The sequence below is a fragment of the Lissotriton vulgaris genome, chromosome 4_1 (genome assembly GCF_964263255.1).
Source record: "Lissotriton vulgaris chromosome 4_1, aLisVul1.2, whole genome shotgun sequence".
NCBI lineage: Eukaryota > Metazoa > Chordata > Amphibia > Caudata > Salamandridae > Lissotriton > Lissotriton vulgaris.
In genome coordinates this window covers 1,410,919,418-1,410,991,506 of record NC_141691.1, presented here as the reverse complement: position 1 = coordinate 1,410,991,506, position 72,089 = coordinate 1,410,919,418, and positions in this window count along the sequence as shown.

Here is a 72,089-nt window from a genome sequence, read left to right as displayed (position 1 = left end):
AATATACATATTTAAAGGTATCTAATAATGTTTAAAATTAATAATTAATACATATATATTAATAATACATTAATTAAATATATACACTAAATATATAATATATATATACTGAACAATAAGTATTAATAATTATTTTACTAATTTATAAATTAATAAAATATATTCTCATTTACTAATACATTTACAAACATAAAACAATAACATAAATAAAATGTAAGTAATATAAAAAATAAAATAAACATTTAATTTTTTTACAATTAATTATATAAAATGTTGGATAGCGTAAGGGTAAAAATTACTATTCCTACTCCAGAGAGTGCAACAGTAGGGAAAGCGTTGGATAGCGTAGGGGTAAAGTTACTATTCCCACTCCAGAGAGTGCAACAGTAGGGAAAGCGTTGGATAGCGTAGGAGTAAAAATTACTATTCCCACTCCAGAGAGTGCAACAGTAGGGAAAGCGTTGGATAGCGTAGGGGTAAAAATTACTATTCCCACTCCAGAGAGCGCAACAGTAGGGAAAGCGTTGGATAGCGTAGGGGTAAAAATTACTATTCCCACTCCAAAGAGTGCAACAGTAGAGAAAGCGTTGGATAGCGTAGGGGTAAAAATTATTATTCCCACTCCAGAGAGTGCAACAGTAGGGAAAGCGTTGGATAGCGTACGGGTAAAAATTACTATTCCCACTCCAGAGAGTGCTACAGTAGGGAAAGCGTTGGATAGCTTAGGGGTACAAATTACTATTCCCACTCCAGAGAGTGCAACAGTAGGGAAAGCGTTGGATAGCGTAGGGGTAAAATTACTATTCCCACTCCAGAGAGTGCAACAGTAGGGAAAGCGTTGGATAGCGTAGAGGTAAAAATTACTATTCCCACTCCAGAGAGTGCAACAGTAGGGAAAGCGTTGGATAGCGTAGGGGTAAAAATTACTATTCCCACTCCAGAGAGTGCAACAGTAGGGAAAGCGTTGGATAGCGTAGGAGTAAAAATTACTATTCCCACTCCAGAGAGTGCAACAGTAGGGAAAGCGTTGGATAGCGTAGGGGTAAAAATTACTATTCCCACTCCAGAGAGTGCAACAGTAGGGAAAGCGTTGGATAGCGTAGAGGTAAAAATTACTATTCCCACTCCAGAGAGTGCAACAGTAGGGAAAGCGTTGGATAGCGTAGGGGTAAAAATTACTATTCCCACTCCAGAGAGTGCAACAGTAGGGAAAGCGTTGGATAGCGTAGAGGTAAAAATTACTATTCCCACTCCAGAGAGTGCAACAGTAGGGAAAGCGTTGGATAGCGTAGGGGTAAAAATTACTATTCCCACTCCAGAGAGTGCAACAGTAGGGAAAGCGTTGGATAGCGTAGGAGTAAAAATTACTATTCCCACTCCAGAGAGTGCAACAGTAGGGAAAGCGTTGGATAGCGTAGGGGTAAAAATTACTATTCCCACTCCAGAGAGTGCAACAGTAGGGAAAGCGTTGGATAGCGTAGGGGTAAAAATTACTATTCCCACTCCAGAGAGTGCAACAGTAGGGAAAGCGTTGGATAGCGTAGGGGCAAAAATTACTATTCCCACTCCAGAGAGTGCAACAGTAGGGAAAGCGTTGGATAGCGTAGGGGTAAAAATTACTATTCCCACTCCAGAGAGTGCAACAGTAGGGAAAGCGTTGGATAGCGTAGAGGTAAAAATTACTATTCCCACTCCAGAGAGTGCAACAGTAGGGAAAGCGTTGGATAGCGTAGGGGTAAAAATTACTATTCCCACTCCAGAGAGTGCAACAGTAGGGAAAGCATTGGATAGCGTAGAGGTAAAAATTACTATTCCCACTCCAGAGAGTGCAACAGTAGGGAAAACGTTGGATAGCATAGGGGTAAAAATTATTATTCCCACTCCAGAGAATGCAACAGTAGGGAAGGCGTTGGATAGTATAAGGGTTAAAATAACATACTCATAAATAAACGACTTTTGTAATTATAAATAAATAAACTATTACATAAATATAAAACATATACAATACCTATTCTTAATTATAAAACACATGCTTAGCAAAATATATTTTGCCTAAAAATAATTTAAATAATACCATTTAATAATATTTAATTACCAATTAATAATTAATTAACAATTAAATTATTAACAATACAATTAGTTTTAATACATTATTTATTAATTAAGTTTACTTTACTTCCCACCATATTTCCCTATAAAACCACTACCCATAATATAACACATTTATCCAATAATGAATTAATGAAAAATAATTATCAAATAATTAAAATGAATTAACTATTAATTAAAATTAATTACCAATTAATTAAATTTATTGTATAATTCCTACTACTTATTAAATAATTAACCTTAATTAAATTACTCCCCACCCTATTCCCCTATAAACCCACATATATCAATTAATCAATTAATTTATTTTAATTTCCAATTAATTATTAATAATTAGCAATTAATTAAAATTAATTAATTAATCCTACTAATTATTAATCAACTTACCATAATTAAATTACTTCCCACCCTATTCCCCTATAAACCCACAACCCGCTACAGAACATATATATCAATTAATAAATTAAATAACATTATTTTCCTATTATTTTCTATTAATTACCAATTAATTATAATTTATTAATAAATCCTACTAATTAATAATCAATTTACCATAATTAAATTAATACACATATAATAGTAATTATTTTAAATAATTAAATTAAACATATAACACATACATAATAAAAAACTATAAAATAATACAAATATCGATATTAGTGTCATCGAAATTAGTAACATCGATATATATGCTATCGATATTACTAACTTTGATATTACTTACGTCGATATTAAGTATTTCGATATTACTTACCTTGGGTCGATATTCTGTCCTACGATATTCTTGACTTCGATATTATGCTCCTTTCGATATTTCAGACTCGATATTATGGTAGGTCGATATTTTCAACTCGATATTTTGACTGTGTACCCATTGAAATCACGGCATTACAATTTTGCAATCAGGGCGTCATGTTTTAAATGAGATGACTACTTGTACAGAACAGGGCTCTATAACTACACAATCTGAGCAGTAGCTACAAGACCGACTCCTAGAAGATCAGCTGGAGTAATCAACCAGAAAAGTAATCACTTACCAGGTCAGAGGTGATTCATGTGAGCATGTGTAATGTTTGCTCCTGATAGTACCTGATGAGAGCACCAGAGCAGAGAAAGTGTATCTCATTCTGTGCACCAAAGCCCCTCAGAACTGGCTCTATTATCACTAAGAAACAGGTGTGTTGATGCACTGTCTATGCTACCCAGAAGCAGCTTCTCACCTGTTCTTCACAGAAAGTGAGTTAACGTGTTGAACAGGGAGGTGTCCGTGCCACTCACCAAATTACCTGCCTTAAGAAGTAAAGTCCTGATTTAAACAGATTTATTTCATGTATGCTGGGGTGGCGTTTCTGGGGAGACGTTTTTTTTCAACTTTCTAGAGCTGGGTGAGTGTGCTTTGGTGGACCAATTCCATAGGGGGCAGTGGATGTCTAAAGATGGTGCAAAGGCAGAAGCACATCAGACATGGGCAGCTTCAGATACAAGGCATGGGCTACTTAATAGCTCCCCAGCGAGGGATGATCTGGGCCGTAGAGACACACTTCATCTATACTGTGCACAGATCTATGTTTGGAGTGCTCTGTGCATTTCAGAGAAACTTATCTTTCAGCACAGTTATGAACTCATGCAAAAAGAGCACTGCAGCAGCTCCACTGTGGTGTGCACCTAACCATCAGACCTGGTTTTCAGTGCTTAGAAGCAGTCCCTGGGTGCCCCAGTTGCTACTCAACAGAATCTACCTGATTATAAATGAGCGTGCCAGAACTATGCAGAGATGGCATACCGTGCCTTCCCAGTACATGTGATGATTTCCGGACAGCTGCAGCAGGGGACTGAAAAGATGCCTGCGGTACAGTGGTTGCAATGAGAAAGAAAGTGCAGGGTTTCGTAGTGTTTGCATCCTCATAAATTTGGGTGCCTGCTCTTTAAAAGTTATTTCAGGTGCGTTGCCTCCAAGAGGTCCAGGTACCAACTCTCACTATAGGAGACAAATGCAATGAAATTATACTGAATGACTGGCCATGACTGGTCCTCTACTCCTCAGGCTGGGCTGGCCGGGTGCAGAGGCGTCCTGAGGCATCAGGTTTTTGTCACCATTGACACTTGTGATAGAGGTGTCCTGCACAAAGATGCTGCAGGTGGCATTGGGAAGTCTACTGTTGGTAAACCCAAGGCGGCCATAGGCTCTCGAGGGGCTGGAGACGACGCTGAAACAGTTGGCCCACTTCAACTTGGAATAGGGGGCCCGGGTGCTGTGGTGCTTTCTGGTGTCAGATTTTTGGCAGCCCAGAGTCCTCACAGCTCTTCTGGGGTGTCTGCAGGATGCAGAGGAGTAGCTCCGCTACTCCACAGGAGTTCCTGTGTCTGTGTGAAGGCTGGTAGCCCTCCCAGGCTTTCGGAGGCACAGGCAACTGCAGGATGAGTCATCTTTGCTGCAGCTGCCGTGAACTGCTGGCAGGGTTTGTGCCAAGTCAGACGCTGGTCATCTGTTCTTGCTTTTGCGCCTCTTCAGTGTCATTCTTCATATTTCAGGTCAGCAGAATCTGAATTCCTGGAGGCAGGGGATTCCTGAAATATTTACTTTAGAGGTGTTAGGGGAGTATAGGGGTAGTAACCAATGGGCTACTTACCCCTGGGGTCACTACACCCCATATATGCCCACTTCCTGGGAGAAGTGAGCATAACCCTGTTACAGAGATCCTACTTTTGCTATTACAAAGATGGTCACTTCTGAAAAGTCACATCACTTCAGGTAGCCCAGTTCAGGGTTGGTGCTCACCTGAGGGTGGACACCCCTGTATTTCCTAGCTAATTTTCCTGCCTGTCCAGGTGCCAAGGGCTCTGAGCAAAAGGGGTCGGTTTCCTCTCTTGTGAGCGATGCCAGATTCACATACCAAGGGTGATGGGCCACTTTGTAGCTTTCCGGCCTTGGAATGCTAATCTGCAGGTCATCCTGTGGGTGGGCAGGGCAACGCACCCCCTGCTCGAGCAGGCTTGCTTTATGGACCCCGGAGGACAAAGGCCATCACCCTCGGTGATCAACTAATCTCTTTTAGCAGGTCTGGTTAGGACCAGTCATTCAGCACAGAAATGACTGGTAGGTTTTCAGGGGACACATCTAAGGTACATGTATTACCCAATCTGACACTGGCATCAGCGCAGGTTTATTAATGCGAGATGTTTGATAACCAAATATCTCTTTTGTTAGTGAAGCCATCATGGAGCTGTGGAACACATTACTACCAGCGTCCAGCACATGCTTGTAAAATTGCTTCCCTGTTCATTTGTACAGGCAGCAATGGAACTGACCAGCACAGAGGCATACCTGCTCATGCGGTGATGCCCTCACATGTAGCATAGCGCACCCTGCCTTAGGGCTGTCAAGCACTGCTGTAGGGGTGATTTACCTATACTGCATGAAGTGTTGGTATGCATGGCACACAGGCTATGTGCCATGTCCTATTCTTCACTTTCATCTGCACCAAGATATGCAGCCTGCAGTGGCAGTTTGCAACAGCTTTGTGTGGGGCCCTTAGGGTGGCACAATTAATGCTGCTGTGCTTAGGGACCCTCTTTAGTACCTCAGGCCCTAGGTACCAGGGCTTCCATTTACCAGGGCCTTTCAGAGGGTACCTAAGTTTGTATCAATTGGGGAAACAATTGTATGATTTTCGAAAAGAGATCTGGCACTGTGGGGGCTGGTTAGCAGGAACCCAGTGCACTTCCAAACAAAATCACATCAAATACCAGGCACAGATCCGCGGCATTCGAGCGCTTTATAAATACTTCAGTCAGTCAGTCAGATTAGGGGCAACCATGTCAAAAAGGGCACTTCCTTACATGGCCCAACCAATAGAGAACATGATGAACGCTGCATGGTGGGCCCCAGCAAGACCTTTCAATGCTAATATTCAAAATCTATTGTCTCGTAAGGGTTTATGAATCATGCTAAGCAGTTCAAAACGAGTCAATTTAATTCAATTAAACTTTATTCGGTTTCAGAAGTATAAAACCATAAATGTTTTTACCTGTCACAAATGAAACACATTCCACGAAATTCCATAAAAAATCAATAAATGAGATAAAACTACAAATTGATATATCATTGGGCATAAGCAGTAAGTTAATTATCTAGCAAAATGATTGCACCGTCCCGTACCTATAACTACATTTAAAAACAACCTCGATCCTTGACAACAGCTAATATTCAATCAAGACAAGCCCTGGATTTTATCACAGATTTCAGGTACCCAAGAACAAAAGGGATACACTCCTCCTTCAATAATTGTAAAAACAGGAGAGCTGGACAAGCCTGTTTAAAATCCATCCTTTTCAAAATCGGCACGATAAAAAACTTCAGAGGGACCATGTAAAAACTACAAAATAAAACAAAGTGTAGCAGATCCTGTGGAGACTCTGTCACAGCCACAGGGTGCTAACACTTGCCCTCTATTACACCACCTAGGTATGGCGAGCAGGAGGTGAAAAAAATCCAATCGGGACCTTGACAATAAAAACTGTTCATAAGTGCTAAAAAGTCCCAGGAAGTAAGGCTCGATTGATAATGTAGTCTTTAACATTATAAATGTACATATGCTGGGTTTACACAGTTCCAGCTCTTCTCTTTCCGATCTCCAGAGGTTGCCGAATGACTCCTTTATTGTCCCCACATCCTGTTTAGTTATTGAGACAGGGTTGGTGAAAGCAGCTCAAAAAGAGTCTTATATTTCTCAGTATACAAAAAAAGAGATTTTTTAAAATAAAAAGCCTATAGAACCCCAATACGCACGAGAAATGCCACCCCGTTTGGGCAAAATGCATCACTCGCCAGTAGTTGGGATAAAAAAAGAAAAGGTGTGGCATGCTTCAGAAAATATTGGAGCCAGACCTAAAAGTAGATGAGGCAAAGATATCTCCTCTGATAGTGAGTGTAAAGGGCAGGCAAAACTGCATTTGGCCTGCCACTGATATTTGTATATCTAGTTGCAATATGATGTATTCTATTTTTTTTACATATTCGAAATTGAATGAAAGACTACATAATTTAAATTCACAATTTGAGTTTAAGATATGAAATAAATAGTTAAATAGCTAGTTATAATGGTTATCCTGATTTTTTGACATCGCAGAAATGTCTTGATATGCCCAGAATATATATCCACCATTTGATAAAAGGGCACATCAATTAAAGAGATTGCTTGGCAGAACAAATAACCTCTATTATAAATCAGTGAAGTCTGACCTCTGCTCCTTAATAATTCTAAATGTCACGTCAGACACCTCATTTTTACTGGTGTCAGTGGAAAATAATATTGAACAGAAGAACAGGGCTGTCGAATTGAGCATCAACACGCGTTTCAATATGTTCTATAATTTTCGGCCCCTTTTTACAATTTACACTCTTTATATTCACCTTTATAAATATATACTCTAATCCTTGCTAAATTATTGCTGGGACTTCATAATAATTAACACACCATCCACAAAGAGGTTTTCAGTCATCATTCTACAACTTTTGGAATTTAAAACAAGCCAAAACTGTGATGATAGTTTCCATTTTGAAACAGTTTTTTCCGGAATAAAGGGTAAGTGGTTATGGTTGTTATTTTGATGCGTCATTTAGAAGAAAGAAATCAGTGCTTAATTTGTAAAATAATAAGTGCCAGGGACTTGACCAGGAGGCCACTGCAGCTTACACCACGCATCACCCCTGTCAGCACTTCCAAAACAACTACTAACCCTCTCTCTCACCTGTAAGTGCGACAGTTCAGATTATTGCAGTTCCCCAAAGCTAAAGGAATGGCTGGGAAGGCAAGCATTATTTCTTTTTTAATGTATATTAAATTTACAAAAAACAGTTGTTCAGCTCATCTCTAAATTAGATGAGCAGCACCACCATGTGGCTGACTGTCATAAGTGGGGTTTTGACAATTAAGTGCTGGTATCTAGCACCTAAAACCAATTAAGTGCTAATGCCCAGCATAGGAAACTCCCGGCTCAAATTAAGCACTGGAATGCAGCTCCACACTTCAGTTCTAGCAATTTGTAATTTAGTTATCATTTGAACCAATTAATATTATAAACTAGGTACACACGGGGGCGTGGCTAGGCAAGCCGACATGGCAGACATGGGTTAAGAGCGCTCCAGCCAGCCAATTTAGTAATCCTGCAATATCCTACCTTTCCGAAGATCTCCTGTGACTCCGCTATGCCTCGCTGCTGAATTGCTCCTACAGTCTCTGCCTGGGCAAAAGCTGGTGTCGTGGGTGGCACCGGAGACGGCGATTCCTTGGTGGAGGCCCGGCGGGGCCTGTGAGATGCGCTGCCTGGAATGTGGCCGGGCGTTGCCTGGATATCGAGCCGGCGAGAGGTGGAGCGGCCTTGGCAGTGTGGTCCCTGCGCTGTGGGACGGAGCAGACATTGGCACCAGTCGGCACTTCTGGGCGGTGATTTCTATCCGGGGTGGGCCAAATCCACCAGTGGCAGATCCTGAGGGCACACAGCTGAGGCTCGGTGGCCAATTCGGGGCGTGGAGGCGGAGGAGGGTGATCCGATGCCGGTGGCTGCTCTCTGGCAGAGGCGGTAGGGGCAGAACCCACGGGTTCTATTCCTCCCCCCCTTGTATCCTGCATCCTCTGGGTCCAGAGGCGGACTGCAATGCCACCGCATATCGGCGCCCAGTGTAAGTAGGAGACGGCGAGGGGTCCTTTGAGGCTCCTGATCCACCTCCCCCCTTGCGTGTCCATCAGGGGGATGCTGGCGGTCATACCGGGCCACGAGGTGGTGAGTGGTGGCAGCAAGGGAGGCACTTACACCGGTGGTGCTGCACACTTGGAGGGGGCAGAGGAGTAGCAGCTCTTCCCCCCTCCCCTTTCCCCTCTCTCCTACCTCATTTCATCTGGAGTGGAGTGCGTTGGTGTCCGGTTGCATGTAGGAGCCCTGAGGTGGCCATGGTGCTTTGGTTATTCTGCCCTGGTGCCTGAGTGGGCTTAGAGTGCTGCCCCTGGGTGCACTCCCACTCTGGAGGTGCATCCATTACCTACAGATGCCGTTGTGGGGTCCAGTGCTGGTCATCAGTGCGCGACTTACCGGCAGAGCTCGACGCCGGGGTGTCATTGGTGTTCCCCCCTTTCATCATCTCCCCCCTTCCACCCTGTGGTGAGGGGATCAGCAGTCAGGTTGGGCCGTGGGGGGGGTCCATCAGCACTGGTGGGGGGTGCGTGAGTCTCAAGGGTTGTGGAGAAGACCCTCGCTGACATCTTTTACCTATTGCGGTGGATAGAATCCCCCATTTCAGAAGCCTAGTGTTGTGGGGCCACTTGGTTTGTGTGGATCTTTTTGGGATTCAGGGAGGTGGCCCTGGGCGGTGGCTCATGTACCTCTGGCGACAGGTGGCACTCTATTGATCACGCTGCAACATGACAAGAGATAAGGGCGGTGGAGGGCCACCTAAGCAAGGGCCTTATTGATAAGTACACAGGCCCAGGGGCTGCTGGAGGATCTTCTGGAGGGTCGCAGAGGGGTGTGTGCTGGACACTGCTGTGCTCCTCGCAGCCATTACACAGTCCAGAGACATATTAGACGCCAAGATAGGGGCGGTGGGCACGGATATCAAGCTATTGTGGCAGGATCTGCGAAACGCCATGTCCCAAATTACAGAGGCCGAGAGTAGAGGATGATGTTACCACACTGAAGACACAGGTGGCTGCACTGGAGACCACCCAGCGGTGTCTCGCTCTGCGTGTGGAGGTAGCGGAGGGGAGGGCAAGACACAATAATCTCTGCTTTGTTGGATTTCCAGAAGGATGTGAGGGGGGAACATGGAGCAGTTCCTCACGCAGTGCCTAGAAAGTTGGATTCCACCAGATTCGATGGCCCGCTGCTTTGTGATTGAGCATGCTCCTCAAGACCAGTCATTGCAAAGCTATTGAACTATCATGACAGGGATGTTATTTTCAAGCATGCATGCCTCAAAGAACCCCTCCAGTACGATAACGCTTGTATCCTAATTTTACCTGACTACACAAGGTTGGTCCAGCAACAGCTGCAGTTGTTCCTGGCTGCAAAGGCCCGCCTGTGGGAACTCAAACTCCCATATGCCCTACTGTATCCTGCTTGTCTGCGGGTGGTCTATTGCTCCCGCACTCATTTTTTTAACTCACGAGAAGAGGTGCTTAAATGGACTGATGAAACGGTGCGGGTGCAGGCTCATACGCCACTGGGATGAGGGTCTGATTCCTCCTCGTCGGAGGCTGCTTGGGGGGGCCTCAGTAAAGTCGAGGGGGACCAGAAGGTCACGCTCCAGGCACCACTCCCTGTCCTGTGGTGCGGCATCCCGGACTGGTGTGGTTTCAGGCCAGCAGACAGTGAAATCCTGAAAGATGTATCAGCGAGGAGCAGAAGCGGAACAATTTACACCTACTGGATCTGAGAGGTTTAACTGTGGGCTGGGTCCGTTAGTGGATCCGTGCATCTAGAGGAAGTGCTAGTAAAAGATGGGCTGTGAGTTGGGTATCTATTGGCTGGGACGGACTGGGTCCTCCCATTGGGGGGCAGGGGCCATACCCGCTGCAACAGATACTTCATTGGGGTTGAGGTATGGGGTGGGGGGTTGGTTGAAAAGAGGGTTATTTTGTTTGTTGATCGCACTTCACCGTTCAGGTAGTCGGCTCATATTTGCACACCGGGTAGGATTTCACATCCCCGCCCATGCAGGTACAACACTAAATGGCAGATATACCCCATAGGGAGCAACTATCCCTGGGTTCTCCCTGTTTTCTCAGCTGGAACATGAGGGGAGCTCTTGATAAAATTAAACTCAGGCCATATTACAACAGGCCAAGCGGGCAGGGGCAGATATCCTCCTACTACAGGAGACACATCTTCTGGGGACAAAAGCCCTTTGCCTTCAATGATATGGATATCAACAGGTGTTCCACTCTGGTTTTGTGAGGGGGTCCAGAGGAGTAGCTATTATAGTTTATAGTAGGGTTCCTTATGTGCATAGTAGGCTTTGGACTGACACCCAGGGGTGCTATATATTTTTACAAATGCAAAAACCACAGTTGATTGACATAATGCAGAACAATGTCATATATTCACCCCAGTACAGAGATCTGGGCCTAAATCCATCGTTTTTTTGCACTCCACTCCAACCCAGTTCAGACATGGCCATATGCAAATCAGTCTGACCCTGTGCCTCATGGGAACAGTCCAGCCCGAACTGCCAAGCCATGCCTTCCCTGGACCGGAAACAAGATTCCGAGGACCGGTTTCTGGCATTCCAGCTGTCTTCAGCCCGGCTTGCTTGAATCCAGTGGTGTGGAGTGCATGGGACTCACGTCTGAGCATACCCATCCCACTCGGGGTGACAAATGCAAAAACCACAGTTGATGGACAGAATGCAGAACAATGTCTTACATTCACCCCAGTACAGAGATCCGGGCCTAAATCCATCGTTTTTTATCGTTTGCTATACATCTTACAAGGCAAGGTGGGTGAGGACTCCACTACAATTCAGTCTGGTGGAGCGGCTTATGGCTTTATGGGTAGACATGCCAGATGGAGGGGCTGTTATATGTGGAGGTTGGAATGATGTCATGAACGTGGGCATGGGCCGCTGGAGAGAGAGGGGTGTTTCTGAGGTCGCTGGCGATGGGTCTGGACTGGGTTGATGTCTGGCGTCACTTGCATCGGGACGATCAAGAGTTTACTTAGCTCTTGGCGGTCCAAGACTCCTTCTCTAGACTCAACTATATATTTGTTCCCCGAGTGATAGTGGGCAGGGTGATGGGGGCAGAAATTCTCCCGCAAGGTCTCTCTGATTATTCCACGGTGGCCCTCAACCTGCAGATGGGACGGGGGAGGAAACCGTTTAGGTGGCGGCTGTCAGTATGGCACTTGCAGAATGATGATTATAGGGAGCAGATGAGTGATGCTATTGATGAGGATTTGATAGTAGTCCGTGGGGTCTGTGATCTGGGCTGATTCTGTGTGGGAGGCAATGAAGCCTACATTGAGGGGTACAGATATCTCCTGGTGTGCAGTGGCTCGCAGATCATATAGGGAGGCACTTATCCAGGCGGAGGCGGGTATCGAAGATCTTGAACGTCAGGTGTGAGAGGCAGGCGGTGGCCAGGCGTCAATTGCTATTTGCCCAACAAACTTATGCTGCACTACTGCTAGACGAGGCCCGACAGCAGACGTGCAGCAGAGTGTATCAATGGGGGGGCAAACCAAGCAAGATGCTTCATTGACTCTGCCAGGGGATGTATCATGTCCAGAGTCTGCCGGGTTCATTGCGCCCGGAGGGGGTGCCACTCACAGATCCATGAGCCCTGGCGGAGAGCTTTGCTACATATTATGCAGAACTCTATGCCCCTAATGAGTGTCTGAACTTCCTCCCAGGGCCCTGCCCGATGCAGTGAGAGAAGATCTGGAGCTCCCGCTAACAGACAATGAGCTGGGGGCTGCATTGGGGGAGCTTAACTCTGGGAAGGCTCGGGGACCCAATGGGTTCCCCAGTGAATTTTTTAAGCAATACTTCCCACAGGTGGGGCCTCACTACCGTGCAGTGGTGGAGGGGGCACAAGATCGTGACTTTCTCCCCCCAGATTGGAGGCATACGGAGGTGGTGGTCGTCCACAAACCCGGCCGACTGCCGGATCAACATCCGTCCTACAGGCCCATTTCCCTCCTGAACGTGGAGGCCAAAATTCTTGCAAAGGCCCTGCCAATCGCTTGCTGCCCCATGTGGCCGCTTTGGTGCATCCCGACCAGGCTGGTTTTAAGCCCCGGCTGGTGACTCAACATAACATTAGGAGGCTATATATCGCAGTGGCAACCATCCAGAACCTGGGAGCGCCAGCGGTGTTGTTGCTAGCGGACATGGACATGGCATTTGATTCTCTTAGTTGGGTATACCTCTTTGCTTTATTACAACTGTTAAATTTTGGGCTGCAGTTTATTTCCTATTTGTCTCTCTTATACACAGATCTTAAGGCATCGGTGCGGGTGGCCTGCATGGCCTCATCCTTGTTCTCCATTGGGCGGGGGTGAGACAGGGGTACCCCTTATCCCCGTATTTACTTGACCTTGCGATGGAGCCTCCGGCTGCTTGGGTGAGAATGGGCACACATTTACAGGGATTTGAATGCTGATGATGTCCTCTTCTTCCTCACAAATGTGAATAGAACCGGGCCACGACTCATGTGACAAATGCAAATTTTTGGGGAGACATTTGGACTTTACATGAATCCCCGCAAGTCCACACTGTGGATGCTTGGCGGCTGGGTAGATTTAGGCAATTGGGCATCATCGATTCAGCTGGCATCAGGAGGACCGAAATACTTGGGAGTATGTATATATTTATGATAGTCGCACTCCCTTGCCCGTTATATCAGCTGCAGAATCACCCCTATCCGATCTGTCCTCGCTGGTTTAGGCAGGTAAATGCTGCCCTTGGGCAGTTCCTGTGGGATGGGGGTAGGGTACGCGTGGCCTTGTGGGCATGCTTTCTATCTACATATTGTGGGGGATTGGCTTCACCGGAGATTCTGTCATACTATCAGGCATCTCATTTGCTCGTATTGAATAAATCGTGGTATGGCGATCGGAATGACCCAGCATATGCAGTGGAGGGGCGGCTCTTGGGAGACCACTCCCTACACCGGGTGTTGTATTTGGCACCACTAAGGAGATCTTTACCTTCCACAATGATGGTGGTGTTCCAGGTCTGGCAGCAGGCGTTATGTAGGATGGGGTGGTGGAACACGCTAAAGCAGGAGACTTCCCTATGTGATAATGGGCAGTTGTCACAACTGGTGGTCTTGCCGGGATTTCGGGGCTGGGATCACAAAGGGATATCGGTCCTGGGGGACGTCATGAGGGATCTTGTTAGACCTGACATAATTGGCTTGAGTCTCTCCTCCATTTTTTCTGTTTGCCTCCACTGTTGACAATGTTTTTGCTGGTGTAATGCTTTGGGCACTGTGCCACTGCTGATCAGTGCCACAGTGCAAGTGCTCCCTAGGTTAAATTACTGTATTGATTGAATTCCATGTTTGGCTATTTGGTTTACTGTCAGTCCCTAGTCTAGTGCACCAGGAGTGCCAGGGCTTGTAAATACAAATGCTGCTCGTGGGCTTGCAGCACATGTTGTGCCACCCACAAGAGCGGCCTAGTAAAAGTATGTCTGAAGGTCTGCCATTGCTAGACCTACGTGCAGCCTGGTACTGTCACGCTGACTGCGCAAGTACACCTACATGCCAGTCCCCAAACCTTCCCTTAACTTTATGTTAGTCACCCCTATGGTAGGCCTGAGGGCAGGGTGCATTGTAAGCATAAGGTAGGACAAGCCTGACAAGGTTGGCATGTCCTAATAGTGAATTACAGCCATAGTCGTTTTTCACTATTGTAAGGTAACCTGCTCTCCATTAGTTAGAATGGGCTGCCTGGGTTATTAATGCTATAATCCTAGCTGGCTCGGGGAGCATGGTGCAATGCCGAGTTTGGTGTCCCTGAACTCTGGGTTTAATAACGCATCCGTGTGTGTGGATGGTTTTTGGACTCTGGGTTTGAAAATAGCACTTTTAGAAAGTGGCTATTTTCTTGTCTAACTATTTCTGGTTTTTGCTGGTTTGGTGTGTGTGTGACAGGAGCTGGGTGGCTCCAGAGATCTGCTGAGTCAGTGTGGGATGAGTGGGACATTTGCATTTAGAGTAGGGGGAGAGTAGCTTCTGATAGCCTGCCCTGCCTGATACAATGCTGGCTCCACCCCCTGCCAGGCGACTGATGGCTCTGTGCCTGCCAGGGATGATCCTGGCCCCACCTCCTGCCGGGAGGCTGATAGCTCTGCTCCTGCCAGTGACAATACTGGCTCCACCTCCTACTGGGCGGCTGAGGACTCTGCCCTGCTCAGTGAATAGGCCAGGTGCCTCTGCCTGGCTACACCCACAACAAACCCAGGATGTTGGGAAATTCCCCTGCATGGACAAAGGGATCAAAGCCAAAAAGGGGTATAAGAGAAGGACCCCTGAACCAAGACATCAGATCACTTCTGACAAGGAACCCTGAAACCAAGGACAAGAAGCCTGCTGATCCAAGGACTTGCCTACCCCTTCTGCCAGTGTGCTGTTTGCTGGGGGGAATCCTGCATTGCTTCTTTATTTTTGCCAAGGAACCAGGAGAGAGGAACTGTGTGTGTACTCCCACACTTGCTAAGAAAATCTCCAAGGACTGGAAGAGTGCCAGTCTCCTGCTGAAGTCACAGGGCTAAAAGACTTCACCATTTGCTTAAAGTGCTGTTTGCTGGAACTTGTGAATCCAGCACATCTGAAAGAATCCAGCAATCTCGACGCCGACGGACGCCGCCGAATCCAGCTCGACATCGTGAGTAACGGCTCCAGTGTCCCGCTTCCTCGACGCCAGCCGCCGGGCACGATCGACGCCAGCAGCAACGCCAGTGAGTAGCGAGTTCGGCTCCAGCTCCAAGTGACCCCGTGTCTGCACCGCTGCTGATCACATCGACTTCGAGCCCTCTTGACGCCGTGAGCGCTGCTCACTCTTGCAACATCGTCGACATCGACGACGACGCCGTATCCTGCTTCGCCTCGTGAGCGCTGCTCCTGCCCGACATCGATCGACGCCGCTGCAGGTCGCTCAGACTCCGAGGCCGGATCGACGCCGAAGACGCGACGCCGGACATCTCGACGCCGCTGATCATCGTGTGCTTCACTTTTCCAAGGTACTGTGTTGTTGGGGTCTGCTCGACTCCGGGCTCGACGTAGCGCTCCTCGCGTTCGACGCCGAACCTTTGGATTAACTTTGCCTCGACGTCGTGTGACTCCCGTGTGGGTTACATTGTTGCCAAGAACTGTGTTTTAAAGAAGAAGAGTTGCTTTTGTTACTAAAGAATTTGTGCTAAGAAGAAACTACATTTGAACTATTATTTTCCCTTCCAAGAGTATTTATTAAGATTGTGTATATTTTTGTCGATATTTGGTCTTGTGCTAAGCCTTATATAAAAATCCTTATTTTTATAATACTACTGTGTCGTGTCCATTTGTAGTGTATTCACTTTATTACTGTATGTGGTCATAAATGCTTAACCAACAGCCTCTGGGATAAGCCTGTCTGCTCTGCCAAGCTACCAAGGGGGTGAGCAGGGGTTATCTAAGTGTGTGGTCCCCTTGCCCTGACTAGAAAAGGTGTGTCCCTATTTGTCAGAAGTGCATACCTCTGCCAACTAGAGACAGCCGGTTCTAACATTGGACGCAGCGGTGAGGATTTGAACTTTGCATTTATGACCCATGTGCAGTGATTAGTGTGCGCTACATAGTGAAAGCAGACCATAGCGCAGCCACAATCTAATTTGGAAGGATTCTATTTTTGTTCTCCGCTTTTCTGAAGCTTGATTTTTTGAACACTGCCAGTTTTAACCATGAGTGACAACGGAGTCACTACCCCTGTTGTTGTTGTGGAGGAGGAATTTGATAGAAGTAAGATCCAGGATTACAACAGAAAGCAGTTGGATCATTACTGCAAGCAGTTGAAAGTTCCTACTAAAGGCTGCAAAAACAAAGGAGAAGTCCTCAAAGCTTTAGAGGCCTGGTTGGAGTCCAGAGATCCCTCTGATGCGGTGGTGGTACCCACAGAGGAAGGGGATGAGGAGGTGCCAGTGAATGGGCCTGTGTCCTCTCCCGGTAGCAGTGTTTCCTCCAAAGGTCTTTCCCCTGAAGAAAGAGAAGAAAGGGCGAAAGAGCGAGCTTACAACATGGAAATGGCAAGGCTTAAAATAAATGGGCAGTTGGAATTAGAAAATGCAAAAGGTAGAAGAGAAGCTGATTTAGAGATCAAAAGGTTAGAATTTGAGAGAGAGAAGTTAGCTTTGGAGCGTGAAACCAGGTTGAGGGAGCTGGATATCCAAGCTAAGAAGTTAGAATTGAATCCCTCTGGTGGCAGCATCCCATCTGTGCCTGCAGAAAGTAAGTTTTATTTTCCCAAAGATGTGATCAAAGATTATCATAAGAATGAAGATATTGGTCAATGGTTTAAAGCATATGAGTTAGCATTGTTGGCCCACCGGGTCCCTGAGAAGGATTGGGGAGCGGGGTTGTGGGGTCGCTTTGTGAATGAGGGAAGAGATACCCTGTTAGACATGCCTGTTGAGGATAGGATGTCTTATGCTCATATGAAAGATGCTTTAATGTTGAGGTATGGCCTAACCCCAGAAAAGTACAGACAAGCTTTTAGAGAATGTAAGAAGTTGCCTGGTACGACGTGGGTTGAATATGTGTCTTTTTTTTGCAGAGCCATGGATGGTTGGGTAAAGGGCAGCAAAGTGGAAAGTTATGAAGCTCTTTATGATTTGTTTGCTTGGGAGCATTTGTCTAATAACTGTTTTCCAGAGCTGCGCCAGCACCTTATTGATAGCAAGATATCTAACCCTAGAAAACTTGCTGAGGAGGCGGACCGCTGGGTCAGTACCAGGGTCCACAAGGGTCCAGTGGGAGACTCAGCCAAAGGTGGGCAGGGTCCCCAGCAGAAGAGTGGGGGGGACAAGGGAAAACAGAAGGAGTTCCAGAAAGGGCCCCAAAGTAATCCCCAAGGGAACCAAGGGAAAGGTTCCCAGCCTCTCCCTGAGAAGAAGCCAGGGGCCCCGACAGGTAAACCTGTTCATAGGGGCCCATTGACCTGCTACGTTTGTGGGCAGGTGGGACACCGGTATTATGACCCCCAGTGTCCCATGAAGAATTCTAATGCACCACCTCATGCACCCCCCGTCAGTTGGCGAGTGTAGCCCTGGGAGGGGAGGAGATGGTTGTCCCTGGTGGGAGGGGTCCCGCAGAAATGTCCCTGGTCTCTTTAGGAGACATGGAAATGGTCCCTCCACCCCCTCTGCCTAGTAACACTAATAAATATAGGCAGTGGGTGACCATTAATGGCCATAGAGTGGAAGCTCTCAGAGACACCGGAGCGAGTGTGACAGCTGTCAAGTGTCACTTGGTGTCCAGAGAGCAGGTGGTTCCCCACGCATTCTACCCTGTGATAGCTGCTGACAACTCCCAGAGAGAGTGTGAGGTTGCTCAGGTTCCCTTTGAATGGGGGGGAGTTTCAGGTACTCTTCAGGTTGCTGTGAGGCCCGCCATGCCTGTTGATTGTCTCCTGGGCAATGATTTAGAAGACTCCCCTTGGGCTAAGGTGGAGAGGGAGACACACTTGAAAATGTTAGGTGTGCCAGAGTGGGTGTGTGCGACCACTCGTTCAATGACAGCAAGTCAGGGTGTTGATGGGGTCCCGGAGCCTGAAAGTATGGCCCAGGACCCAGCTGTGAAGAGAAGAGGCAGGGGGCGCGGGAAACCGTCCCCCGTAGTTCCCGTGGTCCAGGAGGAGGTAGACCCTGAGGGGGATGCCCTGGAGCCCACAGGGGAACAAGTTGCTGAACTGGGAGACCTGCCCGAGCTGACCCATTGGCAGCAGGATGGTGGTCCCTCCAGGGAGGAATTCTGTGCGGAACAGAAAGTGTGCCCTTCTCTTGTGGGCATGAGGCAGCAGGCCTCAGCCCAAACCTCAGGTGATCAGTCAGGGTCACATTTTGTTTACTGGGAGAACAACCTCCTGTATAGCGAGCTTAAGGCTGCTGAGCCTGGGTCAGCCCGTGTGCTAGTGGTACCCCAGCGCTTCAGAGCCTTCCTACTGGGTTTGGCTCATGACGTTCCTTTAGCTGGACATCTGGGGCAGGACAAGACCTATGACAGGCTTGTCACCCATTTTTATTGGCCTCAGATGCGAAGGGATGTAGACATCCATTGTAAGACTTGTCACACTTGCCAGGCAAGTGGGAAAAGCGGAAGGAAGCAGAAGGCTCCCCTCCAACCTTTTCCAGTGGTCAGTACCCCCTTTGACCGGGTGGGGATTGACATTGTTGGGCCCCTGGACCCCAAGACAGCCCTGGGCAACAGGTTCATCCTGGTCTTGGTGGACCATGCCACACGGTACCCGGAAGCCATCCCGCTCAGAACAGTGACGGCCCCCGTGGTGGGACGGGCACTGATGGGTGTTTTCTACCGCATGGGGTTCCCCAGAGAGGTGGTGTCAGACCGGGGCACCAACTTCATTTCCAACTATATGAAGTCTCTGTGGAAGGAGTGTGGGGTAACCTACAAGTTTACCACTCCTTAACACCCGCAAGGTAATGGGTTGGTTGAGAGATTCAACCGTACCCTTAAAGGCATGATCATGGGTCTTGAAGAACCAATGAGGCAGAAATGGGACGTCCTCTTGCCATGCCTATTGTTTGCTTACCGTGAGGTGCCACAGAAGTCTCTAGGGTTCAGCCCCTTTGAGCTTTTGTATGGTCACCCGGTAAGAGGACCTTTGAGTCTGGTCAAAGAAGGCTGGGAGCAATCTCCCAGGAAACCTCCCCAGGATGTATACAGTTACATGCTGGCCTTTAGGAACCAGACTAGGCGCTTCAGAGATCTTGCTCAGGCAAATCTGGAGGCCAGCCAGGAAGAGATGAAGCGGTGGTATGACCGGAATGCCACTCTGGTTGAGCTTCAGCCTGGTCAGGAAGTTTGGGTCATGTCACCGGTGGAACCTTGTGCGCTCAAGGACAGGTGGACTGGACCGTTTAAGGTTGTGGAGAAGAAGAGCGATGTCACCTACTTGGTGGACTTGAAATCTCCCAGGAACCCCTTGAGGGTCCTGCATGTCAACCGTTTAAAGCCCCACTTCGAAAGGTCCGAAGTGGGCATGCTCCTAGCTACAGATGCTGGAATGGAGGAGGAGAGTGAGCCTCTCCTGACCTCCTGTCTGCAAAAGAGCAAGATGGGTCAGTGGATGGTGTTGTCCTCTCTGACACACTGACCCTTGAACAGCAGCAATATTGTCGCCAACTGTTGGGACAATTTCCTGATCTGTTTTCCTTGGTTCCTGGTGTCACTCATTGGTGTGTCCATGATGTGGACACAGGAGACAGCACTCCTGTCAAGCACAAGGCTTACAGGGTGACTGACAAGGTCAGAGCATACATTAAGGAGGAGGTCTCCAAAATGTTTGCCTTAGGGGTGGTTGAGTCCTCTAGCAGTCCTTGGGCCAGCCCAGTGGTCTTGGTCCCGAAGGCTGCAGCGCCTGGTGCTTCACCAGAACTACGGTTCTGTGTGGATTACCGAGGACTCAATTCAGTCACCAAGACTGACGCGCACCCCATCCCCAGAGCTGATGAGCTCATAGATCGGTTGGGGGCTGCCCGGTACCTCAGTACGTTTGATTTAACGTCTGGGTACTGGCAGATCGCCTTAACTGATGGGGCAAAAGAGAGGTCAGCATTCTCCACACCAGATGGGCTCTACCAGTTCCGGGTGATGCCCTTTGGGATGAAGAATGCCCCTGCCACCTTCCAGAGGTTGGTCAACCAGGTCTTGGCTGGACTGGAGGATTTCAGTGCCGCCTACCTGGACGACATTGCAGTGTTCAGCGCCAGCTGGGAGGAACACTTGCGCCACCTCCAGGAAGTGTTTTTGGCCCTGCGCAGAGCAGGCCTCACAATCAAAGCCAGTAAGTGCCAGATTGGGCAGGGTTCTGTGGTGTACTTGGGGCACCAAGTAGGGAGCGGCAAGGTGGCCCCCCTGCAACCCAAGATTGATACCATCCTGGCTTGGGCACCGCCCAAAACCCAAACTCAGGTGAGAGCCTTCTTAGGACTCACTGGTTATTACAGGAGGTTTGTCAAGGACTATGGTAACATTGTGCACCCCTTGACTTCGCTGACTTCCAGGAAGCAGCCACGAAATGTGATCTGGACTGACGCCTGTCAAACGGCCTTTGACACCCTGAAAGCTGCAATGTGCACAGCACCTATACTCCAGGCACCCGACTTTTCTAAAGAATTTATTGTCCAGACGGACGCTTCAGAGCATGGCGTGGGGGCTGTTCTAGCTCAGGTGAATGAAGAGGGCCGAGACTTACCTGTAGCCTTCATCAGCAGGAGGTTACTTCCCAGGGAAACCAGGTGGAGTGCGATAGAGCGAGAAGCATTTGCTGTGGTCTGGGCGCTGAAGAAGCTAAGACCCTACCTGTTTGGGACTCACTTCCGGGTTCAGACAGACCACAGGCCCCTCAGATGGCTGATGCAGATGAGGGGTGAGAATCCAAAACTGTTGAGGTGGTCCATTTCTCTACAGGGGATGGACTTTACGGTGGAACGCCGCCCTGGCACAGGTCACGCCAATGCTGCTGGTCTGTCCAGATTTTTCCGCCTTAGTGATGAGAACTCCCCAGGGGAAGGGTAGTTCTCCCCACATTTCAGCTGGAGGGGACACGTGTTAGACCTGACATCATTGGCTTGAGTCTCTCCTCCATTTTTTCTGTTTGCCTCCACTGTTGACGATGTTTTTGCTGGTGTAATGCTTTGGGCACTGTGCCACTGCTGATCAGTGCCACAGTGCAAGTGCTCCCTAGGTTAAATTACTGTATTGATTGAATTCCATGTTTGGCTATTTGGTTTACTGTCAGTCCCTAGTCTAGTGCACCAGGAGTGCCAGGGCTTGTAAATACAAATGCTGCTCGTGGGCTTGCAGCACATGTTGTGCCACCCACAAGAGCGGCCTAGTAAAAGTATGTCTGAAGGTCTGCCATTGCTAGACCTACGTGCAGTCTGGTACTGTCACGCTGACTGCGCAAGTACACCTACTTGCCAGTCCCCAAACCTTCCCTTAACTTCATGTTAGTCACCCCTATGGTAGGCCTGAGGGCAGGGTGCATTGTAAGCATAAGGTAGGACAAGCCTGACAAGGTTGGCATGTCCTAATAGTGAATTACAGCCATAGTCGTTTTTCACTATTGTAAGGTAACCTGCTCTCCATTAGTTAGAATGGGCTGCCTGGGTTATTAATGCTATAATCCTAGCTGGTTCGGGGAGCATGGTGCAATGTCGAGTTTGGTGTCCCTGAACTCAGGGTTTAATAACGCATCCATGTGTGTGGATGGTTTTTGGACTCTGGGTTTGAAAATAGCACTTTTAGAAAGTGGCTATTTTCTTGTCTAACTATTTCTGGTTTCTGCTGGTTTGGTGTGTGTGTGACAGGAGCTGGGTGGCTCCAGAGATCTGCTGAGTCAGTGTGGGATGAGTGGGACATTTGCATTTAGAGTAGGGGGAGAGTAGCTTCTGATAGCCTGCCCTGCCTGATACAATGCTGGCTCCACCCCCTGCCAGGCGACTGATGGCTCTGTGCCTGCCAGGGACGATCCTGGCCCCACCTCCTGCCGGGAGGCTGATAGCTCTGCTCCTGCCAGTGACAATACTGGCTCCACCTCCTACTGGGCGGCTGAGGACTCTGCCCTGCTCAGTGAATAGGCCAGGTGCCTCTGCCTGGCTACACCCACAACAAACCCAGGATGTTGGGAAATTCCCCTGCATGGACAAAGGGATCAAAGCTAAAAAGGGGTATAAGAGAAGGACCCCTGAACCAAGACATCAGATCACTTCTGACAAGGAACCCTGAAACCAAGGACAAGAAGCCTGCTGATCCAAGGACTTGCCTACCCCTTCTGCCAGTGTGCTGTTTGCTGGGGGGAATCTTGCATTGCTTCTTTATTTTTGCCAAGGAACCAGGAGAGAGGAACTGTGTGTGTACTCTCACACTTGCTAAGAAAATCTCCAAGGACTGGAAGAGTGCCAGTCTCCTGCTGAAGTCACAGGGCTAAAAGACTTCACCATTTGCTTAAAGTGCTGTTTGCTGGAACTTGTGAATCCAGCACATCTGAAAGAATCCAGCAATCTCGATGCCGACGGACGCCGCCGAATCCAGCTCGACATCGTGAGTAACGGCTCCAGTGTCCCGCTTCCTTGACGCCGGCCGCCGGGCCCGATCGACGCCAGCAGCAACGCCAGTGAGTAGCGAGTTCGGCTCCAGCTCCAAGTGACCCCGTGTCTGCACCGCTGCTGATCACATCGACTTCGAGCCCTCTCGACGCCGTGAGCGCTGCTCACTCTTGCAACATCGTCGACATCGACGACGACGCCGTATCCTGCTTCGCCTCGTGAGCGCTGCTCCTGCCCGACATCGATCGACGCCGCTGCAGGTCACCCAGACTCCGAGGCCGGATTGACGCCGAAGACGCGACGCCGGACATCTCGACGCCGCTGATCATCGTGTGCTTCACTTTTCCAAGGTACTGTGTTGTTGGGGTCTGCTCGACTCCGGGCTCGATGTAGCGCTCCTCGCGGTCGACGCCGAACCTTTGGATTAACTTTGCCTCGACGTCGTGTGACTCCCGTGTGGGTTACATTGTTGCCAAGAACTGTGTTTTAAAGAAGAAGAGTTGCTTTTGTTACTAAAGACTTTGTGCTAAGAAGAAACTACATTTGAACTATTATTTTCCCTTCCAAGAGTATTTATTAAGATTGTGTATATTTTTGTCGTTATTTGGTCTTGTGCTAAGCCTTATATAAAAATCCTTATTTTTATAATACTACTGTGTCGTGTCCATTTGTAGTGTATTCACTTTATTACTGTATGTGGTCATAAATGCTTAACCAACAGCCTCTGGGATAAGCCTGTCTGCTCTGCCAAGCTACTAAGGGGGTGAGCAGGGGTTATCTAAGTGTGTGGTCCCCTTGCCCTGACTAGAAAAGGTGTGTCCCTATTTGTCAGAAGTGCATACCTCTGCCAACTAGAGACAGCCGGTTCTAACAGATCTCATGTTGGAATCCTTCCAGGACCTTCAGGCGAAATTTCATATGTCGAAGTCCCAGTTCTACGGGTACCTGCAATTTCGTCATGCTCTGCTGCCTAGTCTGGCGGAACTGGAGTCTTTGACTGAGTTTAGTCCTCTAGAAGCCAACATTTTTATGAGTGAACAACCAGATCATAAGATCTTGAGAATATATCAAATCCTGGTTATTCACTGCTCTTCCAAGCTTCACAAACTTCGCGAGGATTGAGAGGGAGATCTAGGTCCCTTAGAGGAAGAGGATTGGGTGGAGGCTCTGGCTGCCCCACGAGGAGCGGCCATAGTGGTGCCCTTGTGCCCCTGTTCAATTTAAATACCTGCATAGGATTTATTATGCCCGTATGCATCTGTGGAGGGCAGAGTTGATTGCCTCTCTGTATGTCTTCGATGTGAGTGAAAAGAGGGTACGTTAATGCACACAGTTTGGCAGTGTCCCTCCTTAGATCATTTCTGGAGGGGGGTTTTCAGTTGCCTATCAGAGGTGCTGGGTTGGGATCTTCCCCGCTTGCCGAAGCTAGCACTCTTACATGTTATGGAGGGGATTGGAGGCAATATTTAGAAACACCATTTGTTTCTGTTAGGCCCTACTCTAGCCAAAAGAGACATAGCAAGGGAGTGAAAGGCACCGGGCCCCCAACACTAACTGCCTGGAAGAATGGTATGGACTTCTGCATGGGCCTAGAGAAACCCATTTCCATCGCCAAGGAGTGCCCCCTCAAACACTTTAAAATATGGAAAGGTGGGCGGATTATAGGGGATTGCTCCTGGATCCGGTCCCGTCCAAGAGGGACCCGCGTACGTAGGGTGGGGTTCCTTGAGGAGGTTCCAGAGAGAGGGATGGACGATGGAGCTCTGGTTGGTATTTGTTTAACTTTGGAACGGCTCCAGCTGGAGATGGTATGTTGTGAGATCAGAGGGAGGGTGGGAAGGGGGAGGGGAGTTGGATTTTGTTTGTATTGCCTTTAATTACTTCTTGATATTCTGTTGTAAAATGTCAAAGTCAATGATAATTGCTTATGATCCTGCGGTTGCCCCGGGGTACAGGGCCCCATAATATCTGTGCCACTTGACAGTAAAAATGTGTTAAAAAAAAAAAACTAGGTAAACACGGCGCACATTTAGTGAAATAATGCACAGCATTTGTAAAGTAAAACATACACACATATCTTAAAAGTAGAATAAAATAAAAACGTTTTAAAATCAGGATCAGCAATGCAACGCCTATTTTTCGCGTGCTTTGCATGTTCCGAGCAATAGTGCTTCACTTCAGTCTATGTAAACTCGTTGATTTGCATGGGTCTGTATAGATTTCTATTTAATAAGTTAGCACTGCATGCCATATTACAGACAGTTTGCACTGGTGCAAGAACACTAGTGCAACTGCATTTTCAATATAATTGCTGTGTGTGTGTAATACTTGTAATACGGAACTAAGCAAACTGACTTTATACTATTTTGCTGTTAACAAAATAGAATATTGATGAAATCCATTTCAAATGTGAAATACAAGTCTGTGTGTAAGATAATAGTCTTTTATGCGAGCAACAAAGATAGTAGAAAATCAACTAAGCTTATTTTAAAATGGTGTTCAATAAGTAAGATGTTAAATCCTCTGTGAGTCGTTAAAATAGTTTATGGGCAATTCATAATTTTAATTGGTCTCACGACTAGTTTTTACAATGGTGCAAAACTATTCCTTTGACATTGAAGTATACTTTCCTCGATTATATATACACAAACACCAAAAGTGGTACACATTGATCAGAGGCTTTTTTCCACCTGTGCACCATTTCTGTAATGTGAAAGAATGAACACTTCCATCCAAAATAGGATTTCAAACAAAAAAGCCTCCCACTACTATCCCCAAATGAATTTAGCTACAAATCCCATGCTCTTTGCAGATGTCTAATTTTTATCGAAAGTCAGGAAGATAGCTCAGTAAACAACACATTTGTTAATGTGAGAAGACCACAGCTGTATCAGAACTCACATTCTTGTATTAGATTTCCCATGATGTTCAACACCCAGAAATTGTGTAATCTGTACCGTTTGCAAGGTTCTGAAATACAGGTGGCTAAGATACAACAGCAAGTAGGGCAACCAAAACCACTGCTGTGTCTGGTTAAGTGCTTGAAAAAATAGAGTCAAGGCCATATAGAACATATTAATTGAGAAATATGCTCAATACGGTAAGTGGTGTAGATCAATGCACAGTAATAAAACATGAAGTCATGTGACCGACCGGATGCATGTATTTGCGTTTTCATCCTTCTACATCAAAGGCCGCACTCTTTGCTTTTCATAGGAAGATTTATTTTTCCGATGCAGGCTACGCTGTGCACAGCAGAGTGTGGGGCAGCTTCGTGCAGTATCTACTGCAGGGATTTTTTTAACAACATATTGCACCAGCAGTGCAATGCCAGCTTGGTGTGAAAATGAGGAATAACAGGTTCGTGCAGCTATCGGCAGTCACACTGCCGTATGATTTTGAAACCACCTCCACACTAACAGAGGAAATAGGAGGAGTGTTGTTGTGGCTGCTGTTGGTTTAGCTACCAACATTTTTAACCATTAACCATATATTTATACTTGTAAATCTGTTGGCTACAAATAGGGGCTTGTCGTGTATCACACTGCAGTACACTCAACGAGGATCCACATTTATAATGGATTACAAGCATTGTAAGTAGTCTATCAGTGCTGTATTTCTACATCCCTGCCAGATAGGGTGGCTATTTTTTATCAAACATTGGCAATGCCAATACGTCTGGCCTTAAATTAATTGTGTATTTTAATTTGAAGCGTCTAAAGTACATGCAGCATATGTATTTGTGTGGAAGTAAGGTAACATAGAATAATATTGGTCTATGTTAAAAGATCAGGTGATAGTTTGCACTGTCAAGCCAGACCCACAAATCCATGTAGGTTAAAATACATAAATGATCTTGTTATCTAAGACACCTTAATAGCATTACAATGTCAGACAAAAAAGCGAACTGAGTCCTGAGGCAAAAACACAAAAATCGCACCAGTCAACAAAAATGTTTGGAAAATAATGTTGGTGCAGGAAAACCAGAGAGTGCACCCCTCTCCACTCCCTATTTGGGATACCCAAAGTTAAGCAGCATGAAAGATAGGAATTCCACACACAAAGATTATAAATAGTTTCAAAGTCAGTTAAACAAAAAGATGTTATTGATGATCTGAGGAAATTTTTCAAGTCGTTGTATTCTTTATTGAAAAAGACGAATACATCAAGCTGATAAAATCCAACATTCAAAGCCCATTTAGCCAACACGTTTCGTCCCAATAAGGACTTCTTCAAGGCAATAGAAAAACACATATACAAAAACATTTAAGATATATACATTTATACATGAGCAGACGCATATACACATGTCATCAAAATATTTATAAAACTATTCAACTGTCCAAGAGTTAGCTATTCAAAAAGAGGATTCAGTATCTCTCCTATGTGGGAGAAGATACAATCAGTTATACTTCCAAAGGTTTACAAATCCAAGGGCCCACTACCTTTACATCTACAAATTTAACAACAGATTTACATTGTAACATACCTCTAATATGAGCTCAGGGTGTATATTCACATTCAAAATTTGTATGTCAACAATTCGTTTTTAAGACATAAAGGTAAAGGGGTCCGGCTTGAGGAGATCGCTAGGTGCCGAGCAGGTGTTTGGCGCTGCGGGCGGTGTGCCATTGTCGCCACCACCCCCCTCCCGAGACCCATGGGGTGTGGATCTTTTAACTAACAAACCACAGGTTCCTCACATTTCGAAGGAACCACCACTTTTTCTGGTTTGTTTTTTGCACCTAATTTTACACCTTATTTGTAACTTTCACGTCCTCTGGTAAGGGTGGGTCTTAGCGTGCCCACACCACCGAGGTACACAACTACATGGTCCTGATGAAAGCCCAGTAAAATCGTTACACATAAGGGCAGAAACATGTCGACCCCACTCTAAGGGGAAAACACCCAACACACTAGTTGGTAAATTTCCCGACACATACATTTTAATCAATGCCTGGCTAACCACAGAATAAAGTTTTTTGCTTGGTATAGCTTGTCGGCATTTTTTAAACCCACTTTTTTCACATTATTGTCACAAAAAAACCCAGCTCCGCAGTAATCTGGCGTTGTAGCACACCAGGGAGGCATTCGGCTTCTCCTGGTGGGCCCGATGATGAAGCATGTCACCACCTAGGGTGGTGAGTGAGGGCTTCTTAAGAAATCCCAAAGTGACTTCCTCCTAGGTTGATTTCATTTCCTTCTTCTCAATCCTGTGCTTTATGCAAACTTCCTTCTGTGACACTCTTTTGTTGTTTATAATGATATATACATTTATACATGAGCAGACGCATATACACATGTCATCAAAATATTTATAAAACTATTCAACTGTCCAAGAATTAGCTATTCAAAAAGAGGATTCAGTATCTCCCCTATGTGGGAGAAGATACCATCATTTATACTTCCAAAGGTTTACAAATCCAAGGGCCCACTACCTTTACATCTATAAATTTAACAACAGATTTACATTGTAACATACCTCTAATATGAGTTCAGGGTGTATATTCACATTCAAAATGTGCATGTCAACAATTCGTTTTTAAGACATAAAGTAACATGTCTATATAGTCACCTAAAACAATACAAATTATTGTATTATATATATGTACAATCTTTGCAGGTTTTTGAATTATACATTCTATTTACAAGTCAATACATGCTAAAAAAATATCTCAGCACAACATAGGTGAGCAAAACATAATAACGATCTGAGAAGGCCTCTTGTTCTTGCTGATTATGTTAAATCTGAAATATTACATTTTCTTGTTAAGAGAACACTATTTTGAATTGCATAGCAAAGCCCAATGGCTCGATGTCAGCACATGATTTCCTAGCGTTATTATCAAATCAGTAGCATATTTTTTCAGCAACTTTTCTAAATCATTTGAGCAAAAGACACCGTGGGCCAGATGTAGGTGGGCATTTACCGACCGGTAACGGCCGATTTCGGCTGTTACCGACCGGTAAATGGTCATTCCTGATGTAGGGGGCCTTTTTTACCGATTCGGTAAATTTACCGAATCGGTAAAATACCGAATCAGTAAATTTACTGAATCGGTAAAATACCGAATCGGTAAAATACCGAATCGGTATTTAACTGATTCGGTAACTTCCATATGTAGGTGGGACTCTTCTGAGTCCCAAAGGCCAGTCAGATTCAGTATTTTACCACCCAATCCTATTGGGTGGTAAAATACCGAATACAGGTGTATGCCTTAGGGCATGTCTGTGTGCCACATGGCACACAAGTCCGGAATTGGGGTGCTAGAGGGTGTCAAAGAGACACCCCCTGCACCCTTTCAAAATTCAGAATTTACCGAACCGGTAAGGTATTCCACATTGATTCCTATGGGCTTCAAGGCCGATAGGCATCAATGGGGGATACCGATTCGGTATTTACAGAATCAGTAAATACCGAATCTTACCGATTCGGTATTTACCGATTCTGAATTACCTACATTTCCCCCCCTCTAATTTACCACTTCTTAAATACCGAATCGGTATGATTCGGAATTTTAGAAGTGGTAAATTAGAATTACCTACATCTGGCCCCAAATGTCATGTTTTGGACTCCACAGAAATACTCACAATTTCATAAATAACAACGGAAATGCCACAGCAATATTCCTATACTTGTTTTATTGATGTGCTTATAATTAGGGCCAAATGAGTCCTGCCATATATTAGAGATATTAAGCACCTTTACGAAAATTTGTACACAGTGTGTGCCAAATTACAACACAGTAAATCCACAGTTTTGAGATCATAAATATAGGAACACTTGTGGATGAGAATAAATAAACATGTACCATTTTAAACAAGCACATAGACACACTAAGTAAGTGCGGTGCTATTTTTAGGAATACCCCGGAGAACAAAAATAATTAATCTACATTATTAATCGGATATGTGTCTTCACTAAATGACAAAATACGACTTGGAATTTAACACAAATGCAAGCGTTCCCTATTGCCCAGTTCATTAGTCCCAAAGAAACAAACTAGACACTACTCCATTACAATGTCAGGTGTGTGTCCCTCAACTCTCAAGCTCATGCAGCTGAACAAATAAACAAAAGGATCACAGATGTGTTGAGGGTAACCACTTTTTTGTGGAAGCACATAGCTTCTGCCCAATCAAGACATACTTCTGGTTCCCAATGATGGAGCGGACTTTCAGAATAAATTCTGAATAAAAGTACACAACAATGAAACTCCCATAATTTTAATTTACTAATGAGTGTTGCATGATTTGCACGTTTGTACTGACTCAACCTAGAATAATGTGCACCTACATAAACATGCAGGTTTAATCATTTGTGCTCTTGTCATGTTCGTTATTCTGCTTTGAATAATACATTTACTTTGTCTTTCGTTTCGTTGTTCATTAACTGCGGCTGTTTTAAACAATAGCATGTGCATTCTTTAAAATGTGCTTTTGTTTATGTTATGTCGTCTCATGTGTTCGTGTTTTGTTTATCCTTTTGTATGCAAAACTAGGTAACATAGACTAATGGGTTATTATTAGTAAAGCGGGTGGGAAACAGAATAATTATCATTTCTTGAATTAATTATTGTCTTGTGTTTCCTTGCATACTAGACTCACGCTAAAAGAGGCCTATTTCTAAAATGGATGCCCGGAGCTCTGTCAAAAAGTTGGGCCTTGCACAGCAACGTTTGAATGTGGAAATGTTTTTCTACAATAATTCTTTGAAAGAGGCTCGTAAGCAAGGTCGTGTGGAAGCTGAGGACATTTGATTCAGCTTCTATCGCCAAGGACAGGATATTCAGCGGCGGAAAGGCTTGGACGGAGGAAATAATTTGCTTAATGTTGCAACTCTCGGGAAGCCTGTGACACGTATAAACTGTGAACAATGCCGCTCTTGGAGGAACGTGACTTTTGCTATGCGAGAGTCGTATGACTTCATCGGATGATGTCCTGGACCAATCGTGTTATGTCTTGCTCGAATATTTGTATTCTTTTTGTTCATTTTAGATAGGAAAAAGGTATAAAAATTGTCCCCTTGCTAAGAGCACTGTTTGTTCGTTCCTGTGCTCCAGTGATGCTGTTGGACATTCGTTTCACGTAAGATCCATTGAGACTTTACTTTTTCCCTTTAGGTTCCCTTCAGCGAAGATAGAGAAATAGGGCACTAGGGATTTTCTAAATGTTTGAGCATTTCTTATGCTGAGTTTGGTTTGAGCTGACAGTCTAATGTGCCTTTTTTAATAAATACATTTTTCTTAATAAAAATTCTAATACAAGAGTTTTTGCTTTAAAAATGCATTCTGCTTTATAACAAAGTTAATAAAAAAGATTTTGAAATGACAAGCTGGTCTTGTTTGTTTCCTTGAGTTACCATTAGTTAATCCATTGCCTATGATACTGACTTAATTAAGTGTATTATATTATGTTTTGTTTAATTAGGTCATAAGATTCAGTAGGTCAATTCATGTCTCAGTCATTTATTTGCCTAGTGATAAATTTATGAATTATGGTGAGTATCGTGGTGTAGAGATGTATATATGAGACAGAATTTCTCTTGGCCCGCTGGATCAAATTCCTGGTAGCAGAGGATGGTTACTATGGTAACATACATGTTACATGGTAATTACATAGGATACATGTTTAACATATGTTAAGTTTTGCCTAGTTGTTATTTGTTGTTGAAAGGTTTTTTCCAGCAGTATGAAAAGCCTTTGTGCCGGCAGAGTAGTGTGACAGGTGAAGTTACACAGTTTATTTGTTCTGTTTCAAATTAGTGGTACAGAAATATCACTAAGTGTTGTGGACGTACAACACAAGTTTAGGGATTTAGGTGTGTGACAGATTGTATGAATAGTGAGGTTTGCCTATGAAATTGTAGCTCTGAGTATGGGGCTAGGAGCCTGTTTTAAAACTCGTTGTGAAAAAAGTAGTAGGATTTTTCCGAGCTTGTGTGAAGGGTGAGATAGCGTTGTCTATTCTTACTGGCGTTTCTGGATTTCTATTGGTTGGTTAAAGTCCTGCCAAAGATTTCATGTTTGCATGAATAGGTTTCTCTTGTATAAAAGTTGTAAAATTGTTTTTGTGAAAATAGTGTCGTCTATTTCACGAGAGTGAATTCTTGAATGTCTGATAAAACTATCACTTTGTTTAGCGAAACGGACAAATGGTTTGTTTTCCGTAGTTATTAACTGAAATTTATTGAAAAGAATTGTCTTAAAATGGCGCTGTGAAAATATTTTGTAAGGGAGGGGTGAGTTTACGGAGTGACATTGACACGCGCAGCTTCACTGCAGCGGCAGTGTACGTCACAGGGTTCGCGCTGTGATTGGTTGACATACGTCACAGCGAATATGCTGATTGGTTCACGTGACCGAAATGAGCTGTTAGCTGATTGGTCATTTCTGAAAACTGGTTTCTCATTGGTTGAGTAAGGTGGTGACGTGGCTTAACCTGATTGGCTTGTTGGTGAGTTTTGCGCACGGATTGGTCAGAGCAGCGGAACAACAGAAAAATATTTACGACCTTTTCTAAATTATACGATTTGATTTTAAAACATGAGTTATTGGTATAAAGAAGAGAAAAAGCCTTCATGGTTTCAGAAAATTAAAAATGTATTCAATCCTGACAAGAAAACTGAAGCGCGTGGTGGAAAATTACTTCATAAGTATAAAACACCCGCAGCATATATGGAAGGGGGATATGGTTATCATACCGTTCTCTGATTTGAAAATTGGATGCAATACACCACAGATGATGGTGTTTTAGCCTGGACAGAAGATGGGTCATTTAATGTTAAAGTTTTGAGAAACTTAAGAGATAAAATGATGGCTCTTTCACCAAGACCCAGACCCACTCAATTTGAAGCTTTAGTTGAATGGGAAGTTGAAATGATGGAACTTGAGCGAGAAAATTAGGGAACTCCGAGAAGCTTATATAGGGAAACCCACCAAGATAAAGTGCGTCGTTGGAGGAAAGGAGACATGCATGAAGGATTATATCCGGTACTGGAGATGGTTGTAGAAACAGGTCAAAAGAATTCTCAAAATGAAAATAATCTTGATCAAGAATTAGATGATGCAGTTTTAGAGGATGTGTTAAATAGTCCTCCACCTTATCAGCCAGGTTGTTCACATTCTACCCCAAGGAGTCTTCCAGGTATTTCTCCTAGTGCACCTAGGGAAGTTGAGAATTCACCCAGATTTATGAAATTACCTGATAGAGCGAGATCGAGAAGCAAAACAAATTCCCCAAGAGATAATTCTAATTCGAAAAATAATTTCCCGAGAAATGATAAGAGGACATTGCCTGAAGATATACCAAATATAACATATTATTTTAAAGCAAAGGGAGAATTAATACAACAATTGACAAAAGGCATGGAAGCAGTGACAGTTCCAGTTACAATTGGTCCTGTTGTACCAGTTTTTAATCAAAGTGAGAACAGGCATTCTGTTATAGCGAATCCTTTAAATGCAGAAATTCAAAAAGTGGCTGAAAATTTTTATTCTGAATTAACAGAAATTCATAAAGATAAAACAATGCCAAATTTAACTTTAAATCAGGGTTTGTCAAATGTCACACCATCAGCTGCAGAATCAGATTCTGGTTCCATTAGTAGGACAGATTTAACACAAGTTCCTGAATCTAAACAACTTGATGTTGCAAAATTAAAAGCAGATTTAGAAGAATTAATTATTGGCACAATTGGTACTGACTGTTTGAAGCAATATCAGGATGATGAACTGCTTTTCATTTGCAAAAGTATTCAGTGGAAAACTAAAAATAAATATGAACAGTTTGAAGAGGTGGCTGCTGAATTAGAAAAAGATTTGACTCGACAAAAACAGTTACAAAAACATTACAGAGTGGATTTTTCTGAAAAAGATATAGAGAATCTAAATACTACAGGCAGAATAACACATATAAAAGAATTGATTGTGTTTTTAAAAAGATTGGGTGATTTAAGCAAATGGAGAGTTAAATGGACAAAGAAGAGAGAAGAAGAAAAGAAAGACAGAGGAGAAGTTTTTGGTGAATTTCCGATGAGGGAAATAGCTACTGGGGGTTATGTCCATGTTCCTTGGACAAGACAGGATATATTACTGTTTACGAATGATTTTCCTCGGCTAATAGAAAAGCCAGTGGAATGGTATTGTCAGGTTGACAGATTCATTAAAGTGTCAAAAGTTCTGTGGATTGATCTTGATGGTTTCTTTGATATTGTTGTCCCGTCAAATCTTTGGACAGAATGTAAAATTTCTGTTAGCTGTCCCAAGGAGGAACCGCAGCGACATAAAGTAACAGGCGCTCCTTCAGACATTGTCATGGATTTCTATGACAAAGTAATTGTTTGGCTAAAAGACAAGATTCCTGCAAAAGAAGTAGATTGGGTTAAAATTGACAGAACTAACCAGGAACCAAAAGAATCAGTTCATTCCTATTATGAAAGGTTGCTCCTGGTATTTAAACAATACAGTGGCTATGAAAAATTAAGTGAAAGTGACATGAGCCACTTCATTTACAGGTTTGTTTATGGCCTGAGACCTGAGATAGGGGATATGATTAGAACTGGAATTGTCGGTTGGCAAGCACTTTCAGTTGATGACATCCTGAGAAAGGCAAAATACTGCAATGATGAGTTAGATGCAAAGCAAAAGAAACTCAAGGAAAAGGCAATGTGGGAACAAGTTAAGGTAGCTGAACAGCAGATAGCAGCATTAGAAAATACAAATTTTCAGCAGACTCCAGTCAAGTTCAAAGGGAACTTTACAAATAAGCCAAAATTTAATATAAATATTGAAGAGCTAAAACAAAAGCTACCTTGTTTTAATTGCGGCAAAATTGGACACTGGAAGCGTGAGTGTAAAAATCCGCCCAGAAATTTAAAAAATTCATCATTGAATCCACAGATGCAGAGTGAGGTAAATCAGCAGCAACAGCAACAGCTTCAGCGACAGTTAAATGAAATAAATTAGCAGCAACAGCTACAGTGACAGTTAGCGAATCAGCAGAACCAATTGATTCAGCAAAACCAAATTCCACAGCCACCTTTGCCAAATTGCATGAATACACAAAGATACAATCCAGAGAAGGGTTTCTGCGGAGCTGAACAGGTAAAAAGATCACAAAAAGTAAATGTGTCAAATGTCTCTCAACAAGTTTGGTAAAAAGAAAACGAGAGCAGTGACTCAGAGGATTACTCATGACGGTGCCTGAGGGGGAAGAAGAGTGTGTGCTTGGAGCCACTCTTGAAGTAGATCAGTCAGGCCCATTTGTAAATGGTAAAGTAAATGATAAAGATATCACTTTTCTTGTGGACACTGGTGCTACCCGTTCTACTGTTAGATCAGTGGAAAGTGAAAATCTTCCTCTCTCGGGTAATTCTATCCAGGTAGCTGGTGTAGCTAATCAGCAGATTAAAACAAATCTGACAAAACCTGTGGATGTAGAAATTGGGAATTATAAAGACAAACGCAGATTTGTTGTTTGTAACAGCAGTCCTGTTAACCTTTTAGGTCGGGATCTGCTATGCAAGATGAATTGTAAAATTTACTGTTCACCAGAGGGTATTGAGCTTCAAACTCTAGAAGAAGATGGTTTGTACAAATTAACATTATTAAGGGTTGATGAAGAAAATAAAATGTTTCCTGCTTTTGATAAAAATAATTTACCTGAGGAACTGAAACAGACAGTAAATCCCAAAATTTGGGATCTAACTGGTGATGAAATGGGTTTAATGAAACATGTGGATCCAGTAAAAATTACTTGGAGACAGGGAATAGATTTTCCAAACATTCCCCAGTACAAAATGAAACCTGAAACAATTGAAGGTGTAATTCCTGTAATTGAAAAATTCATAAAGCAAGGTGTTTTGAGAGAAATTGAGAGCAGCCCATGTAATTCACCGATTATGGGTATTAAAAAGCCAAATGGAACGTACAGAATAGTTCAGGACCTGAGAAAGGTTAATAAGATAGTTGTTCCTTGCTGTCCAGTTGTACCAAATCCAGCGGTAATTCTATATCAGATCCCGCATGATGCAGAATGGTACACGGTCATTGACCTATGTAATGCCTTCTTTACAGTTCCATTGCATCCAGATAGCCAGCACATTTTTGCATTTCGGTTCCAGGATCAAATATTAGCATGGTGTCGTATCCCTCAAGGGTATACTGAGCGTCCATCTATCTTTAATCAGTTAATAAAGAAATCCCTGGAAGATTTAAAATTACCTGGAGAGTCGACATTGGTCCAATATATAGATGACCTCCTGATTGCAGGAAAAACAAGAGAAAATTGTGTGACTGACACCGTTACACTTTTGAATCGCTTGGCAGAGGAAGGGCATAAAGTGTCACCTGCAAAACTACAGTTTTGCAAACAAGAGGTTAAATACCTTGGTCACTGAATTGCAAAAGGAATTAGACAAGTGACAATTGAAGGAATAAAAATTATTTGAGCAATACAACCACCAACAACTCAAAGACAGATCAGGATGTTTCTAGGAATGGTTGGTTATTGTCGCCAATGGATTTGTGGGTTTTCAGTAATTGCAAAACCTTTGCAAAGATTAACAAAGGCAGACATAAAGGACCCGATTGTTTTGACAAAAACAGAATTGGAGGCTTTTGAAAAGCTAAAGAAAAGTCTCTGTGAAGCACCAGCATTGGGTATGCCTGATTATGATAAGGAATTTGAGCTGTATTGCAGTGAAAGGGAAGGTTGTGCTTTATCAGTTCTCATTCAGAAACATGGAAAAATGAGAAAACCCATAGCTTACTTTTAAGCTGTTCTTGATCCTGTTGCTAAAGCATTGCCAGGTTGCTTAAAAGCAGTGGCCGCAACAAGTGTAAGCCTTGAGCAAAGTGAAGGAATTATAATGGGGTTTCCTGTAAAGGTATATGTACCTCATTCATTCGAAACACTTCTTACTAGAAGTAAAACACAAAACCTGTCAAGCAATAGATTGACAAAATATGAGAAAATTATTCTGGGATCAGATAATGTATCCATTGCGAGATGTCTTAATCTCAGTCCAGCTACACTTTTACCAGATAATGTGGCTTCTAATGATGATAATGATGACGTTGATCATGAATGTTTGGATGTTTTGGAATACTGTACCAAACCCAGAAAAGACATTAAAGATGTGCCTTTACCAGAATCAGACATTGTTTACTTTGTTGATGGTTCTTGTATAAGAACAGATGAAGGCATTCTGAGAGCAGCATATTCAGTCTGCACAGTTTCTGAGATAGTTGAGGGTTCAACTCTTGAAGGAATTCGTTCAGTACAAATAGCAGAATTAGTTGCTTTAATTCGTGCCTGTGAAAAAGCTGCAGGGAAAAAAAAGTTACCATAGTGACTGACAGTCAGTATGGTTATTGCGTAGTCCATGATTTTGGTCAGCTCTGGTCTCAGAGAGGTTATTTAACCTCTCCAGGGACTCCAATTAGGAATGCAAAAATAATTAAAAGACTGATTGATGGCATTCAGTTACCAGAGAAACTAGATGTGGTTAAATGCAGTGCACATAAAACGGGACACGATTACATTACTAAAGGAAATGCCTTTGCAGATGAAACTGCACAATACTGTGCAAAGAATAATCTTTCACTCTATCGGGAGAAGGACAATGAGCATGTAATGAACTCTCTCATGCTAATATCTGTGGTGGAAACATGGCAGGGAGTAAAGGATTTGCAAGATGAGGCAAATGATGAGGAGAAAAACACATGACCCAAAGAAGGTTGTAGACAGCAAGAGGAAGATGGAATTTGGGTTTACAAAGATGGTACACCTGTTATGCCTAATTGCATGATTGCTGACATGGCACGGATGTACCATGGACCAGGTCACTTAGGAAGAGACACAATGATCAGACAGGGAGACTTGGTATAATCCGAAATTTAGGGTTATTGCAGAGTCGCTTTGACAACGATGTTTGATCTGCCAGCAAATCAATACAAACAGAAAAACTGTTGTAAGCATGGGAGCATGGGAGCATGGGAACCATAGGTCGGGAGGGTGGTACTTTTACCAGGTTACAGATGGATTTCATTGACATGCCACCACACAATAAGCTCAGGTATGTGCTTGTGATTGTCTGTTTGTTTTCAAGATGGGTGTAAGCGTTCCCAACTCGTCACAATGATTCAATTACTGTGGCAAAATTGCTTTTGAGGGAGATCATACCTAGATTTGGTTTTCCAGTAACTATTGAAAGTGATCGTGGCACACATTTTGAAAAGAGACTGATTGAATTAATTTGTGAAGCATTTGGGATTAAACAAAAGCTACACTGTGCTTACAATCAAAAACAGAATTTCAAAAATGTGTTTAGCTACAGGAATTAAATGGACTGATGCACTTCCACTTGTTTTAATGTCTTTGAGAAGTACTCCAGATAAAAGAACAGGTCTTAGCCCTCATGAGATTCTCATGGGAAGGGTAATGAGACAGGCCTATATTCCAGTTGGAAAGTTGTTAGCAATAAATGACAGTGCAATCTTAGATTATTGTAAGCAGCTTTCTGATGTAGTGACTTCTGTATTCCATCAGGTGGGAACAGATGTGATTTCAAAGGAAAAGGAGCAGGCTCATGATCTATTGCCAGGAGATTGGGTGAGAACAAAAGTTCATCGGAGGAGGAACTGTTTGGTACCCAGGTGGCAGAAAGCAAGGCAAGTGATTTTAGTCACAACTAATGCTGTTAAATGCAGAGGTCTGAAAAGGTGGGTGCATGCAAGTCATACCCTTCGTGTACCTGCACCTGATAATCCTGATGAAGATAGTGACGAGACTACAGCAGATTCAGATTCAGAAGAAGAAGAACCTGAAAATCCAGATTCAGAAGATCGACATCTGGAAAACTCAGAACCAAATCAAGCATCAAATGAAAAAGATCTAGACATCGTTGTTGTTGATTCAGAGAATGATGAAGATGCTCTAGAAGAAAGGTCTGAAAAATAAACTGTGTCAGAAGAGATTCAAGATCAGGAGAGTATTGAAAAGCAGATTGGGAGCTCTGAAAGCAGGAACGGGAAATCTGGAACTGGGAAGTTAGAAGTAATTCCAGAAGAAGAGGACGAATTGCCAAGTACCCGCTACAAAGACGTTGTTCCTAACGCAGTGAAATTGCCAAGTAAAGAAGGTCCTAGATACAGTATTGAAATCTCTGAAACTGAGTCGGAGGACAGTGATGAAGAATCTGAAATAAGAAGATTCAGAAAAAGAGCTTGGAAAGCTGAATGTAATGAAATTGAGTCTAAAAAGAAGCTTTTGATAAAAGGTGATATCTGGCCAAAAGAAGATTTGAAATTCAAACTAATCAACAGATCGAAAGATCAGGTCAACGAAATATCTAGTCAAAAGAGTGATTCAGACAAAAAAGAACAAGTTGGAAAGAATATTGAAGTAATTAACAGGAAAAGTAAAAGACCATTGAAGCCTAATCAAAAGTACAAGTCTCCAGAGTGGGCCTATATCATCATACCACCAGTAGTTGAGGTTAGCAGTAGCAGTCAAGAAGATTTGGAAGAAAATAGTGACAATGATTAAGGTTTAGTTATCTTTAAAGTTGAGGTTTTGCTTTTGGCATAAGGCTGAAGAAATTGTGTTAGGTGAATACTTTTATGGACGCAAGGTCGAAGAAAAGCTGTTAGAGGGTTACTAAAAGAATTTTTTTTTAAAGGGGAGGTGTGTTTTATACTAATTTCAGATTATTAATTAATTTTTAAAGTTTTTAAATTTTTGTTTTAGTTTAGGCTGAGTAAAAATGCCTAATACAGATAATTCTAGGTGTGCAATTTTTAGAAGATGTTGTAAAATGTCTTCTATTTGCGTGATATTAATTATTTTAGTTAGGTTATTTTTAGCAGTCATTTTCCCTTTTGGCATTAATAGGGAGGATTACAAGATAAATATGACAAGCAAAGCTGAATCAAAACAAGCTGATCATGATGTTGCAGGCAAAACTAATAGAGTTATTGAGCATAAACCAGATATCCATCAGGACAGATCTGTTGGAGATTTTTCTACTAATTCTTTTTCCAGACTCCTATCGGAGTATGTTAGAGTCATGGATGTTAAAGATTGTTATGTGTGTGTTAAGCTTCCTACTTCGGTTTCTGAAGGGGTCAAGTACAATATGCTTCCCCTTACTTATGGAATAACATGCAGTGTTATATCAAGCTTGTTCTATCAAACAGGTCGACTGGAATACTATTATTCAGATTTTGATGAGATTTTTGCTAACTTAAAAATTGTGCATAGTCTTAACAAAGTTAGGCCTGCTAAGCTGATGAGGGAATTCTTTCTGGTGACTAATGAAATCACCTACGAGTACGCTTACAAGAATAATTTAACTTGCAAAATGAGGGATGAAGAAAGATCTTTCCTTGATCAGGTTGAGGAGAGGAGAGCAATTTATAAAAGGAATGAAATGCTGAAACAAACTAAATCCAAGTTTTGGCAAATTGAGGATGAGAAGCTTAATGGAGAAAATAGATATGCTGCTATTCATATAGATGAACCAGTTTCTGGAAAGCTTTGCATTAGAAGAGATAACACGCTTTACGACAATTATTTTGTCGGTGCTAGCCAGTGTGAGGACACCTATCGAATTGTAGGGGGATGGGGATTTAAAGGTGGTAAAGACCCAATTTTCCCAGGAATTTATTTTGTTTGTGGAAACAAAAAATATTTCAGTCTTCCTGACCATTGGTATGGCACATGTTACCTTGGTCTTGTCTTTCCTAAAATTTTCCATGTTGACAGGAATGGAGAAGGATCATTTGAAATTGGCAAACACCTGAATAGATTTAAAAGAGAAAGCTTTTCAGAAATTATGGGAGATATATTTGATGCAATAATTCCTATGGTGGGAATTACCCTGAATGTGATTAAAATCAGAAAGGTTACCACAATTGTTGACAGGTTGTCCACTGATACTGCAGGTGGATTCCAGTTGGTCAATACAGAGCTCATTGCTACCAGAAGCATGGTTATGCAAAACCGGCTTGCGTTAGACATCCTTCTAGCAAAAGAGGGAGGAGTCTGTGGGATTTTGCATGTTCAGCATTGCTGCACATATATCCCGGATAAAAGTCAGAATATAGAATTATTAATCAAAAATATTACAGAAATTCACTCAGAAGTAGAACCCATGGAAAGTGACAGTTTTTCTGAACGTTTGGCAAAATGGTTTGAGCAATCAAAGAATGGTTTGCAGACATTGGCAGTTCAATCATTGGCAAAGTGCTTTACCCTGTAATAATCATTGTTATAGTGACACTTTTGTTAAAAATCAGTTGCATGATTCACGAGAGAAAGAAGCATGTGAGGGAGAAAAAGAGGATTTATAAACTCAGAAAGGCTCAAGAGAAGGAGATAGAAATGGATGAATTCCGCAGGGCTCAATATGAGAGTTCCAGACAGACTGATGAAACAGGAGTTTAGATTTACTAATACAGAGAGAGATCATTATATGACATTACTAAAAAGTAAAATTTAGTATACATTTTTGGGTTTATTTGGTGATTTTTAAATCACCAGATGAGGGAGTTGATGGAGTGGACTTTCAGAATAAATTCTGAATAAAAGTACGCAGCAATGAAACTCCTATAATTTTAATTTACTAATGAGTGTTGCATGATTTGCACGTTTGTACTGACTCAACCTAGAATAATGTGCACCTACATAAACACGCGGGTTTAATCATTTGTGCTCTTGTCATGTTCAATATTCTGCTTTGAATAATACATTTACTTTGTCTTTCGTTTCGTTGTTCATTAACTGCAGCTGTTTTAAATAATAGCATGTGCATTCTTTAAAATGTGCTTTTGTTTATGTTATGTCGTCTCATGTGTTCGTGTTTTGTTTATCCTTTTGTATGCAAAACTAGGTAACATAGACTAATGGGTTAATATTAGTAAAGGGGGTAGGAAACAGAATAATTATCATTTCTTGAATTCATTATTGTCTTGTGTTTCCTTGCATACTAGACTCACGCTAAAAGAGGCCTGTGGCTTATTTCTAAAATGGATGCCCGGAGCTCTGTCAAAAAGTTGGGCCTTGCACAGCAACGTTTGAATGTGGAAATGTTTTTCTACAATAATTCTTTGAAAAAGGCTCGTAAGCAAGGTCGTGTGGAAGCTGAGGACATTTGATTCAGCTTCTATCGCGAAGGACAGGATATTTAGCGGTGGAAAGGCTTGGACGGAGGAAATAATTTGCTTAATGTTGCAACTCTCTGGAAGCCTGTGACACATATAAACTGTGAACAATGCCGCTCTTGAAGGAAGGAATGTGACTTTTGCTATGCGAGAGTCGTATGACTTCATCGGATGATGTCCTGGACCAATCGTGTTATGTCTTGCTCGAATATTTGTATTCTTTTAGTTAGTTTTAGATAGAAAAAAGGTATAACAATTGTCCCCTTGCTAAGAGCACTGTTCGTTCATTCCTGTGCTCCAGTGATGCTGTTGGACATTCGTTTCACGTAAGATCCATTGAGACTTTACTTTTTCCCTTTAGGTTTCCTTCAGCTAAGATAGAGAAATAGGGCAATAGGGATTTTCTAAATGTTTGAGCATTTCTCATGCTGAGTTTGGTTTGAGATGACAGTCTAATGTGCCTTTTTTAATAAATACATTTTGCTTAATACAAATGCTAATAAAAGAGTTTTTGCTTTAAAAATGCATTCTGCTTTATAATAAAGTTAATAAAATAGATTTTGAAATGACAAGCTGGTCTTGTTTGTTTCCTTGAGTTACCATTAGTTAATCCATTGCCTATAATACTGACTTAATTAAGTGTATTATATTATGGTTTGTTTAATTAGGTCATAAGATTCAGTAGGTCAATTCATGTCTCAGTCATTTATGGGCCTAGTGATTAATTTATGAATTATGGTGAGTATCGTGGTGTAGAGATGTATATATGAGACGGAATTTCTCTTGGCCCGCTGGATCACCAACATGTGGTTGGAGTTAAAGGCCCTCTTGAGTGTTGCTCACATAATTTCTGGCAACAGCTGCGGTGTCAAGCCAGATCATAAAAATCAAAAATGTGAAGATGCCCTAGACATAGAAGGAGGACCGTACTTGACCACGAAAGCAGAAGGACAATAATTACTGCATCCATCCACAGAAAAGAAAGATAACACTGACACATCACACCGAACTGTGAGATGACCATATATCAAAAAGAGAAAAATTATAAATTCTGAATTTTAGAGCTTGTGCACAGAAAGCTCTGCCCAGCCACAAGAAGCAGGTAAACAGTCCATAAGTGTCCCATGTCGCATAAGTAGCTCATTAAGTCTGCTTTAGTTTGAATGCAGGAACTTGCAGACCTGCAATTATTATGGTAATGTAATTTAATTTTAAAATTGTAGAGCGCGCAAATACCCAAAGATGTCTTAGCACTAGTGGTTACCAACAGAAGATCAACAGAGACATCGCAGGTCACTAAGATTAACTAAGTGGCTCAGCAAAAAGCCATGTTTTTAGCTGCTTCCTGAAATGCAGCAGGTTGGTTTGGCAGCGCAAAGTTAGAGGCAGAGAGTTCCATAGTTTACTAGCACAGAAGCAGAAAGCCCTGCCTTCCATCTAGCTTTGTTTATTCTGGGGACAGTTACCATTCTGGCTGAACTAGATCTAACATTCCAGCTAGGAGAGTGCCAGGAGAAAACTGTTTAAAAACACGCTGGTCCAGTTCGGTGTTCAGCTTGTGGACCAGACATAATGCCTTAAAATTGATCCTGTTACTAACTGGGAGACAGTGTAGATCCTGCAACGATTGAGAAATGGGAGCAAACTTAGGAATTTTCGGCAGCAGTCTGGAGGCTGCATTTTGTAGAGATTGCAATGTTTTAACCAGATGCTTTATGAGCGCAAAGCATTGCATTAGTCAAACAAGTGCCACCATAACTGTCTTTTGTAGTTCCAGAGAAATGAACCGAAAGATCTTCTTTAAAGTGCTGAGCAAGAAAAAGCACGAAGAGATGATTTGATTTATTTGCTCTGAGAAGCAGTTTGGTATCAAAGATGACTCCCAGATTTCTAGCTTTTTGAGCAGGAGAAGGATGGGAGCCAAGGTCAGATGGCCACCATGACGGGTACCAGAATTTGGTCAGCAAGTCCCCCCTTAATGCCTGCAACAGAGAGCCTAACCCATCAATATCTGCGCTGATGCTTGTGCAACAGTATCCATATGAGGTTGTGGGGATGAAAAGGCAACAGGTGGGGAGGGGACAATAGTGGTAATAGTGGTAATATCACTGCTGCCGCTAGTGGAAGCGTCACTAGGACTACTAAGGGGGTCTACAGAGGAGAGTATCAGTGAGTCCATAACACTGACCCCATCGACCGCTCCTGTACTCTTCTCTAGACCTAGCATATTCTCAATGGGAGAAAAACAATTTTCAAGTGTGATAGGAGGGGTACTACAATTCAAGGCTGAGGCTGAGGGTGAGACTGACTCCATAGACCCACAGCCTGCTCCATTATTTTAAAGTAGGTCTTGAGGGACGGGGTACTTTTTTTTTGAGAAGGGTAATTCACTTTGGGGCCTTTTGATTTTTTAATGTCCCCAGTCTTCGCAGCTTTCTTTTTACGTGGAGTTGTTGGGGGCCACACCTCCTAACCCCTCCGTGAGGTCCAGGATGCCCTTAGTTTTCAGTTCTAGCTTTGACTGCAGTTGATATCTGTTCATGCGAGGGCGAGATGGCTCCTTCTGAGAATCCTGCATGTACACCCCTTCTCTGCCTCCACTCCCTACAGGCCCAGACGGCAGACCAAGACCGCCCACTTCTTCAACAGGTCCTTGAAGATTTGCCGCACCCCCTCCATCACTTCTCGAGGGAATAGTTGGGTACGGAAATACAAAGTCTGAATCCATACAATCTCCCACCCCCCTGCTTGTAACCACCTTACCGGAGCTGTACAGGCCGTACAAGCTGAGGGGGGGCGCTGAAAAGAAAAGAACACCAGCTGTAGCGGAGAATCTCTGCACACCGACTCCTGAAACTAACTCTCGCCGCCGCCGTCCTAACTCGCATCCAGAGCTCGCTGAATGCGTCATGCACCGTGGGCCCGGCTACCAGCTCCACCTCCCGACCCATCCACGGCTTCCCGGTCCTAGAGTCCACCACCTCAGCCCGCGGCCCACAGTCCCAGCTGCCGCAGCCACAGCTGCCGTCCGATCGGGAAAAGAAGAGAAAAGGAGACAACTCAACTCCCCGTCATCCACCAAAACAAAGCAGAGCGCCCTGCTCTTACCGGGTACATTTTTTCAATCCATTATCGCCATGCCGTCATACAGGTGCTGTGCTGTCCGCTAAGCTCCTGCGACCGGCGTTAGCCCGCCGCCATGTTCCTCCCTCCCTCCCCTTAAACCCTAATTGAAGACAACTATCACAGCCCCACGTCCCCTATTAAAACGAACTATATTTTCTACACCAAACGCCCCTCCGAATGGAATAGAACCCTTTTACACCAGCTTCCAGTATCTAGCGCAATCAAAATCCCCCACGGTTTTAAACTTGCCACTTCTCCTTCCTTGTCTTTTCCTGGTGAAATAACCATCTCCATCTACAAAACTGGAAATATCCTGATCCAAGCCTCTGAACAGCTCCTCACATTTTTTTAACTCCTCTTCAGCACTCTTTCTAAGGATCTGACACTACCCTCTCCTCCTTCAATGCCCTCTCAGTCCCTCAATCACTCAGAGCATCCCTCAACCACCACAACTCTTAACCCTCTCCCTAACGACAGTCCCCCCACAACAACTACTACTCTGGCACCCTCACTTTAACTCTCCCCTACAACAATACTATCCCCTCCACTGATACCAGCTACCTGCCCCATCCACTCCCAAATCCCCTCCACCACCCAGAAAATCACTTCACTACCCCATGACACTCCTTCCCGCAATGACTCACCCTTCTCATTAACTCCTAGCCCACCCTCCACTTTGACATCATCCCCCCACTACTCCTCTAATACACTCCTCCATATTCCCATACCCCCAATGACCGTCCACCTCCAACACCGAACCACCTCCCCATTCCCCCTCCTCCCCTTCCAAACCATCCCATAATGACTAAAAAACCCCATGTCCATGTCCTTGCCCCTTCCTCCACAAATTACACTTCTATGTCACCCTCACTCGAACCCTCCCCTGCCGCAATCCGGTCCCCTCTCCCTGCTCCAGCTCGCTTTCCCACCTACTCCCAATTCTCCTCCACCTCCCAGAGACCAACGCCACTCCCCCATGACACTCCCCCCGTAATGACACATCCCCCTCCGCAACTCGGGTTATACCCACCTCTCTGGAAACATCCCCCTCATCTCCGCTAACCCAGTCCTTCAAAGTCCCATATCCCCAAATGACCATCCTCCTCCAACACCATATCACCTCCCTAATACCCCCCTCCCCTATAAACCATCCCCTTATGACTGTTACCCCTCATGTCCTGACCCCCTCCTCCTCTAACCTCTCACCCACCCACCACGCTGATACCACATCCCCTTTCACACCTCACATGCTCCGCTCACCTCCCCCTTTCCCCTCACCCCCTCCAAGCCATCGCACATCATTCCCATCCCTCCCTCCCAATACCGGGCTGTACTACCCTCCCCTCCCCTGGCCTCCCACACTCCTCATTCAAAAACAGACCTACCCACATTATTCCCCCTGATGAACCGCTCATTCCAAGATGTCAAGCTCATCTCCCTAGTCAATCTGCCCCTAACCCCCCTCCCCTCCAGCCACCTCCACTTCCCTCCTTTTTAACCTCAGCCAGACACTTTGTAACTTGGATGATAATCTTGTTACCTAAGCTACTGAACTTACCCTACTCATAAAAAATTTCAATTGATTCAAATCCTACAAAAACTTTGCCTCTCACCTACCCACACCAAAGGAGCTATCCTAGACGCAATCATCTCCAACCCTGATCTTATATTCCTATCAAACATCATCCCCATCAACTGGTCTGACCACCATCTCATTCTGTTCCCAATATCTCCCCCAGCCCTTCCTGCCCTTATAAAAATCAATAAAGCCATAATTGTAACCAGAAATTTTAAACAAATCCCACCTGGCGTACTGGAACATAAACTCCAAACCCCACTTAGTCTCAGGCCCCCATCTTCAAATGCTAATGAACTCACGGAGCATTTCAACAAAACTGTATCGGAGGTGTGTGACCAACTTGCCCCTCTGTAAACTAAAACATTAAAAAAAAACTCTAAATCATGGTTCACCCTAGACCTTAATAAAGAAAGACACTCGCTGAGACTGGCAGAAAGAACATGGGGACAACACCCCTCCCCATTTCATCTTGCCCTCCTTAGAACTGCGAGATCCTCTTACAAAAAACACATCTTCTCTGAGAAAGCGACATTCTTTCGTCTACAACTCTCTCACGCCAAAAACAGACCTAGAGAACTTTTGAACATTATTAGAAATCAAACCCCCCCTGCACCCCTTAACCTGGTCGCTTCCATTAACAAATGCGAAGAAATTGCCAACTTTTTCTGTGAAAATATTGCAAAAATAGACCACGCTTTCCTCGATACTCTACCCTCGCTCACCCCTCAACCAACCCTGATTACCACACCTCTTCCACCACTCCCCTTGAACACATCCCAGACTCCCTCACGCCCCCTCCCTTCTCTTACCCCTCCGGAACCCATTTCCCTTCCGCTTAAAAATAATGCCTCATGGCATAATTTCCACCCTGTCTCTGAACAGGATGTCTTCAACATTTTAGCCAAAATCAAACCTACCTCCCACACCAAAGACCCTCTCCCTTCCGCACTCATCCAAAATCTGAAACATGTCATCGTCCCCTAATGGACCAACATCATCAACGCCTTCCTCTCAACTGGGAGTGTGCCCATCTCCCTTCAACATGGGCAAATCACTCCCATCCCCAAAAATCCCAAAGCTGACCCCAGAGACCCTAATAATCTCCGCCCCATTTCCAACCTCCCCCTCCTCTCCAAAACCCTGGAAAAATGCGCCCTTCTGCAACTGGACAAACACATTGACACGTTCAACCTGCTTGACCCCCTTCAATCTGGCTTCCGCAAAGGGTGCAGCACGGAAAATGCGCTTCTCAACATAGTAGATGATATTCACCTACCTACTCATCCTTCTTGACCTTTCCGCGGCATTTGACAAAGTTTACCACCGAACCCTACTCAACACACTAAAAAATCGCTTCGACCTAAGTGGCACTGTCCTTAACTGGTTCACCGCCTACTTCCAACATAGAACCCAACCAATTAAAATTCAAAACTCCCTCTTTAGCCCAAGACCTGTCTCCCTTGGTGTTCCTTAAGGATCCATCCTCTCTCCCGCTCTTTTTAACCTCTTTATGAAACCCCTTACCCTGATACTCAAACAACAAAAAAATCAACTACCACCTATATGCTGACGACACCCAATTGTACCATAAAATAAAATCCCATGCAGATATCCTGCACCTTAACACGGCCTTAACCAAGATCCAAACCTGGTTCCACAACAATCATCTGTAACTCAACCCTAACAAAACTGAGATCATCCTTTTCTATCCCAAAAACAACCCTCTCCCCATTCAATCATGGATTGCTGACCTTAACGCGGTAAACTGCTCTCTCTCTCCCTCGCCGATTCGGTTAAATCACTCGGCATCACCATCAACAATAAATTCATACAAAATTTGCATGTTAAGAACTCAGCAAAAAGTGCACTCTTCACTCTCCGGCATCTCAATAAAATCAAGCTTTTTTCCCAGCTGAAGACTTCAAATTAATTATCCAGTCTCAAAATCGACTATGGTAATTCCCTTCTCTCTGGCACCCCCAAAACCCACCTGGCCCCCATCAAATCCGTTCTCAACCTCGCCGCCAGACTAACAACAAACTGTAAACGTTTTGACCACATCTCCCCTGCCCTCAAGTGGCTCCCCATCGAAGGCAGATCCTCCTATATAAAAGCCCTTTACCAGAAGACCCCATCCTACCTCACAACTGAACTTAAAAAATCTGGCTGTGTCCGAACACTGAGAAGCACAAACACTCTTCTTCTCATACCCCCCTACTCAAAAAAACTGCCTCAAAGACCCGCTCCTTCTCTAGTAAAGCCCCAACCATTTGGAATGCCCTCCCCAAAGACCTTCGATGCAACCCCTCCTATTCCAGATTCAAAAAAGACCTTAAAATTCATTTGCTCACTCAATTTTGGGGAAACTAAATCCTGGATCTCCTTTCTGACTACCTCTCCTCCTCCCTCCTTAGGTTACTCCACCTTCCCCCATCACTCACCAAACCCCCCTTTCTCTTGTCGCTACCCTCTCCCTCCTCCCACTCAATTTACCACCCACTACCTATTATGTCCTATGAGTCCTCCTTGGCATACTGTTAAATTTACTATTTACAATAACATTCTGGTTCCTGCAACTTGCGTCTCTATCTCATCTTTTATGTACTTCTACCCACTATGTTTCCTAAATTACTCCCTGTATTTTTAATTCTGTTTGACAGCCTGTATAACCTGTTTCGTTCAACTGCCATGATTGTTTTTATTGTGTACTTCCATTGCTGATGTAAAGCGCTCTGATACCCTCGGGTGGAGCAAGCGCTATATAAAACCTTCTAAATAAATAAATATATTCACAAAATATCTTTCCGGACAAAAAAGGGTTCTAATATCACTTTAAAAAACCACAAACCACCATTTTTTCAGTAGCACAGTGAACTTACAAGGCAAAATAGATTAATCCATGTTACCCATGCGGTACCATACCAAAGGCCTCAGTTCAAACCTTGCATGATTGTGAATACAAAGAATCACTTGCACCATATATGAGTGTATTAATTACAGGAACTACAGTTGTGTATCCTCTAGGACTGAGCTCAAGTTTCTTCTGTTTTCAGGATAAAGCCCCTGATGAAGAATAATGCCCAAAATGCATTGGGCGTATTTTCGTTTTGAATGTATGAGTTTGATCATTCAGAATAGATGTTGCTAAAAGAAAAAAGCAAATGAAGGATGAACAACAACAATGAAATAAATAAAATAATTGTTGAAATAAAACTTCACAACTCTTGAACTACTTTATTTAAAAAGGACAATTGAGTGCAAATTGGAGACACTCCCCGGAACCTGGGGACAGCGCATTAAGTGAATCATTCATCCTCATACTCAGGAGGATTCACCAATCAGCACCAGTCAAAAAGGTTCAATATCATTCACTCAATTTACCTAACTATTTACCAATGAGTGCCTGAGTCTATTCTCTATACGATCACCTCGTAATTCCCATTGCCTTCAGCCTGAAAACTGGTCAAACTCTTATAGAAATGTGGCAGAATATGTTTCTTCTTTGCGCTTGAATGAGTGTAAGTGTTCGAAATTGGGTATCTGGTTGGCAAATGTATGCACCCTGTCTAAGCTTCAGCCATAATCCAAGTCAGAGGATACTAGATGCACACTAAAAGATATCCTGTGCGCATCCACTGTTAGCTTGGCACAGAACAGTCAGGCTTATCTAAAGAGACAATGTGTAAAGCATTTGTGCAACAGACACACACACAGTAACAGAATGAATACACCACAAAAATACTCCACACGGGTAAAGGGAAAAAAGATTATTATATTCTGAACACAGCAAGACCAAAGCGACAAACATCCAATTTATAGAAGTTGATATATTGAATTAAAAAAAAAAAATAAAGTAAAGTACTTAGAAGCAAGTTTTAAGCTGCCTGGACCTGGGCAACATCAAAATACGGTCAACCTCGTGAAAGTGCAGGCCAGCTACAAGACCCACACAGGACCCGGTTAACAAAATACCTTTCTTGGTCACAAACAGCAAGATGCATTGACCTTCTCCACACAGTGAAAGCACTGCGTTTGTTCCAAAATCGAGTGCTGGAGTTAGAGGCATCGAGCAATGCGCTGGATTCCGCCACGCATTCAAGGGGATTTGTTGACTTCAACTATCTGCAGCGATACACTGTTTCGATGCATCAATCTGTGAAGGCAAGTGTTGGTTCCGATGAGCAAATTTTACTCCCGCAACCAGGTCAATGCATGCACCCATTCTGTTACACACAGACAGGAGATCTGTTGAAATCCATGCTGCAAGCATCTGGGCCACTTTCAGTGAGCCAGACACAGGATCAGGGAACGAAATGTTGATATTACTGAGTCTCAAGCAACAGAAGGCAAGCTAACATGCCCATGCAGATCGCTTGGAGGGAAGGCAGAGTCTGGCTCTCTTTCAGCAGAGTCACAGAGCAGCAGACAGCAAGGCAACAAACAGAAAAGTGGCATTCCAGATCAGCAGTCAGTTGAGACCTTTAACCAGCACAATAGTCCTTCTGACAGAGGATCAGTTCAGAAGTGGCTGATTTGATAGTGTCAGAGACGCTTTACATAAACCCCAAAGTGCCTTTGATATGGGGGGGACTTTAAATAAACTCTCTGAAGTGTACATGTTCCTCTTTCAGCTCAGCATGTCTGCCAGGCTATTTACTGGGGCAAATCAGCCCTTTGTGTGAGGACAGGACACTACCCATTCAAGTAAAGTGTTAGCCCCTTCCTTCCATCCTGCCCGAAAGAGCCATCAGAATGCAGATGTATGAAGATGGGTACTCATACACACCTACCCTTCCTGTATTGTGACTGTCTAGAGGGAATGCTCAAAGTATAGCTGTCACCCATCCTCGGCATGCATTGGAGACAGCCTGTAAGGCACACCAAGCTGTAAGAGCAGATAAATGTCCACTTTCTAAAAGAGACCTTCTAAAACAATAATCTTAAATCCAACTTCACCAGTACGGGGGATTTATCATTACCATTCCAAACATTTAGAACATGAAAAAGCTACTCCTTTCTGATCTGGAACTTCAGCTTAAAAGTGTCTTAAAGAATTCACAATGCTGCCCCATTAAAGGAGTGGGCCTTACAATCGTGAAATAGGCGGTTTATCACTACTAGGACATCTAAAACATAAAAGTACATGTCCAACCTCTTACTTACGTAGCACCCTGCCCATAGGGCTACTTAAGGCCTAGCTTAAAGGTGGCCAATATGTGATAAAAGGGTGATTTAAGGCTTGGCAAGTAGTTTAAAATGCCAAGTGGTAATAAACTTCACACGCAGGCACTGCAGTGGCAGGCCGAAGACTAGTTTGAAAGACTACTTCTGCTAGTGGCAAAATCAGTACGGCAGCCTACTAGTATTATTTACCTTACAGGCCTTGTGTTTATGGTAGATTATCTTCCATGGAACTTACAAGTAAATTATGTATATCAATCAGGTGTACACCAATTACACACACGTTTAGGGAAGTAATACATGCACTTTAGCACTGGTTAACAGTGGTAAAATGCTCAGAGTCCTCAGGCCAACAAAAAGATTCAGTAAAACATGGAGTCAAAACCATAAACATTGGGGGAAGACCACAATAAGGCTGAGAGGTCTAACAGCAAGGCACACCTTTTTAAGTGAAAATGTTAAAGCAATGTCAAATGGTGAACCTTCTGGGGCACTAGCAGTGTTCAGAATCTTACATGCAGCTGTAGAAGTGCAGCTCAAGAACTGAGAGCTTTTTTTAAACAGCTGTGAAAGTGAAGAGACACTTTTAAATAACTGATGTATCTGCTGATTTTTGTTTAAAATTCTATAATCTTGGTGTCTCCCTTTGTGTTTAGATGTGGTGGTTGTGTTATTTTAGCCGCCAAAGGTGCAGACTAGTATTGAAGTATCATTTTTGAGCACTGTTTATTCAAAGCCATCAGGTTTCCTGATTTTTCCCATGTTTTACCTTCCATCATGGAATTAAATAATGTGTTTTTAAGTCTAAAAGATAAGGGCTGCACGCCTTGGAAGCACTGAGTAAAACATGTGATATCATCCCAAGGATAGACATTGATCTCTGTGAAATTTGGTACACACACACATACACACATGTAATGGCACTTGGAAGTTCTCCCAGAACTAGTGGATTGTTTAAAATTAGAATGGAGAGGCTATCACTGGTGGGACACTTGCTTCATTCTTATGAACTTGTCATTGGGAATTGGAGGCAGGCTTCCAATGTCTATGAGTGCTTCAAGATGGGTTGGACTGCTATCCTGGTTGAGTGCCCTGTCAGGAACTAGGGTAGGAATTGAGCTAACCCTTCTTTACACCTGCTTTAACTTCAATATTCATCAGCACCCGTGCAGCCTGTTTTCAGGAACAAGCCTACAATAGCATATGCTAGCTCGCCACATCACGCTTGCAAGACACTGTTGTATACATGAAGGGCTTGGAGCCCGCCCGTTGCTCACCATTTGTTGGCTTGCCTGGCACTCTTCTTCACAGTCTTGTAATTCATCAAAGCAGGCCTTTCATAATTTTCGTTCCTCTCCAGCAGCCTGAAAGTTCGACAATCGCGTTCGGCGTGTCGAACTTTCAGGCCGCTGGCCCCCACCTCTTTCGAACACGTGAAAGCTAAGATCGACCTAACCAGCTCCCAGATGAAGGGCCCATAAGCCCGAAATGCATTGGAGCATAATGGAACAATTATAAGATTGATAAGAGGGGAAATAACTCTATGGACTGACGATTAATTTACAATGAACTTTAAATAAACCCTATACTGATGAAACAAATAAGGAGTCTTGGTTTTCAAGAACACAAAGGTGTGCCCAAGGTCAGGGATGTTACCATCATCTGATGGCAAAACTTTCTTGTTATGTTCTAACTGACGTGTCAAGGACGGACACGCCACCTGGAGGAGCACCCAACCTATAAAATTGAACGATTAACTTGAACCAGCTAGACAAAACAACAGGGAGTGCACCACCTGTAACAAAAAAAAATTGTGTCATTCCTTTGTTTTTCCTCATGGGCACTGTTCTCAACAGATGAGGATCATCTTATTGCGACACAACATTGTTTCTTTCTTATGTGTAATTTCTGCAATGATTCTCTAACGCATAATCGTGCAGAACACCCCAATCCACCCCTCTCCAATCCACACTATCTCACACCACACCAATCCACCTCACTCAATACAATACACCCGAGACCAATCCAATCCACCAAACTCCAATCCAAACAACTCACCCCAATCCACCACACTTGAACCCACCCTTCTCAAATTTGCCCCACTCCAATCCAAAACAATCTGCCCCACTCCAATCCAAAACAATCTGCTACACTCCAATCTGCCCCACTCTCCTCCATTCCAATCCAGCTCAGCCCAATACACCCACTCTATCCCAATTCACTCCACTCCAATCCACAACAATCCCTCCCACTCCAATCCAATCCACCCCAACCCACACCAATCCAATCCACCCCAATCCAGCTCAATTCAATCTACCCATTCCAATCCAATCCAATCTACCCCACCCAAATCCAATCCAATCTACCCCACCCCACACCAATCCAATCCAATCCACGCCACTCCCTCCCCAATCCATTGCACTTCAATCCACCCCACCACACTCCAATCCAAAACAATCTACCCCACTCCATTTTGCCCTGCAACAATATGCCCCACTCCAATCCAACCAATCTGCCTCACTCAATCCAAAACAATCTGCCCCACTCCAATCCAAAACAATCTGCCCCACTCCAATCTGCAACACTCCAGTCTGCCCCACTCCAATCCAAAACAAATCTGCCCCACTCTAATCTGCCACAATCCAAAACAATCTGCTCCACTCCAATCTGCCCCACTCCAATCCACCCCATCTCACCCCACACCAATCCACCTCACTCAATACAAGCCACCTGAGACCAATCCAATCCATCAAACTCCAATCAAAACAACTCACCCCAATCCAATATTCTCCATTCCACCACACTTGAACTCACCCTTCTCCACTTTGCCCAACTCCTATCCAAAACAATCTACCCCACTCCAATCCAAAACAATCTGCTCCACTCCAATCTGCCCCACTCTCCTCCATTCCAATCCAGCTCAGCCCAATACGCCCACTCTATCCCAATTCACTCCACTTCAATCCACAACAATCCATCCCACTCCAATCCAATCCACCCCACCCCACACCAATCCAATCCACCCCAATCCAGCTCAATTCAATCTACCCATTCCAATCCAATCTACCCCACCGCAATCCAATCCAATCCAGCCCACTCCCTCCCCCACCCATAGCACTTCAATCCACCCCTCCACACTCCAATCCAACGCAATCTACCCCACTCCATTTTGCCCTGCAACAAAATGCCCCACTCCAATCCAAAACAATCTGCCCCACTCAATCCAAGACAATCTGCCCCACTGCAATCCAAAACAACCTGCCCCACTCCAATCTGCAACACTCCAGTCTGCCCCACTTCAATCCAAAACAAATCTGCCCCACTCTAATCTGCCCCAATCCAAAACAATCTGCTCCACTCCAATCTTCCCCATCCAATCCAATCCACCTCACCCCATTCCAATCCACTTCACCATAATCCAATCCAATCCACACCACCCCACCCCACCCCAATCCAGCCAATTCCAATGTAACCCACTCAAATCCACCACACCCTACTCCAATCTGCCCCACCTCAATCCAATCTACCCTACCCAAAATCTAATTCACCCCACCCCTACCCAATCCACTTCAATCCAATTCACCCCAATCCAATCCACCCCATTCATCCAATCCACCCCATTCCAATTCAATAAATCCCACTGCAATCCAATCTGCTCCATTCCAATGTAAATGTAAAATGTAAAATGATACTTGTATAGCGCACTACTCACCCGCAAGGGTCTCAAGGCGCTTGTACGAATACCTCTGTGGAACCCATCCAGGCTTTCCCTGTGAGGCGTCCACTCCTGGGCACCCCCAAGGTGGAGGCCAGGCATCCTTAGCGTTGTGGGGGCCATTGTGGAGATTAAGCAAGCTATTGCCCACAGTTGATGAGTGGGACTCCATGATTGGAATAGGCACCGAGGCGAGAATTATCAGGTCCGTGGAATTTGGAGCCCATGACCCACCGAGGCGGGGAATTGAACCCTGGTTCTATTCTATTCCAACCATGCAAATCCAATTCACCCCACTCTACTCCACCCCACTCCACCCTGCCCCATTTCAATCCACCCTTCTGCAAACTGATCCACTCCATCCAGTCCACCCCACTCCAATCCACTCTACTCCTCTGCAGTCCAATCCACCCCACTGTACACCAAACCACCCCACTCTACCCCAATCTACCTTACTCCAGTTCAGTCCACCCACTTAATCCAATCTATCCAGCCCACCACACTCCTATTCACCCAACTCCAGTCCAATCCACTCCACTCCAATACAAATAACCCCACCCCATCCCTCTCCAATCCACCCTACTCCAATACAATCCACCCCCTCCAGTCCAGTCCAATCCGACCTCTCCAATCCACTGTTATACACCCTACTCTAATCCAAGTCACCCAATCCCATCCACTCTACCCCATTCCAATCCATTCCACCCCATCCAGTCTACCCACTGCAATACACCACACTCTACTCAATCCAACCCACTCTAACCCAATCCAGTCCATCCAAATCTACTCCAATCCACCCAACTACCTAAATCCACTTCAACTCACTCCACCCTACTCCACTCTAAGTTACTTCCTCTATGATACTGCATTCTATAACAGTCTCTGCCACTGAACCACTGAACTCTTCTCCCCCCTACTGAACTCTATGACACTCTACACCCCTACCCCACTCGACAACACTCTACTCTAACAAATCCAGTCTACGAAACTCTGCCCCCTCTCCACTTTAGGATACTCCACACCACTAATGTTTGGCCATGCTGAACAGCAGCCACACTGGTGTACAACATAGTAAAACAGTTTGCCAAAGCCGATAGCTCCTGTATAGCAGGGACCTTCTGGCTTTGCCAATGCTTGTTTTTGACATGCTGCTCTGTACAGGACATGCACAGCAGGATTATGGATAATGAATGTGTGAAAGGGGCTGGACAAAAAGTCTGCCTTCATGCATGTGCAATCTATGAAGCCCTGACCTAGCCCATCGCCTGTGCTGCAGGCATGCACACTTTGCACTGTCAGCACGACATACCTCAAAAATGAACTAAAACTGATAGATCTGTCAATTTGTATGTTAACATTAATGCCGCTTCAGGCTGCAAAGATCAGCTTCTCTGTCTGTTGGTGCGGGGGGGGGGGCGGGGGGGGGGCGGAGCCCTCTAGCACCTTCATGCACCAGCTGCCACTGCGAAGTACTGGCTAAAAGTCCTAGATTTGCCTGGACAGTTTCAAATTTGTTTTTCCCAGTGCCCCAACACCTTTCTCTAAATTAAATAAATGCCCAGGTTTGGAGAGTGCATGTGAACTTTAGTTATGTTGTGTGTGCCTATTTTTTCATTTGCTTTCTTCCTTTACATGTCATCATGGGTCGTAATCAATTGCCATAAAGACTCCCCTGCGGTGCTGTATTATCTCATTTATGCAGCACAGCAGGGTGCGAAGAGGAGTGAATGTCCATCTGCTTAGACCATTACTATGACAGGGGTTACCTGCGCTTCCTCTGGGCTTCATCATAGAATGAGGGAAAGGGAGGGTTATTTACAAAAAAACACTACATTTAGGGCCACATGTATCGACATTTGTAATAGCGATTACCCAATTGCGATTTTCAGGGAATTGCAATTAGGTAATCACTATTACAAATGTTACAAATGTATGGAACTCCAAAAGTTTCTTTGAGCAATTCTTAGGGGTTCTCAAATCGACCTATCTCATTAATATTAAGCAATTTGCGAACCCCTAGGGATCGCTAAAATCACAGGGATGGTGGCCTGCTGGGGTCAGCAGACCACAATATCCGTGATTGCTTTTAAATATAGCAATCTTTTTTTTTGTAAAGCAGCCCATTTTCCTTATTGGAAAATGGGATGCTTTACAAAATGAAAAATGAAAAGTATAAATTTCATTTTTTAAGAGCAGGCCGTGGTCCGTGGGACCAGTGCCTGCTCCTAAAAAACATTTGCGAATGGGTTACCACCGACTTGAAGTTGGTGGTAAATTGCATATGTTTTGCAACCGCATTCAAGGTCACAAAACATTTATACATACTGTTATGATTCGGTATTTGGAAGGGTCACCCTAAACACGCCCCTTCTAAATACTGAATCGCAAACCCATTTTGCGATTCGGTAACTACCGAATAGCAAAATAGGATTTGTTACACGTGAAAAGCATTTTTTGCATTTGTAAACGGGCTGAATGCAAAAAAAATTTGACGTGTGGCCCTTAAGTCTTTTTGTTCCGCATGTAAAGTTTGCCATCATTGAATTGTATAACACATTTGTATATGGGACAGTGTCTGTGTTCGTTTTAGTTCATATACAGAGAATAAGAACAATTATGATAAATGAAACATGTGTATATCACCACTACTTTCCCTTCTGCTTAGCAGGAACATAATGATGAAGATGCAGCCCTGGTTTTATGTTTTACATTCCAGCCAAGATTTTAGCGAGAGCTATGAATGATGAAATTCTATCTTTTTTGGACACTAACCAGCTTCTTGATTCTCACAGTACAGCTTCAGAGCAAACCATTGTAATGGTAGCCGCCTCTGAAGAAATGAGAATTGGGGTTGACAACGGTGGACAGGCAGCATTGATTTTACTAGACCTGTCTGCCGCCTTGGATACAGTCCACCACTCACTCTTCCTAAACCGGCTCCAGACACTGGGTTTTAAGAATCCAGCACTGGCCCTGCTGAGCTCGTTTTTTATGAGATGGCAAGCAGGCAGTGGAACTGGGAGATTTTAGCTAAACCCCCTTCTTCCTTAGTTGGAGGGTGCCTCAAGGGTCCTCTCTTAGCCCCACGTTTTACAGTATTTGTTACCCCACTAGTCAATTAAATCTCCAGATTTGACTACACAGTTTTTTCTTACAATGATGACACACAAATCGTGGTGTCAATATCATCTAATGTTGAAGAGGAGGCAAACATTTTTTGTAATTGCCTGTCTCACATTGCTAACCGGATGCATAGATACTGCCTGAAAGTAATCTCAGATAAAACCAAGGTTTTGCTTTTTGGGAATCATTCCACTGAGGCAAATCAGCAAGGGATTCATGATAAGTGCGAGGCCGTCGAATCAAAATTAGATGACATTTGCACACATACTGGGACACTTGAAATTGAGGTCAAATCACTATCAGAATCGGTTAAGGGCAATTCTAAAGATATAGACACCTTAAAAGCCCAGAATCGGTCCTTGCAGATGGATATGGAGAGGTTAGAAATGCAAGCTCATAGGAATGACCTCAGGATTCTCAAGATACCGGAAGGGGCTGAGAAGGAGGATATTAAGGGTTTTGTATATAGCTGTTGAGGGAGGGGGTGCTGAAAGACCGACCAGACATCATTTTAGAAGCTGAGATTCAGAGAGTGCATAGGGACCCCTTTAAGTTGCACCCCGATAGGAAAAACCCCCGGAAAATTCGAGTTAATTTTCAGACCTACAGCATAAAAGAGCTGGTCCTGGGGAGGTCTCTGACAGGATCAGCACTTCATCATCAGCTGGGCTCTATCAAATCCGTTCCGATATAGGGGGGAGAACAGCGCAAAGGCAGTAAGAGTAAGGCTCCAGAATGGCTGAATTGAGAAGTCTGGGAGCACAGGTCCAAATGAAGTTCCCTGCATTACTAAAAGTAATGTGGAAAAACAAAATGCATAACCTCAGTTTACCCGAAGATATAGATACCCTTTTGTCTCAAATGAGAGGTTATTCAGAAGTCTAGTGGTTGTTTTGAGTCTGGCTTGGTAGTGGGGGTCGCACTAAGGGGTCTGGAAGAAAATTCTTGACAGCCATTCAAAATTAATGGGAAAAGAAGAGAAGTGGAGGGGGGAGAAGGAGAGAGAAGAAGAAGGGAGGGAAAGGGAGAAAAGGAAGGAAGAGAAGGAAAGTAAAAAAAGGGGGGGGGGGAAAGAATATATATATAAATAAATATAAAAATAAGGGGGGGAAGAGGGGACAGAGAGAGTTGTCTTGGTTGTTTTGCTTCATTTGATAACCCTGTACACTGTGGTTGATGGGTAACATTGGACACAATAGTAATTGTTTTTTTCATTTCTTAAGCTGCGCTGCCCCAGGGAGGGTTCCCAACAGGCGATTTCAACGCAAAACATTGGAGGTGGGTTCCTCGGGGGCGGGCTGGGGGGGTGAAAATGAATGATGTGTACTCATACAAGCTAAAGAAGGTTTCGCCAGCTCTGGATGGGCAGTTACCATTACGGCTAGGCCATGAATAGGTCATCTAAGATTAAGTTCCTCTCCTGGAATGTGAACGGCCTAGGGGGAGTAGGAAGCTATTTCGGCTATGTGAGTTCCTAAAAAACATTGGGACCCACATTTATTTGTTGCAGGAAACGTATTTAGAAGCTTCAGACTGTAAACACGTTTTTAGTAAACTGAGTTGGGTACAGGAGGTGTTATGCTCCAAACAAAGAGGTTGCACAAGAGGGGTAGCAATAGTTTTAAGAGCAAACATGGGGATTAAGGTGGAGAAATGGAACACAGACCAGACTGGAAGATGGCTGGTGGCAACTCTGTCTATATGTGGGTCATTAATCACTTGTGCTGTTTATTATGGTCCTAACGAGGATAATTCTGGTCTCCTTTTAAATCTCGAGACCAGCCTATTACATACATCTGCTCCAGTCATACTCGGTGGGGATTTTAATTTAGTGTTTGATAAGCAACTGGATCAGACTTCTAAAGTAAAATATTGCGCTCCAACTAGAACACTTTCTACATTAAAGAACGTTACTAGGGAGTCCAATCTGCTTGACATCTGAAGATCAAAACATGGTAATGCTAGAGAATTCTCTTTTTATAGTAAAAAATACAAGCAATACTCGAAGATTGAGTATTTTCTGGTTGATCAGTGTTTGCTCTCAGACCTTGGGTCTATTAGCTATAGTCCAGCAATTATATCTGACCATTCTGCTGTTGAATGGTTCTTAATCTTAGGCTTAAGACGATTGAGAAAAGGTGGACCTTAGACAGGACCTTGTTATTGGATGAGAGTGTGAAGGTGAAACTCGATGATAAAATAGTTGATTTTCTTAGCTTTAATATAGGTTCCTCTACCGAACAAACAGTTTGGGAGACCCTTAAAGCTTATTTGAGGGGTCTTTTGAGTTCCCTTATGACCCACAAGAGAAAATCCAGACGAGATACAACTAGAGGGCCTTAAGCATATTAAAGAAAACCAATTAGAATTACAACAAGCAGCCTTGACTACCCGGGAATTAATCCTTCGGATAGAGAAGGAATTGGTGAGTTTACAAGCTGATTTTCAGGCCAGAATTGATAAGATTATGAAGGATAAGTGGGATGCCAGTAAAGTACAGCATTTTGCTTACGGTGAAAAATGTGGCTCCCTACTGGCATGGAAATCAAGAACAGAAAGGGTTAGAAATAATATCAAGAGTTTGGTACAAAGGGGGTCAGGTGCCTTGTTACAAGAGGACGATAAAATTAGAGAGGAGGCTAGTTCATTTATGCAGGGTTTATATCAAGAGGATATCATTTATAGACCAGAGGAAGTCAGGGCATGGTTAGACCTAAGGGATCTCCCTCAACTGTCCGAGTCTGACAGAGAATACTTAGCCACAAGTATCTCTGAGGGGGAATTTAGAGAACAAATTAGGAAAATGAGCCGGGGCAAAACCGCAGGCCCGGATGGCCTACCAGTAGAAGTCTATCTTGATCTCCTAGATATACCATCCTGGTCTGAAGCAACAGTTTCATTGATTCTTAAACAGAACACAGACCCCCCAAAAATCGAATCGTATAGACTGATTTTGTTGTTAAATTCTGATCTTAAAATATTTTCGGGTATAATGGCTACGAGGATGGCTAGAATTATTGAAACCATCATATACCCCGATCAGCGGGGGTTCATACCCGGAAGGCAGCTCAATGAGCTCACCTTTCAAGCTATTGCGGCTATAGACTTTGCAGACGAGAAACGCTGCCAATTGCTATTGCGCAATTGACGCCGCTAAGGCTTTTAATCAGGTGAATTGGGAATATCTTTGGGAGACTATGAATAAGTTTGGTTTTCCAACTAATTTTGTTGAAGCTGTTAAATCTCTTTATTTGAACCCTAGAGTAAAAGTTTTAGTCAATGGTGCCTTAACAGAATGGTTTAGCATTTTTAGAGGCACCAGGCAGGGTTGTCACCTGTCACCTTTATTATTTAATGTATATATTGAACCCTTTGTTTGTGCACTTAGAGCAGATCACAGTATTAGGCCTTTCAGAATTGCAGACTTGGAACTTAAGACAGCCTTATATGCGGATGACCTTTTGATGTACACCTCTAACCATGCTGATGCAATACCTCAGTTGTTCGAACTGGCTGAGAAATTCGGTAAAATCTCAGTTTATAAGATCAACCGAGAGAAAAACAAAATAATGAGGTGGAATTGCACGGATACCATACAGGGGGCAAAGGGACAGATGAGATATCTGGGGATCCATCTAGCCAAGAAACTGACGGATATACCAAAGATCAGTTGGGGGAAGGTATCTAAGGAGGTTTGCAAGTCATTACTGAGATGGGGGAATCTCCCATTGAATATATATGGGCGAGTTAATCTTGTAAAAATGATAATTTTGCCCAAACTAACCTTTTTGTTTAATACAATTCCTTTGCCTTTTAATTTTAAGGATCTCGCTACCCTTCAAGGTAAAATTGGCTCCTTCATATGGGCTACCAAACCCCCTAGAAAAGCATGGAAAAAATTAAGGAGAGGGTTGAAGCTAGGAGGTCTGGTTCTACCCGATTTACTCTCCTATTGTCATGCCTTCCATTTTAAGAATTTTAGAATACTAACCAACAAATTGGATTCTTCCTTGCAGGGCCTCCTATTTCAGGCATTGTTGCATGATGTATCGCAGGGACCGGATTTTTATCTTTATACATTTGGTGACCCCAAATTTTACAAAAAGGTCCGGCTCAAGATCTTGTTAGCTTCCCTTAAGAATTGGGGGTATATCAGGAGAGTCTTGAGAATATCGTACTATGCTTCACAGGCTCCGATTTGGGACTCCCCTGCCACCCCGGACTGTCTCCAGGATCAACTCTGTCAGCCGCTCAAACTAGCTGGTATTGCCGTGTGGGGTGATCTCTGTAAAGACTCACAACTTATGAGCTGGGAGTCCCTCTCCAACTTGACTAATGGGACTTCAACAAGCTTTAAGTTTTATCAGCTCTCCGCATGGTGGGTGACACAGTCGTGGGGTAATGAGGAAGCTAGCATGTTTACCAATTCTGTCTCAAGGGTGAGTCCATGGAAACGTGAGGCCTCTTTCTGGTATAAGGCCATGATCGGAGCAGGAGACTGCTTGAATGCGGAATTGGGGAACCTCTGGGGCAATGTTTTTTCAGGCAACAGAGAGGGGTACGGAAAATCTGCTGTGACTCTTTTGTTATGTTACAGTCAGTGATCAAACCAGCGACGCTCAGGAGGAACCATCTATACACCATCTATAGAGCATACTGGACTCCGGGTAAACTTTCTAAGGTGACAACAAGGATATATCACTGTCCGAGATGTAAGTACCCAGCGGCAGACGATCAACACATGTTTGTGGAGTGCCCGAAGATTGGTTCATACTGGACTGAGGTATGTGGTTTCCTGGAGGATGTGTTATTGAGGCGGATTGAAGTTAGCCCAAGACTAATCTTTTTTGGTCTAATGTCGGACTATTGTGTGAGTACTCCTGCCTCGAAATTTGTATTCTATGTAATAATTATTGCCAGAAGGGAAATTTGTAGAGCATGGAAATCGGAGGCTCCACCCTTATTTGCGGAATGTCTTAAAAATACTATTATTATCAGTCAGTCAGATATGGCCTGCGACAAATTAAGCACCAATAAGATCTGGGCAGCTCTGGAATCCTGAAGGGAGAAGTAAGATCGGTCCGATGATTATGCCAGAGGATTGTTGTCCGGTCCTCCCTAGTAACAGGTGGTTGGTCAAGTATGGTGTACGGGAGTGGGATCAGGAGACAGCCTTACCTCTGGGAGAACTCTGTCTGCCCGGCACAGGTTACCAGGGCAGTTGTTGAATATGCTTGTGTGGAAGGTGCAGAGGGATCCCATCTAGAGTTTATTTGTTCTGGTGGCATGTATGAGGGCAAAAAATAATAATTAGGCTTGCAGGGTATCAGATTAAAAATGTATGTGTAAGATTCTTTTTGGCATTTTTTGAAAGGTTGGGAGGATAAGGAATGGTCCAGGAGTTGGGTCCGGGTTTGGTGAGGGCAGACTGTTTGTCGGTTGGGGTCTGAGGGGGGGTGGTGTGTGGGTGGTATTGAGACGGGACATGTTGGTGAGGTTTGGCTAGTAGAGAGAAGGGGAGCGAGCGAAGAGGTGGGGGGAATTTTTAGAAGAAGGAGGCTAAAGGTAAGAGCACGGAAGGAGAGGGAGAATTTTAAGTAGAAGGGGGCTAAAGGTAAGAGTGCGGAAGGAGAGGGAGTGGGAAGGAGAGAGGGGTTGAGTTTCTGGGAGTCACAGCATCAAATCTGGGGGGGTGGGGGTAGGAGAGTAGAGGATTGGGGGTTGTGGGGGCAAAGGGAGATTTGGAGGCAGTGATAGGATAGGACGGGGGATATTAAGATTTGGAAGGTTGTCAATATAGAGCGGAGAAGAGTAGAGGTAGGTGACCAGGCTAGCAAGATAACAATATATCACAAATTATATACTGATTAACACTGATTCACACATTATAAACTGATTGAACAAAGCATGGTTAGAGGGTACTTACAGAACATTAATCACGCATTATATAGTGACAGCCTCACACTATTACGGGGTAATTGTTTGTCAAAGGGTTCTAATTGGGCCCAAATGAGGCACTGGGCTCAAGAGCCAAAACTGTGAGAGATTAATCATGCCCGTGCTATGAAACTCATGACATAAATCAGAGTACCAGATGGTTTGGTGATTTTTATAAAATCTTTATAATATAATCAGGGTGTCCCTAGATAAGAAGAACCATGTACTGAAAGATGGAAAAAAAACTTCTATGGTGGCCGTACTTGACAAACTTCTGATGTTGAAAAGATAGTGAACGCAAACAAAACGCAAGTGAAAAAATTACTGGAACGGTAGTGAAGGGTTAGATTTGAATATCCATGTATTCAATTTCCAAGGTTTATCCTGAAAACTGCATGAGTATCTGTTATCAATAAATGAAAATTGAGAGAAAAAGTAACAAAACCATGGACCATTAATAATAGTGGTTGAACTCACTCCATTGGGTGCATGTCATTACAACCGCCGATTACCGCGATCCCGCTGCACGAATATTCTGACGTGTGTGAAATCAACCGATACAAATGTACTTGCTCTGGAAGAGTGCAAATGTGTGTCGTGAATCAAAACTACTGTGTATGGAAATTAAAAAGGGACTTATTTCAAAAGACGCTTTCATCGGAATTACTAGGTGACTAAAGATGGAAGAAACTCTCTGCAAGAAGACTCTCTCATCTGTCAATGATGATAAACTTGAATAGAAATAGTAGGATAGTTGTGTTGCTGATCATATATGGCTGCAGACCCTATTTCTGAAAAAGTAATGGTCACAATTAGAGTATATGGAATTTTAAAATGAGTTTCCAAATAGGACATCACTATTTCCTCATTTATCACATTTTTCTTTTTTTCAAACCTGTTACACTGCTGGTCATGAAATGCTGTAAAAAGTGATGTTGTGATTAATCCATTTGATATTGAATAACAAATAAATGTTAGTGTTTTCCATATACATTCAATAAATATAATACATATCACTTTTATGAGGATGTTTATACTCCTGTTCCATTTTGTTCTACAGGCTAATTGTTCTATGGCTACAATAAACAATTTAGGTCCAAGCAATCATTAAGATCTCTAGGGTTGACAGAGTCTAGATAATTAATCCAGAATGTTTCTCTCTGTAGTATTGTCTCTTTCAGGTTGGATAGGAACGTGTTCCAAGATCAAAAACCTTAAGGGCTTATATTGTGATTGTGAGTGTTAAAATGGGTAGCGACTATTGATTTGAGATTCTTTGCGTGGATATTTTATGCTTGTTCAAACATGTCTTAATTTTCTTCTCTATCTATCCCACATTTGTGTATCCACATGGGCATTTCAACATGTACACCATGTTGTTACTGTTACATGTGGCTGTCATCTTTAGTTTGATGATTGTAGCTCGGGTGGGGTGTGGTATAGTATTGCCTTTGATAATTGAGTTAGATCTGCCACAACTCACACAGGGTAATGTTCACCAATAAATCTGTTCCTTTGTCTCCTGCGATTTGTTTAGTCTTTGTTTCAGATTTCTTGTGCGAAGATAGGCAAATATTGGTTGATGTTCAAAGATACCCTTAAAGTCCTTTTCCATTGTAAACATTGGCCAGTACTTCAATATGTTGTTCTTAATTCTAGGGGTAGAAAACGTTTGATACAAAAAACATTCTGTGTTCCTTATGTTTTAGGGTGTTTTTGTGGGTTAGCAAACTTTCTTGTGTTCTATTTGTGCCTTTTGGAATGCCTCTTGCATGATATTTTCCAGGTAACCTCACTGTCTGAATTCTCTCAATGCGGTAATCATACTTTCTTTGTATTATTCTTTGTTCGATTAAATCCTTTTCAGCCTTAATAATTGAGAAAACAGTAACAAAAATGTATGATGGTTGATGAGGGCTGTTAGCCCAAAACTGGTTTCAGGATGCTTGTTTCCGGCCCAGGGAAGACATGGCTTGGCAGTTCGGGCTGGACTTTTCCCATAAGGCACAAGGTCAAGACTGATTTGCATATAGCTGTGTCTGAACTGGGGTGGCAAAGTGAGCTAAAGAACGATGATGTTTTCAGCCCAAATCTGTGACTGGGGTTGAGTGACTGAAACGTTTCAGCGCTCCGTCCATCATCTTGTGTTTGCTTTACAGCAGTAACAGAGCCATTTAACACACATTTACATAGCCCTACTTTCACTAATACAGCCAGTAAGCAATCTGTACATTCACTTACATATGCGTATACAGACTCTTAGTGATACTAAGAGAGCCTGTCAGATGCTGACATTTTTACTTACACATCCAGAGATACATCCACAGAGGGACTGATACACCTATTGCAATATGTACTCAAGTACTGACACTCCAAGGCACCCATCCAGACAAGTAGACCTTGACATATGTGTTGAATCTGCTAATGCAGTGTCTGTGTGTAGTTTTACTTCTAGGTCGACTTGGCATTGATAACTCCTTGACAAGCCTTAAACTACCCTTCTACTGCATATATGTCAGCCCCTAGGATAGGCCATAGGTAGTTTATAGGGCAGGGTGGTATGTGTCCTTTTCCTTGGTTATGAATTAACCAATGAGGGTAAAAGTTTAGCCCACCACTTGTTTTTTAGAAAAATGTGCGCAGAAACTCTCAAAAAGCTACAATTTTTGCTTGTCTTTTTAAATTCTGGAAGCACTTGCATCACTTTATGCTTTGATATGATCCGATTCCAGCTGTATGCCTGAATACACTGAGATTCTCAGATCTTTACAATTTGATTTGCTTGAAACGCGACACTTATACATACTCATTTTAATACCACAAATTTGGTTAACTGGATTGTTTATGGGTTCTTTAGCATTTACCTATGTAACATTTAATGAGTGAGATACAGTTCCTATTTTATATAAATCGCACTTACATTCACAGGCGTAAATGCGGTTTGCATCTGTTGAAAAAGTACTAACCGCAGTCCTAATGGCAGTCCTTAAAGAGTAACCTTTGGCTCACTGTAAATAAGTTATTCTCGTTTCTCCTGTGCCTGCCTTAAAGGCTGTCACAAAAGCTGGCATTCCCAATTTAAAAGCCTTTCATCCCAGGTGGATTCAATGAGTGACATCATGAAAAGCAGTTGATGTATCCTTCTTTACAAACACAGGAATTCTTACAGTAGGATCATGTTTAATCTATTCCTTCCTCTCTTCTTCCACTTTATGAATATAAGTGAATTATCTACGATGATTCAGCACAGCCTGCATATAGGTTCTAAGCAGAAATATACCCTTGCATGCGATATCATTCTATTCACTATGCTGGATGGCGTTTTTCAACCGACTGTTATTCACACTCAGTATCCAGGAGACTGTACCGTGTGGTTGGCTGAACTGAAGGTTTTGCTTTTCACTTTTGAATATACGAATCCTGAATTCCTGACACTCACAGTGTGGGATTTGTTTTACTGTGTACAATAATTTAATGATAATTTGCATGTTAGGCGACAAAATGATTTTAACGATTCCAAAGGTAGCACAATCAAGCATAAAATGCTTTGGGTTAAGGTGGCAGATTTTAAAGACAAATTGCCACATGAATTTGTCATTCTCACATTGGGTCATCAACGTGCAGGATAGCATGCAGTAGGGAATTCTCTGGATAATGATACAGCCAATTATGCAGTAGGCACTTGTATAATAGCAGCAGTTGTGCATTCTAAAACACGTATTGATAATGACATTATGGCTTCCATCCATGCTTCTCAGGCCAGCACTGGCACCACTTTACCTAAAGGTTTTCCTATAAAATACTCTTATTTTTTAAATGAACACAATGTTCCTTTTGTGACTTTACCTGTGGTTGGTGATCATTGTATTCCCAACTTTGGCCAAGGACAGCCTTTAATAGTTGCCGAACATGAGGGAATCACATCCGCAAATGCGGGAGTGACTGCCACTATTTCACTCTTACAGTAACGTTATTGGTGGCAAGGTTTAAACCAATGGAGTAAGAAATGTGTTTTATGTTGTGACATTTGGCAATGAATTAAAAGTTCCACCGTGTCTCGTCCGCCACAAACACATTTGTTTATTTCCAATCTGACCTTTGACTGTCTTTTCTTAGATGACTTGACCTGTAATGAAAGTTTGGCAGGTCTTTGTCTGTACTTATACCCGACGCGCATTCCATTTGGACCAAGGTCCGGCTTTTGCCTCTAAGGCATACCATGATTCCATGAAGGTCATGAATGTGCAAGTGCATTATTCTTCTCCGTCTAGGCCAGAGGGCAATTCTGTTGAGCAGAGAGTAAACTGTGACTTAAAGCAATCCTTAATGGCTAGATTATTAGGCACACGGCGTGGTTGGATGAATCATCTTTACGGGGTTCAATGGTAAGAAATACACAATGTAACAGACTATGGCATCGGGTTAGACTTGATTTCCTCATTGTGAACTTTGAAAGAATGTCCTTTGTATGTAGATGAAACATGCACAGAACAAATAATACATTTGCAGAAATGCCAATTAATTATTAAGATTTTCTAATGGGAAAATTACAGCTTAAGAAAGAACATGTTTTTAAGCCTACAATGCATATATCAGCTTCAAATATCAATCAATCAAACAAATATATTTTATTCGATTTCTTACATTAGAAATCATAAAGGTAGCAAGTTTAAATAATACCTTCAGACATATACATACAAATAGTTCCATCTATGCAGAAATCTCGATCCTACCCGTCTAAAGGAAATGAAAAAAATAATGTATATTAAACAACTTCCTGCTTCGGCAGTTATACTTTTCCTTTTCCTCAATATGCTTTTTAGAAATCCAGCCATAACTCCCACACAGTGAACATTTTCCAACATTTGTAAGTATAAAAAAGCGGGACAACATTGCTTCCAACCCCCCTCTCTTCAACACTGGTAAAATCCATTTCACTCTTTCACGGTGGTAATATTTACAAAATAAAATCACATGTATTGTTGATTGGGTAGACATCTCATCACATGGACATTGACATAAATCTCTAGTCCAATCATTTACAGTGGGGAAACTAACTAACTAACTGTTGAAAAGTATCAAACCTAAATCTGGTAAGGACATATTTGTCATACCCTCCTGTGCACCAAGCCAAATATGGTGGTATGCTAGAAGTTGCCAGGGTTAGCTGAGCTGAATCACAGTGCTTTTCTTAATTTCCATTACATTTCTTAAGGATTCTAAGTGCGAAAGGCATAACAATTTAAACTCCTTCCTCGAAATGGAGCTAATAGTTTTAGGATGAATATAATAATCAAGTCTATCAAAATCTGTTAAAAATATTCTAATATAGTTCAGCCAAGTGATCTTATTTGCATAGCATAGACTCATGGCGTCTCCAATGATTTCCCTATTCAACCCTGTATTTGTGGATGTCCAGACTCTATGCCATAATAGCAGCGGTTGTATTTTAATCATGTCAGAAATATATGGGATCCCCAATTCATTGTGGCAATTTAAAACTGAAGAATTCTGCGGAACTGCTAAAATAAACCTCAAAAATATACTTCCACAATTTATATTGGGGCTACTTCGTGGTAAACCCAGACTCCTGCCCCATACATCGTGATACTCATATATTTAGCCTCAGTAAATTTTAAGTAGGATCCCCGGGGGTCTTTTGCCCAATATTTTTGCAAAGTTAACCACAGCCCCAATTGACCTCTTAAAAAGGAGAGTCCTGCTTTTGACTGCCGGGTGGCAGTTGCCAGTGTGTTCTAATAAACTGCCTAAATACGAGAATGTATCAGTTGCATCTATCCTGTCATTCCCAAGTACCAAACTTTTACATTTGTTTCTCCCCTTCCCACATGTCATTCCGAAGGTTTTCTCAATATTAGGTTTTAATCCCCGACCATCCATGAAACCAATATATGCGGCAAGAGCCCTTTGTAGGCCCATCCAGGTCCTGGCCATAAGCACTTCGTCGTCTGCGTAGAGCAGGGACACAATCAGCTTGTTTTTATACTGTGGAGAATCTCTTGTCTTGGACACCAGTTCCACCTCTAAGGCATTAGTATATAAGGATAACAGAAATGGGGCCAGGACGCAGCCCTGCCTCACTCCCCTCTCCACGGGGCACGGCACAGGGCATTCGCCCTTCAATCCATGCCTCACCTTAGCAGATGCCCCAGTATACATCTGTCTCAAAAATTGCACTAATAGTGGGTCAGCATTTAGAGGCAAAAGGATTTCCCAGAGTATATTATGTATAACTCAGTCAAATGCAGCAGAGAGGTCCACAAATGCCACAAACAGTTTCCTCTCCTTGGTTTGAGCATACTTTCCCATTAAAATAATAACATTTAAAACCTGCTTGATTGTCTAAAACCATATTGTACCGTGCTTGAAATATTATATTCCTCGGCCCATATTTGTAATCTATTCAGAACAATCCTGCCTGCTACCTTAACTAGATAGTCTAAAAGGGAAATAGAAAACCAGAATGATCACCGATTCTGACCAGGACTTTATAAAACCCTTCGCGCAGCAAGCCTCTAAAACCTGAGTCAACAGCGGGGACCACAATGAAGAGATGGATTTAAATAAGTCCATCGATACACCATCTGGGCCGGGGCTTTACCTCCTTTACTAGCATTAATTGCCGCTGTAACTTCATCCAATGTTATAAATAACTCAATAGGGGGAAAGTCTACTGCGCCTTCCTGTTCTATTAGTTCTGCGTCAGTAGATAATTCTTCAATCCCCTTGATACCATATAAATTTGAAAAAAGTCTATCCATACTTTTTCGTCAATTGCAAACTCAACCCTAGCACCATCATTATTAGAAAGAAATGGAGCATTAACTACCTGCCAGAATGAAGTGCAATTCTTTCTTAATGATTTTTCATAGAGCGTATCCCGTGCCTGATCGTTCAGTTCTTTTTTTCTATTTTTTCTGGCTTAATTATACGCCTTCCTACACCCATTGATTTCTTCTTGGTTTCTCTCTGTCTTATCTACTGCTTCTTCCAGTTGGGTATAGGCTTTGGTGCGTTTCGAATCGAACCAGCCATTAATCCGAACCAGAGGTACCTTATTTTGGGCTGTTCAGGAGTTTTGAATCTCTAGCGTAATGATGGAAAAGCCCCTCAAGGTGTCATCATAATCTATACTATCTTGTAAACAGGCTAATATTTGTTCATAAGCATTAACAACTGTACGTTTATTGACCTCCTCAGGGTTTATCTTACCCCATCACAGGGAGTAACCATTTTGGCGAGCTAGGGCAATGTTTTGCATCCATGCTATAGAGTTATTTTTAAGATGATTAACTTGTTTCGGAATAA